At 37.1% G+C, this 72089-nt stretch overlaps 4 protein-coding genes across 8 annotated transcripts in view; 1 reads left to right on the forward strand and 3 right to left on the reverse strand.

The window, feature by feature from the left end:
* Window positions 1-580, reverse strand: part of LOC122296019 — a 1332-nt gene extending 752 nt beyond the window's left edge. The window contains exon 1 of the mRNA XM_043105400.1: window positions 1-580. This exon is cut by the window's left edge and continues 752 nt beyond it. Within this exon, the coding sequence (XP_042961334.1) occupies window positions 1-580 (580 nt within the window).
* Window positions 581-2384: 1804 nt separating this feature from the next.
* LOC122296257 (helicase-like transcription factor CHR28) lies at window positions 2385-28949 on the forward strand. Of its 5 annotated transcripts, none has more exons than XM_043105811.1 (12): window positions 2386-2569; window positions 3660-3796; window positions 3896-4101; window positions 4194-4825; window positions 5798-5869; window positions 5981-6058; window positions 6150-7056; window positions 8751-8881; window positions 16145-16366; window positions 22660-23226; window positions 23542-23751; window positions 28420-28949. In XM_043105811.1, exons 2-12 carry the CDS (start codon window positions 3687-3689, stop codon window positions 28522-28524), a joined length of 3240 nt encoding a protein of 1079 aa, XP_042961745.1. In that variant the 5' UTR covers window positions 2386-2569; window positions 3660-3686; the 3' UTR covers window positions 28525-28949. The 5 variants fall into 5 exon arrangements, 4 of the variants coding, with proteins under 4 accessions (XP_042961747.1, XP_042961745.1, XP_042961744.1 ...); XM_043105810.1 differs by having other exon boundaries at window positions 2387-2569; window positions 3630-3796; XR_006238447.1 differs by lacking the exon at window positions 28420-28949 and having other exon boundaries at window positions 2385-2569; window positions 3630-3796; window positions 22660-23314; window positions 23542-23752.
* A 791-nt stretch (window positions 28950-29740) lies between these two features.
* Window positions 29741-32686, reverse strand: LOC122296258 (protein ASPARTIC PROTEASE IN GUARD CELL 2). The gene is made up of 2 exons (XM_043105814.1): window positions 31030-32686; window positions 29741-30189 (listed from the first exon to the last, which is right to left on the reverse strand). The coding sequence occupies exon 1, from the start codon at window positions 32547-32549 to the stop codon at window positions 31065-31067; it is 1485 nt and encodes a 494-aa protein (XP_042961748.1). The 5' UTR covers window positions 32550-32686; the 3' UTR covers window positions 29741-30189; window positions 31030-31064.
* A 4083-nt stretch (window positions 32687-36769) lies between these two features.
* Window positions 36770-57464, reverse strand: LOC122296259 (probable protein arginine N-methyltransferase 6). Its single transcript, XM_043105816.1, has 13 exons — window positions 57103-57464; window positions 50314-50379; window positions 49779-49847; window positions 48862-48897; window positions 47712-47777; window positions 41667-41735; window positions 40769-40846; window positions 40553-40631; window positions 39675-39769; window positions 38892-38976; window positions 38264-38460; window positions 37522-37640; window positions 36770-37390 (listed from the first exon to the last, which is right to left on the reverse strand). Exons 1-13 carry the CDS (start codon window positions 57373-57375, stop codon window positions 37348-37350), a joined length of 1275 nt encoding a protein of 424 aa, XP_042961750.1. The 5' UTR covers window positions 57376-57464; the 3' UTR covers window positions 36770-37347.
* Window positions 57465-72089: the final 14625 nt, after the last annotated feature.

Consider the following 72089-nt stretch of genomic DNA (forward strand, 5'->3'; position numbering starts at 1 on the left):
CATCCATGTTAATGAATCTGCCTCTTGCTAGAGGTTTGGTAATATCCAACATAACCTTCACACGTAGGAATTTTCCCCAGCATGTTTCACTTCCATTTGTATCCACCGTAAGAACCTTTCCCAAAGAATTGCCCAGCCTCTCCCCCATGCTCGCGGACATACCAGCAAAAGGCATGTCATGACATTGAATCCAAAATGGTTCATTACAAAACTGCATGTCCTTAACAGACTTGGCACCTTCACAGTCCTGAATACACAGCAGGCACTTGTCAAAAGACCATGGACGTCCATTCATCACTCTTGTTTTATCTGTCTTCGTCTTGAACTCCACCAGAAACATATTCCTACCCACTTCTTTGAAAGCCACTCTCCCCTCTGCATTCCATATTTTTGGCAAAGTGTTCATTAAAGCTCCTCTGTTGGTTTCCTTGTCTGAGATTAGGCATATCATTAAACATAGCTTGCTTTTAGATGCTGATAACAAGAGCTCTTCTGAACTTACCTCAATCTCCTGTTTTTCCTCTTCTGTAAGTTTCAATCCCTCATAGAGGGACGTCAAGTCCTCAGCCAGATGACCCATCTCCACAGACCTTGGTCCGAGAGAAAATCTCAAAGTTTTCCACAGAAAACTTGAGAGAAAAACCTTACTCTCACCAGGTGAGAGAAGTTATCACCTTCACTTTAGCACGACGTACCAAGTTATCACTTGAATTAAGGTACAGTACTTCGATTTGGTTTTGGGGTTCGGAACCTTGGTATGAAGCTAAGTTGCAACGTGAAGCCAGCATGTTCTGCAACTTTTGCTCTTGGCACATTGGTTGCAATCCTTTTCGAACTTATAACTACCATTCTTAACTGTTTTACAATGTAAGTATCGTCCTACCAACTTCAAGAGCTGCTTATCAAAAGTTATAAGATAGATTTGAATACAAAATTAAGTAACTCGTGAATACATTTGAATTTAATTGAACAACTAAATTAAGTACTATTTGTGAACATCAAGTATGATATGGTGGTAGGTTTTAATCCAACTCAGGTTAAAATAGAAATTAAATGAATACAACTTCATTACCCACCACTGATCACTCGAACTCCCAATTTATATAATACATCCGTTAGGAGATAATGCCAAAAGGGAGTCAATTGCATTATCGCAATGAAATAGCGTCTTTCTAAATTAGAAAAACGTAACGACACGCTTACAATTGTTTTACAGTTATTTTAAAACTTGATCAACCAATAGAATCATGCTAGTTAATTAAAAATGAATTTTAATTTTACAAAAATATCCTCTACTTAATATAGATTTATAAAAGAATTATAACTTCATCAATGAATTTTAATTTGGCTCAGGAGAAATGCTATTATATATGGAAACTTCTTTCTTCATCATACTCTACTTGTTGGCTGCAAGCAATGGGTCAAATAGAAGGGTTTTAGACTGGCAAGGTAGAGAGTGTGCAGCAAAGCAGTTTAGGGACATCGGAACAACATGTTTGGTCACAACATGTAAATCCATGGGTCAAGGCTAACTGGGATCTAGTTGTTGAGAAAGAACACACTCGAATACATAGGTATTGGGGCTGTGATAAGAAATTCATGGGGGGAGTTTTGGAAACTATGAGAGCACCTATAGATTTTTGTGCAGATTCTACTTCAACAGAAGCTAGGACAGCTTTGACTATTTGTTTGTTTTGTAGAGATCTGGGATTGACTAATGTGATTCTAGAAGGGGATGCTAAATTAATAGTTAATGCTGTTAATAAGTCTCAAGAAAAATTCACTGCTATGTTTGGTTAGTGAGATCACTTCAAACTACCTTATTACTATTTATTAATGTTCACAAACTATTTACTATTTTTTTTACTATTATTCATTATTTTTTCATTATTATTATAGATAATTTAAGATCATCTCAAGATAAAAAAATATAAGAGCATCTTGTGGAGGAACTCAAGCTATTCATACAAGGTCCAAATGCTGAGCAAATTCAATATGTCAAGGGAGAATTTAATCAAATGACACATTTGCTAGTAAAAGATGCTTTGTTATGTAATTTGTTCCTAAGTGTGTTAGATTGATGGTAATGTCTGAATTGTTTACTGATGAATGAATGAAGGTGTTTTTCTTTAAAAAACAAAAAAACAAAATTTATAACTCCGAGTTGAGGAATATTTGTTTAGGGAACTTTAGTGTATAGTCACTATAGAGCAAGTAATATATTTTGTTAAAAAAAAATAATATATTTTGGGCCAAAAAGAGGCCCCCATATTCCTTCCAGTCTCTGCTGGTTGAACCTAAACCATGGTAACCAAGCCCAATTGTCATTCATTTTTAAAAAATTTGCAGTTAATCTGTTGGCATTTAAATTTGAAATTTGATTACTATTGTTGTATTTTGATAAAAAGGAAAAAAAAAAAAAAATGATTATTGATTGTGCTTAACCACATCAATGGACGGGATCTCCTTCCTCGTTCCAAACGCTATAGCTGTTCTCCTTCTCTCACTCTGTCTCTGATTCGGTGACTGCAAACCCTATGAACTGTACAATGAGGATCGACTATTGCAGGTAGGGCTTTCTACCTCTTCCGCTACTTAATCACCCAAAGTTTCTCTTATTACCCGTTTTTTCAATACACGATTACTCTCTTAATATACTTAATTGTCTGTATCAAAGCGTAAAATTTTGATTTTTTTTCTTAACGGGTTTCGTTTGTTTTTACTTCTGTTTTAGTAGGTTTTCATGGAAGTTTTTGTACTCTCCTTAGCATTTTTTCTTTAGCTCTTGGTCGGCTTTGTCTTCGAAATTCGTTGCTTTTTTGGGGGGCTAATGTAGTCAAATTTGTTCGGTAATTTTCACTTTTATTTTTTTATTTTTTTATTTTTTAAGGTAGTGTGACTTTTGTTGAATTGTTGAGGGCCTGCCTGCAAGTTTGCTGTGATTATTGGTTGTGTGATGGTATGGTTCATTACCCAATTCTTTACCATGAATATCAATGAAAAAAGTGCGCATTTTGATGTGGATGATCACGTGTTGAGAGAGTTCAAGTGTTTGCAGTACGATATGGTTGGGTTCTATAATTTTGACGTAATTCAGATTGTCCATTTTTTTCGCATTCTTGTTGACCGAATAACGTGCTGACATTTGACAATTGGTTTAGTAATGGTCCTATGATGGCTCTGTAGGGGGCTAGTATGAAACCCTAGCTCTCTCTCTGTCTCCCTCTCTCCCATTTTCCTTTTCGTGGTATTGTGAGCTCGCAACAAAAACGGTTGGCCGTATGTCTCTAGTGCCTTTGCATGCTTTGTCTCACCAAAGTTTTTTGATTTTTAAATTTTCCTTTATAATTTAAGTTAGTGTAACAATTAGTGGAATATACAATGTCTTTGATGTAATGTCAAGCTCTTACATATTTAAGACTTGCAACATCACGTTTGATTATGGCTTATTATGGGTTTGATTGATTAGACTATTGTTTCTGAAGGAAGTAGGGATGTGATTAATTTTGAAAGTCCATGTTTAAGAAATGAACTTCCAACATGAAATCTGAGTCATGCTTTATTGTATCTACTAATTTTTCTAATGGTTTGGTTTTGATTTTCCCTTTTTGGAATGTGTATTTTTTAAGCTGGCCTGCTCATCAAGCTACTGTTTTTAGAGGAAGTGGGGGATGTGATTGATTTAGATGCCTGAGCATGAGGATCGCCTTCGCAATTTCATTAATTCGGCATGGAGATGTTGCTCTCTTTTAGGTGGTTGGATTTCCAGCCAATTTAAAGACATTGAACAAAACTGGTGAGTTCAAATATACCACCTGATATTTTAATGAAAAGATGTTTCCCTTTCAGTTATGTTGAGATTTCATGAGATGTCGATTATGCTTCTGAAGTGCAGGTTGGCTCACCCTGGTAATTTTCTCTCTAAATTGGTTGAAGAAAAGGAAAGTCACCATTCAGACTCTATGACTGAGATGAATTTTATAGATATCAGTTCCTCTGATGATGATTTGGAGAGTTGGGAAACAGATGGTTGGGGATCTACTTCTTCTAGGGTTCTTCCTGAATGGGCTTCTACACGCGGAACAAATTCAAGTACTACAGGTTCGACTAATATTATAAATTATGAATTTTCTAGGTTCATCCTCAAAACTTCCTTGTATGATTAATTGTGTATCCATTTGTTAAATTTGCAGGTCACAGTGTACAGCCTCAAAAGGTTAATTCTCCTAAAAGAGGATTTGCTTCAAATGGCAACTCTTCAAATATTAATAATCATTCACGGGAAAAACTCCATTTTCATCCTGGTTCTAGCGACAATATTAGAGCTTCAAATTTTCATCAGAGTGCCCAGGTGGATGATTCGGAGTACTTTACAGATAATGGAAATGCAAGTCAGCCTTGGACTGTTAATTCCCAAATTGCTAATCGTTCTGGTACTGATTATGAGAAAATTTCATCTCAACAGGCTCCGAACAGGACCCTTCCCCCATCTCTACAGCCATTTGTGCCAAGTATTAGATTAAACCATATAGCAGAGAACATGGGAAGTAGCATGGTTCGTAATACTTATGAAAATTCTTACCATTCAGCAGGGCCTAGTGTAATCAAAAGCAAGGGCTATCTGCAAGACCATTTTAGCAGGGGAAAGAATGATGAAGTTATTTCAAACAGTGGAACTAGGATCCTACATCCATCTTTGATGCATGGAAAGGCCATTTCCTCCAACCAGTTTGTTAATTCAATCGATCCCTCATTCCGTCCCATGGTAGGTGAAGAAAGACAAACTGAAAATGATGAGAGACTGATTTATCAAGCAGCATTGGAGGTATTCCTTGCAGTTATGCTCAGTTTAATTTTGATTAATATATTTTCTTGCTCTTAAATTCATGTTTATTTTGTAAACTATTTATTTAAATGGACGTTCAATATTGTCGGGCCTTCTTTTAATTCAAGTCCATTTTCTTAAGATTCATTGGATGTATATAACTGTTTAGGTGCTAGTCAGTGCTCTTTGTTATTCAATTTGTTGATCTTGTAACTGTTGGTTGTAATAGAGAAGATCCTCTTGTATACTTATAAAGAGCTTCCAAGGGCCTATTATGTTAGTAGTTTCAGTTTCCTTGAGCGGAGTTAATAATGCATTTTGATTCGTGTCTATAAATAACTCTGACTTGCCATTATTACAATTCACTATATGTTAATTAAAAATGTAAAGAAAGAAAATTTCCTGCAATTGAAAAATATTTATAATTGTAATGGAAAGTCCTGACTTTTTAGAAGGCTCAGAAGTGTCAGAACTGGATGCTTCATGTAGCAGTCTAGTGCTTGAATAACAACTTTATAGTACTAGCTCAAATTTTTCAGGTGCTCAGTTATATGCTCAACAACTGTTTTGGAAAAGGAACCGTGGCATATTCTATTTGCAACAACTGTTAATCTTTTCCCCGATAACTCTTTTTTCCAATATTGATGATGTCTTTGCACTTTATCCTCCCAACGGCCTTATCTTTTTCCTAAAAATATATTAAAAATTTGGAAGACTTCTAGACCTTGCCGCAACTCTATACTCCAAAATTTCAGTGAGCCATAAAAATCAATCATTACGCCCTCACACTTGACACAAGTAATTGAATGTGTAATGTAGCTTTAGGGAAGTGATGTTTACTATAATTGCTGGCCCAGCATGTATGGAACTTGAGTATAAAACAACGGAATAAGATTTTCCCTGTCAGTATTTCTGTTTTTGGAACATGATCAGTGATTTGATATTAAATATCATGCACTTTGGTTCTTGCAGGATCTTAATCAACCAAAAGTTGAAGCTACTTTACCAGATAATCTTTTGTCTGTTCCTCTTCTCAGACATCAGGTGTCTATATATTTTATTATTGGTTACTTATAAAAAAAAATATCTTATTAATTGGTTCTTTCTTGGGCGTTATTTATATGGTTCTGAGCTTAAACATTGTATTCTTTACAGAAAATTGCCTTGGCTTGGATGCTGCAAAAGGAGACTAGAAGTTTGCATTGTTTGGGTGGAATTTTAGCCGATGATCAAGTTAGTCAAGAAAAGTCTAGTTGCTCTTTATTTTAGCTGATGAACAAGTTGGTCATGGATTTTCTCCACTCACTGTGTTTGTATCTTACAGGGCCTTGGTAAGACCATTTCTATGATTGCCCTCATACAAATGCAGAGGTCTTTGCAGTCAAAACCAACATCAGAAGATCTATGCAATCGCAAAACTGAAGCATTGAATCTTGATGATGATGATGATAATGTCAGTGTTGTTGTGGATGAAGTCAAGAAGTCTGAAGAAACTGATGGTTTAAAACCTATTCCAGAAGTGAGTACCTCCATGCGGCCATTTAGTAGGCAGAGGCCAGCAGCTGGTACATTAGTAGTGTGCCCAGCAAGTGTTCTTCGGCAATGGGCTAGGGAGCTGGACGACAAAGTTGCAGATGAGGCTAAACTTTCTGTCTTGGTTTATCATGGAGGCAGTAGGACAAAGGATCCTGTTGAACTGGCAAAACATGATGTTGTTCTCACTACATATGCTATTGTAACTAATGAAGTTCCAAAACAACCTTTAGTTGACGAGGATGATGCTGATGAAAAAAATGGAGAATTGTATGGGTTATCAGCCGAATTTTCCACTAATAAAAAGAGGAAAAAGACATCTAATGTAAGCAAGCGGGGAAAAAAGGGTAGAAAAGGAATAGATAACTCTTCTATTGATTGTGGTGGTGGTCCGCTGGCAAGAGTGGGTTGGTTTAGGGTGATACTAGATGAAGCTCAGACAATTAAAAACCACCGAACTCAAGTGGCTAGAGCTTGCTGTAGCCTTCGAGCCAAAAGAAGGTGGTGCTTATCTGGAACACCTATTCAAAATGCGATTGACGACTTATACAGTTACTTTAGGTTCCTAAAATATGACCCATATGCCGTGTACAAATCATTTTACAATACAATAAAGGTACCAATATCTAGAAATTCACTACATGGGTACAAGAAGCTTCAAGCAGTTTTGAGAGCTATAATGCTGCGTCGTACAAAAGGTTAACACTTTCTCCCCTATATGTTTTAAGTTGTTTTTGTGGTGATAAATATTTATTCTGCATGTTTTAATACTATAGTGGATGTCTCAGTTGCTGATATTTGGATTGTATTTCTCCTCTTTATTGCTTTTTTGGATCTACCTCTGTGTTTGCTTATTTTTTTCAAGTCTAGACGTGTCTCACAAGACCTGCTTTGTGTTAATTCATCACATATGCATGTTTTAATTTATTTGAATGATCATAGCTTCATTAGAGAGGTCAAGTTTTCTGGGTGAAATATTAAATTATTAGTAAACATATGCATGAACATTGTGCACACTCAAAACATTGTTTTAGTTGTGCAAATTCTGTGCAGAATCACATTAACTTCAGATTATGCCCTTTATGTATAATGATGTCCATATGGCTTGTAAATTACTTTTTCAAAATTTTGACATAGTGGAAGACAAAACCAATTTTCCCTTTCTTCTTATGTCTTTTTCTCTGACATTTTGTGCCCCTCCGAAATGAGGACATGTTTGAAAGAGTTGAAAACTACTCCCTCTTCACCCGAGCAAAGAAGTCCTAATGTGAACCCACACATACACGTTGTTAGCATCAAAATTGCAATTAAAGGGCAAACTCGCTGAAGATAGTTTAAAGGCCAAAGAGTGATATTTGAACGCCACTAGGCATTATTTATTTATTCATTATTCCTAAATTATTTCAAAAAATAATAAACCAAAGCACTTGTTGCCACGACTACTTGTCAAAAAGCGTTTGTAACTAATCGTGGTAACACCCATTATGCTTGTGAAACCGGAAAAGAGACATATTGTAGGTCCCACTTGAATATCAAACACAAAACAATAAAGTGTGATACCCCATATGATAAGGGTAGATGGTGTATGGGATTCCATATTGTTTGAGAAGGAGAAGTTCTTACTCTTTATAAGGTGGTTCCCATGAGGCTCTAATTGTATCATTGATTAGTCCTTTTGGAGTAGAGGCCACGTGGTTTAGACCTTTCATTGGGGTGTTGCAGATGGTATCAGAGTCTATCCCAACAAAAAATGTGGGACTTGAGCTGTGCCACCTATAAAGGATAGACTAGACGAGGACATCGGGAATTTAAGAGGGGAGAGATTGTGATACTCCATATGATAAGTATAAGGGTAGGTGGTGTATGAGATTTCACATTGCTTGGGAAGAAGAAGTTCTTGCTCTTTATAAGGTTCCAATAGGGCTCCAATTGTATCATTGACTAGTCCTTTTGGAGTATAGGCCATGTGATTTAGGCCTTTCATTGGGGCATTACACAAAGTGCCTTATGTTTTTCCCAACTTTACAAAAAATTTTACGAAAATTGAAGTTTTTAGGCTTCGTTTTATCTCTACTGCAAAATTTATTGACCCATAGACATATACCATTCCCTTTACTGGCTCTATTCTGTGAAGAATCTGAAGGGGTAAATGAGAGAAAAGGGAGGGATTTTATGTGGAATGAATTGTATGCATGGTGTGGGGTGCTATCATTCACACAAGGCCAAACATTGTTGTTTGATCAAATAGAAGGATTTACATTCACAAATGTGGTTATGTGGATTTTTCCCTATGTGTGCTACTATAGATACTATACACATTTATTTGCTGAAAATAATTTGATAAATACATTTTTCTGTTTGGTACTGATACCTGCTAGTTTTTATTGTCTAGGGACATTGATTGATGGGGAGCCTATAATTAAGTTACCACCAAAAAAAATAAACTTGACTAAGGTGAACTTCTCAATTGAGGAACGAGCCTTCTATACCAAGCTAGAAGCTGATTCACGTACTCAATTCAAGGTTCCTACTCATTCCATTTGATTTGTTTCTGATTCAGAAGTTAGGTTATGATTGTGCTGGACTATTGTCTTTTGAATTAACTTTGCATTCTTGACTGTAGTAAGTATGCTGCTGCTAATGAGTTAAAGAGCCTCGTATAAAGCACTTTGTTGGCTGGTGGAAGCAAATTAGAATGATCTTGTTTTATGCACCTTTTTTCATATTTATTTATCGGATCATTTAAGCTTTCATCATTGCATTTGTACCGAATGTTCGCTTCATTCTGATATGTCATCTACATGGAATTGTAGGAAATAATATTGGTCATTATATGACATTTTGGGAGCTCTAAAATGCGATTGCTTCACCTATTGTGCATTTTGAGATTTTATTTTGATAACTAAGATGCATGCTGAGCAAATTGATGTAGAAAGTCTTGAAATTCCCAGTTTTAGGGGTTTTCTAATCGAAATGGCATGTAGATTTTGGATTTTTGGTTTTTGCTTCAGAAGGTTAAAGTAAGAATATTCTTGTGCACTTGGACTTCGCTTAGTCTTCTATTCATACTAATGAAATCTTCACATGTAAAAAAATGTTAATGTAAGTATGATCGACGGAGTGAGGATTGAATTAATTTTTTCTGCTTACTTTCTCTCACTATTTTATAATTTTTGGATTTTGGTTGCTAGCAAGTGGTAAAATCATTAAAATATCAAGAAAGAAACCTGAAGCAAAAGTACCTGTAGAAGAGACTATGAAGTTGTTTAATTAGCATGAAAGATCATGAATGAAGAAATTTATTGCAAATTATGATCTATGTATTGTGGCCTTCAAATGATGCTGACATCCTGATGAAGTTTTTAGAATGGTGCTAGAATATGGAAGCCAATACAATGCCTATAGAATAGGGCGCCCCTCTGGTAGCCTTTGTGGTTGGGTAGCACTCCTTTGTGTGTTTAATAACAATAACTTATTTATATATAGAAAAAATATTTTTTTCTCAAATATATATATATATATATATATATAGAAAAAATACAACAAGGTGAAGGAAATACAACAATGTGTGGGGATGGAGTGTGAAGGCTTCAAGGAACAGTTTATGGCTTTACTTACTGCCATTGAAGTGGGGCACTAGTAGCTCATGAAAGCTGGCTCAAAAAAACAGCGGGAGCTTAAGAGGTTAACATGGTTGCTGAATTATGAGGGTAGTTCCAGTAGGGACAAATCAAAAGGGAAGGGGCTGGCCTCCTCCCAATGAAACCCAAAAGTGTGTCGTGGAATGTCTGCGGGCTCAATGGGGCCAATAAGCATCTCCAAATAAGAAACTTGTTTCGTGAGTGGAAGGCAGACATTGTATGTTTATAGGAGACAAAGCTGAAATCAATTACTAGAAGAATTGTGTGAAGTATATGGAGTTGTGTACATGTGGATTGGGTGTATATGGCATCTAATGGAATGTCAAGGGGTGTATTGGTGATGTGGGATAGACAGGTGGTGGAGAAAATGGAGGATTCATAAGGGAGTTCACGGTGGCGGCATGTTCCTTTAAGAGTGTGATAGATAACTTTCTTTGGGCTTTTGCAGGTGTCTATTGACCAAACTCAGACAACAGAAAACCATTGTGGGAAGAATTAGCTGAAGTACATAGCTAGTGGGACCTTCCATGGTGCATTCATTACATTGGTGGGGATTTTAATGTCATAAGATTTCCAAGTGAATGTTCCGGAAATAGAAGACTACAGCCAGCAATGTTAGAATTCGCAAAGTGCATTTTTTATTTGAACCCTATAGATATGCCTCTAGTGGGGTGTTCTTTCACGCGGTCTTGACTAGATAAATTTTTAATATCACCGGAATGGGATAGTCATTTTTTGGATGTATGTCAAAAGAGAATGCCTCGCCTTTGTTCAGATCATTGGCCTATTATGCTGGATTGTGGTGGTTTCCAAAGACGGTGTCAGTACTTTAAGTTCGAAAATATATGGCTGAAATCTGAAGGCTTTGTGGACAGGGTCAGATAGTGGTGGTCCTCATATCAGATATAGGGTACCCCTAGCTTCATCTTTGTGGGTAAACTGAAAGCTCTCAAAAAAGATTTAAAGCTTTGGAACATTCAGTCTTTTGGTGATGTAGGGGAACACGAAAAACAAGTTGATGGAGATCCAGGAGTTTGAGAGGATACAAGAGGATTGTGCTCTCACATAGGAAGAACTAGCTCGGAGGACAGAGTTGGTCTCAGATCTTGAGATTATTTTATTAGAAGAGACTTCTTGGCATAAAAAATCAAGAGCATTGTGGTTAAAGGAAGGAGATCGAAGCATGAAGTTCTTCCATAGAATTGCTAACTCTCATAGAACAACAACATTGAGACGCTGAAAATCAATATTGTTGATTGTAAGGAAGCTCAGGTGATTCACAATCATGTAGCTGATTTTTTTTGAGCATTTACTCACTGAGCAGGAGGGATGGCGGCCTACGCTTGATGGGTTTGTTTTCGAGTCTATTGGGCTACATGATGTTTCTCGGTTGGAGAGACCTTTTGATGAGGCAAAGATTCACAAAGTGGTGAGGGGAACACAAAGTTTGAGAGGATACAAGAGCTCAGCTGGAAAGTTTGAGAGAAGCCTTAACACCACTTTTATTGCATTGATACCGAAGAAGGTTGGGGCAACCAGGATTAGGGAGTTTCGGCCCATTAGCCTAGTAAATGGGGTATACAAGATAATCTTCAAGGTGCTTGTGACTTGCCTAGGTGACGTATTGGGGAAGATAATTACAAAACCTCAAAATGCATTTGTAAGGGGTAGACAAATTTTGGATGCTGTTCTTATCGCCAATGAATGTCTTGACAGGAGATTGAAAGCTGGCATTGCAGGGATCGTATGTAAGCTGGACATGGAGAAGGCGTACAACCATGTTAATTGGGATTTTTTACTTTACCTTCTTGGGAGGTGTGGATTTGGGGAAAGGTGGTGGTCGTGGATCCATTGGTGCATATCAACTGTGAAATTCTCAGTTTTTATAAATGGAAGCCTAGCTGGCTTTTTTAATAGCGCACGAGGTTTAAGACAAGGAGACCCGTTGTCCCCATTGCTCTTTGTTATTGTGATGGAGGTGCTTAGCAGAATGACCTCGGCACTGGTTAATAATGGTTTCTTGGTTGGCATCTCGATTGGAGCCCCGGATAAGGGATTTATTAATGTTTCTCATTTGTTGCTTGCAGATGACACACTTATTTTTTGTGAAGCAGATCATAACCAGGTTCGGGCATTGAAGGCCCTTCTACTGAAGTAGCGTCTGCTTTGAGAGTGAACTTTGACAAATCAGAGATGGTGCCAATTGGAGGTGTTCTGTTCATAATATAAGATAGCTGGCTAGCAAACTGGGGTGTAAGATTGGGTTATGCCCAAGACAGTTGTGGCGGTTATGGCTAGCTGGACAGACCTAAGAGGTAATCAATAGATCAAGGCTGTATGGAAGATGATCCCTATATGTGTTATGTGGTGTGTGGCAGGAGCGCAATGAACGGACGTTCGAGGACAAATAGAGATAGACAGAGGAATTTAAAGTTTTGTTTTTTAGAACTCTTTGTAATTGGGCCACTACCGTTATTTTTAATGGTCAAGATTTTCATGATTGCCTTGTATCTTTTGTCCCTATGTAGTTTATGGCATTCTTTGTACTACATATGGCTTTGCCAATTCTTTCATTAATACATATTGCTTACTTATCAAAAAAAGATTGCCTCTCTTCCTATGACTTACCTTGGTCTCCCGTTGGGCGCTGCCTCAATAGCTTCTTCAATATGGGACACGCTGATTGCGAAAGTAGAGTGGAGACTGGCAAGATGGAAGAGAATGTACCTATTGAAAGTAAGTGTGGTGTTTTGAATTGAGAAACTTTAGCGTGATTTCTTGTGGAGTGGAGTGGGTGAGAAGTTCAAATTCCATCTAGTCAATTGGGGGAAGGTATGTTCCCGGTGGTTTGGGTATTAGAAATATGAGAATTTTTAATCAGGCATTACTTAAGGCTGTGGAGATACAATAAGGAATTGGAAGCCCTATGTAGTTGGAGCAAATATGAGAAGTTAGTGATTGAGAGCAAATATGGAGGTCTATTTTTTTTTTTTTTTTGGGAGGGGGGGGGGGGGGGGGTTTGCACTAAAGAAGTGAGGGGTTTATGGAGTGGGATTGTGGAAGCACATAAGAAGAGGATGTGGGGTCTTTACTTGACACATAAGAAGAGGATGTTCTGGGTGAGAGTTCTAGGATTAAATTTTGGAGTGATATTTGATGTGGTAACAATGCTTTATAGGATTTATTTCCTTCAGTTTTCTGGGTTGCAAGTGCCAAAGAAGCTTTAGTGGCTGAAGTCATGTTGATATTGGGGGACCAAATCCAGTGGAATATCAATTTTACTAGGGCCGCACAAGATTGAGAAATGAGCAGCTTGAAGACCTTTTCAGCCTTTTGTACTCCATAAAATTGAGCAACCAATGAGAAGATATGTTGTGGTGGATACCCACAGGTAAAGATTCATTCTCGGTTTGCTCTTTTTATAAATCTTTCACATAAGAGTCGAATATTTAGTTTTCATGGAGAAGGATTTGGAGACATAAGGTGCCTCCCAAAATGGCATTTTTCATGTGGACAACTTCCTTGGGTAAAATCCTCACAACCGATAACTTGAGGGAACATAGGGTGATCATCTCAGATTGGTGCTGCATGTGTAGCAAAAGGGGTGAGTCTTGACAATCTCCTACTACATTGTGAGACAACTAGAGTGTTATGGAATGAGATGTTTAGCAAACTGGAGTTGGCTTGGGTTATGCATGCGACAATGGTGGCAGTACTGGCTAGCTAGACAAATCTAAGAGGCATTCAACAAATAAAAGTTGTGTCAAAGATGGTCCCTATATGCATCATGCGGTGTTTGTGGCAGGAGCGCAATGATCGGACGTTCAAAGACAAGGAGAGATCAACGGAGGAACTAAAAGTTTTATTTATTAAACTCTATGTACTTGGGTCATAGCTGTTGACTTTAATGGCCTTGATTTACATGATTTTCTTGTCTCTATTGCGCCCACATAGTTGGGGCATACCTTTGTAGATCTCCTTGTGTACTTGGCTATGCCTATTCATTGATTAATAAAATTGTTTACTCATTAAAAAAAAAAATATATATATATATATATATATAGAAAAAACAATGCTCTTAGTTCTAATTCATGTGGTGCTCCCCTAGAAGAGTATTTGGAAGACAAAGGCACCCTCAAAGGCACTCTTTTTTGTATGGACAACTTCTTCGGGAAAGATACTCAACACCTGATAATTTTAAGGAAACGCTAATTCATTGTCATGGAGTGGCGTTGCATGTGCAAAAAGACTAGGGAGTTTGTTGATTATTTATTACTTCGTTGTGAGATTGCCACGACCCTATGAAATGATTTCTTCACTCGGGTGTAGGGGTGTATGGAGTTGGGTCCGGATTAGAAAAATCAACTGTATTGGATCGAAGTTGAGACTGGTCGATCTCGGTCCCACAAATTTGGACTGGACCAGATTGTACCAAACTCTTATGTATATTTTAAAAATATTTTTAATAATTTAGTATGTTATTTTTATATAGTAATTATATAAGTTAATGATGTAATTTTCATCTAATTTATTATCATTGACCATATAAAATATAAAATAATATATGCTATCAACTAATAATAAATCATAAATCATGTGATAATTTATGTCATTATATGTGAATAGTTAATACATTATACACTCGTACATACTCTACTATTTGCACTTAATTAAAATAATTAGGTAATTTTTTTAAAATACCTAAGTTGCAAGCAAGCATGAATAATCTATGTACAATAAAATTATTTAATATTCATTAACCATATATAAAATGTATGACATTATTAATAATTATGCAGACTAAAGAGTAAAATCTAAGTTAGTAAGTAGTAACTATCAATATCATAAATATAATTATAGTAAAATATTTTTTTAATGAGTTATTTACATAATCCACATTAATAATTCAATTAATTTTAATTTAGTAATTTAAATAATTTTTTTTATTAATTTATTTAAAGAAAACGAAGATGAAAAAAATAACAAAATAATTGGGCCGGACCGATAGCTACCGGTTCGGTCAGGTCTGGGGAAAATGATGGATTGAAAATTTCGGTCCATCACCCCCTCGGACTGGACCAGACAACCGATTTGCACCCCTATTCGGGTGGGACTAACTTTGGGTGATGCCGAGACGGGTGATTGATCTCCTAGCCTTTTGGAGAGGCCTTTAGGGTGACTCTCATATAGCAACAATATGGAGGATGGTCCCAATTTGTTTATGGTGGTGGATTTGGAGGGAAAGGAATGATAGAAGCTTCGAAGATTGAGAGCAGTCAATGGAACAGCTTAGAAAATTGTTTTTCAATACTTTACTTCATTGGTCAGCTGTAAATTATTTCAACGGAATGAGTTTTCAGGAATTTCTTGTGTCATTGAACTAGCACGCTCAGACGACGCACTTGATGGTAATGTTGTGCATAGGATGTTGTGGACATTGAAGGGGTGTAAAAAATTCACTATCTTTCGTACTATAAGCTATTGGCTTCTTAGAATAGTCCTCCTTTTCCTTGGAAGCATATTTGGAGGTCCCATGTTCCTTCCAAAGTGGCATTTTTCATTTGGACTGCATCTCTTAGGAAAATCTTGATGTTGGATAATTTGAGGAAGCGAGCTATTATAGTTATGGAGTGGTGCTTCATGTGCAAAATGAGTGGGGAAACCGTGGATCATCTTCTTTTGCATTGTGAGATGGCAAGGGCTTTGTGGAATGACATCGTTCATAGAATTGGCTTGGCTTGGGTGATGCCATTGAGAGTGGTTGACCTTCTCACGTCTTGGAACGGGCTTCATGGTTGTTCTCAAGTGGATATGGCTTGGAAGATGATTTCTTTGTGTCTTATGAGGTGCATTTGGATGGAAAGGAATGAGCGGTGTTTTAATGACAGAGCATTCTCTTGAACTGGAATTTTTTTGTACACTCTTTGCTGTTTTGGTTTTCAGTTTTAGTGAATAACAGATCTCCCATTCATGATTTTCTGATGTCGCTCTCTGTATCCTAGAATGTATTTAGGTGTTTTCCTGTGTACGTGGGGCTTCGCCTATACATTCGTCTATAATGAAATCTCTTATCACTTATACATAAAAATGATTAATAAAGTTTTGCTTATTGTTAAAAAAAAATTTATGAGTCTGCATTTTTCAGGCATATGCTGCTGCTGGCACGGTGAATCAGAATTATGCAAATATTCTTTTGATGCTTTTACGCCTCCGCCAGGCCTGTGACCATCCGTGTCTTGTCAAAGATTATAAATCTGACTCAGTTGGAAAAGATTCTCTTGAAATGGCGAAGAAAATACCCAGGGACATGCTGATCAATCTATTGAATTGCTTAGAAACTTCCTTCGCCATCTGCCGTGTATGCGATGTGAGTTCTCTCAAAATGGGGGATGCTTTGATTTTTCCATATTTTCTGTGATTTTTTGAAATACAAGTTTTAAGAGTTGATGAAACTCATTGTAGTCAACAAGGTGTGGCCTAATGCTGTCGTTATTGCTATGGTTATACATTGTTTTTGTAGATTTATGTTGCCTATTTTCAAGGGCTATATTAATAACTATAGATGTGTAGTTGGAGCATGCATTTTGAGCTTTTTAATTCAATTTCTATTATTTATAAAAAATAATTTGCATTGAAGATAAAGGTTTTCTCATTAACTATAATTGACGAGAGTTTATGCGAGAAATTATTGGCTGTAGTGCGTATGGGCAGCATTTCAAGGAATGTGTGATGCAGGAGCAAATATCAACAGATTTATGGCTCGGTTTCTTCTTTAATGGTGTTTTAACTGTTATGGAGAGATACTTTTTGGGTTACACAGATACTTGTAGTAACTTTCTATATTTAGATAGTATAGCAGATAAATAAGCTGGATGTAAATAGACTTAACGTGTAAACAAGTAACGTGTAAATATTTATGTGTACAGTAAAACCAGCAGCAACTAGGCGCTGGAATCTGTAAGTCTCTTCTATATAAATGAAGGAAATCAATGGAAAGATGTATTGAGACCAAAATTGACATGGTATCAGAGCCCTTACTCTGTTTTCAGTCTCTGTAGTCTTAATCTCTGGTATGCGATTTCCATCGCTATTTGTGAGAAATTGTGAGTTTTCGGTGGGAGAAATTTTCCTTTTCTTTTCCGCACGTTTTTTTGGTTCCTCGTTGAGAGTCGGAGCTCTCTGTTGTGCTCATCCTTTTGAAGTTGCCATTTCGTTGGCTATCGGAGCTCTGTCGGCATTGTGAGCTTTGCCTCTTGTTTCGGGTTCCTTATGTTTTGAGTTTTCTTGGTGGTCAGTGCTTTCGGTGGGTGGTTGTGTGCCTGTTGGCATCTTCTGTGGCAGTCGGCAACTCGTTGGGTGGCTGGGTTCCTTCTGCGCACGCTGTTCTTGTTGCGGGCTACTCACCGTGGTGCCTTTTCTTGTGGTGGCTGCGCATCCTTGTGATTGTCGTCAGTCTCTGTGGGTGGCTGTGTGGTGGTCGACCACTTTTGGCGTGGCTGACGACGGTGCTTGCTGGGATTTTTTGACTTGCGGGGTTGACGACGTGTTCTTGCATTTTTTGGCTTGCCATGATTTGTGCTGGGAAGGTATTTCTCTGCATATTACTTGGGCCCTTTCATTGCCGTAACTTGGATTTTATTCAGGCCTTCCCTCTTATAAGCCCACATTTAAATAAGTCCACACTTCCGATAAGTCCACTTGTGTCTCTCGGGACTTAGATTTTATTTGGGCATTTCCTTTTTCACTTAGACCATTTATTTGTTTTGCCGTGACTCCCTGGGTGGTTGGGTTTATTGCTGTTTAGACTTGGGCCATCCGTTCGTTCTCTTTGCCTTGGTTTATTTTATTGGATTTGCTGCTTGGGCTTATTTCCTTTAAATACATTTTCATCATGTCTATTGAAAATACTATTGTTCGCTTTACTGGAAAGAATTTTCCCACATGGGAATTTCAGTTTAAGATGTTTTTGAAAGGAAAAGAATTATCAAATCACATTGATAATTCTGCTAAGGTTCCCACTGATGAAAAAGAATTTGCTCAATGGGAGGTCAAGGATGCCAAGGTAGTCTCTTGGCTATTGGGAAGCATTGAATCTCACCTTGTGACCAATCTTCGCTGTTTTACTACAGCTCTGGTTATGTGGGATTATCTTCACTGTATTTACCACCAAGATCACACTGCTCGAAAGTTCCAATTAGAGTTGGAAATCAGTAATTATAGTCAAGGCAATTTACCTATTGCACAATTTTATTCTGGTTTTATTAACCTTTGGAGCGAGTATTCTACCATTGCTCATGCGAAGGTTCCCACTGCGGCCCTCACAACCCTTCAAGCAGTTCATATTGAGAGTCAACGCGATCAATTTTTAATGAAACTTCGACCTGAATTTGAGCCCGCTCGAGCCGGTTTATTGAACCATGATCCGGTTCCTTCTTTGGACATTTGTTTGGGTGATTTGTTGCGTGAAGAACAACGGTTATCCACTCAGATGAGTATGACTTCTGAAAAGGTCTTTTCCGAGACTGTGAATGTAGCCTATGCAGCACAAGGGAGAGGAAGGAACAAGTTGCAGTGTTTCAGTTGCAAGGAATTTGGTCATATTGCTTGCAACTGTTCTAAAAAGGTTCGTAACTACTGCAAGAAAGAGGGCCATATCATCAAAGACTATCGAATACCACCTCAAAATCGCTAATCCCAATCTTTTCAAGCTGATTTTCAGTCTTCTGCTTCATCTTCTGTGCCACCTACTGTAAGCTTTGATTCATCTATTCTCACACCAACAATGGTCCAACAGATGATTGTGTCTGCTTGTACGGCCTTAGGCTTGCAAGCTATGAGTACTAACTCAACTTCTTGGATTGTTGATTCGGGCGCTTCTAATCATATGACTGGTAATATGACGAGTCTTCATGGTGTTCGTAAGTATAAAGGCACACAATATTCAGATCGCTGATGGCAATACTCTTCCTATTACTGTTGTTGGTAATTTGGGCTCTTCATTTCACAATGTTTTTGTCTCTCCTGGCTTATCTACCAATTTAATTTCTGTTGGACAATTGGTAGATAATAATTGTAATGTTCACTTTTCTTGCGGTGGTTGTCTTGGGCAGGATCAAGTGTCGGGGACAGTGATTGCGAAGGGGCCTAAAGTAGGACGTTTGTTTCCCTTACAATTTTCTATTCCTAATGTTGTTGCTCTTGCTTGTACGGCTACTGCCAATACTAATGAAATTTGGCATAAGAAATTAGGTCATCCTAATTCTGTTGTCTTGACTCATCTTATAAAACATGGTTTTTGGGGCAATAAATACTCATTTTCTTCTTCTCCTGCATCTTTTGATTGTGCTACCTGTCGTCTTTGTAAAAGTAAAACTTTACCTTTTTCAATGCATGGTAGTCGTGCTTCTAACTATTTTGAGATTGTGCATACTGACGTTTGGGGTGTGAGTCCTGTTATTTCTCATGGTCAGTATCATTATTTTGTGACGTTTATAGATGATTATAGTCGATTCACCTGGATATATTTTCTCCATTCTAAAGTCAACGTTTTTTCTGTCTTTCAAAAATTTGTTGCACATATCAAGACATAGTTCAGTACTTGTATCAAAACTTTACGCTCTGACTCAGTGGGGGAGTACATGTCTCATTCTTTTCAAACTTTTCTTCAGCAAAAGGGGGTAATTTCCCAGCGATCTTGTCCTTATACTCCTCAACAAAATGGAGTAGCTGAGTGTAAGAATCGTCATCTCTTAGATGTTGTTCGTACGTTGTTGATTGATTCCTCTATACCCTCTAAGTTCTGGGTAGAAGCTTTATCTACTGCTGTCTATTTGATCAATCGTTTGACTACTACCACTCTAGATTATGACTCTCCTTATCTTCGATTATTTGGCATATCTCCTGAGAATCAATCCTTTCATACATTTGGGTGTGTTTGTTTTGTTCATTTGCCACCTATTGAGCGTCACAAACTTGCTGCACAGTCTGTCATGTGTGCTTTTATGGGATATAGTCCTACTCAGAAAGGATTTGTTTGTTATGATGCTCATGCAAATAAATCTCGCATCTCACGGAATGTGATCTTCTTTGAAAATCAATATTTCTTTTAGTCTCATATTATTTCTGATCCTCCTATTACTTTTCTTCCCGCTTTTGATGATGTTAGTTCCTTTATTAAGCGATTTCAATCAGGTATGGTGTATCATCGACATCTTCCCCCTTCTTCAATGCTCCTTCCAGACACTAATCCGTCATCTGATTCTGTGGTTCCTATACCTCAGCACTCCACGCGGGTTACACATCCACCAGATAGGTATGGTTTTCTTCACATTTCACTTACTGCCACACTCGACACTATTTCCTGTTCCTCACTCTTATACCCAGGCATCCACCCAAGCATGTTGGCAACAGGCCATGCAAGAGGAAATCCAAGCTCTTCAAAACAATCACACTTGGGGCCTTGTAATTTGTCCCTCTGATGTCAAACCAATTGGCTGTAAATGGGTATACTCAGTCAAGTTTAGAGCTGATGGCTCACTGGATAGATATAAGGCCCGTCTCGTGGTTCTTGGGAACCGACAAGAGTATGGTATTGATTATGAATAGACATTTGCACCTGTTGCCAAAATGACTATTGTGTGGACTATCTTGGCACTTGCTGCGTTGCAATGATGGTCTCTTCGGCATATGGATGTGAAGAATGCCTTTCTACATAGGGATTTAAAGGAAGAAATCTATATGTCACCACCTCCCGGCATGTTTGCTACACATTCCTCAGAGGTTTGTCGGTTATGCCGATCTTTGTATGGACTGAAACAGGCTCTGCATGCATGGTTTGACAAATTTCGCTCTAACCTACTTGCTTTTCATTTTACTCAAAGTCAGTTTGATTCCTCTCTTTTTCTTCGCAAGACTTCCGCAGGAATCATATTGCTTCTTGTATATGTCGACGACATTATGATTACTGGTTCCGATACTGAGTTAATTAAGCAATTACAACAGCATCTTAAGGCCTTTTTTCACATGAAAGATCTTGGCCCCCTACAGTACTTTCTTGGTCTTGAGGTGTAGCTTACTCCAACTGGTATGCTGTTACACCAGCACAAATACACGCAGGGTGTTATTTCATTGGGTGGTCTCCAATTGGGTAACTCTGTTTTTACTCCCTTGAAGGTAAATCTTAAGCTCAGTCAGGAAGAAGGGGAGCTTCTATTAGATCCATCCTTGTATCGGTAGCTTGTTGAGAGTTTGAACTATTTGACGATTACTCGTACCGACATTTTGTTTGCCATGCAGCAAGTCAATCAATTTATGCAAGCTCCTCGACATTTTCATTTAGCCGCTGTCCGTCACATTATCCGATATCTGAAGGGCACCTATACCCGCGGGTTGTTCTTTCCTAAAGAATCTTCCTTACAGTTGATGGGGTATAGTGATGCTGATTAGGCTGGATGTGTGGATACTCGTCGCTCCGTTACTGGCTGGTGCATGTTCTTAGGCTGCATTCATTTCTTAGAAAAATTAAGAAGCAAGATAGAGTTTCCAAGTCCTCTACTGAGTTTGAGCATCGTGCTATGTCTTCCGCATGCTCTAAGATCACATAGCTTCGTGGGTTATTGGGGGAACTTGGCTTTCCTCAGCTGCATCCCACTCCCCTTCATGCTGATAATACCAGTGCTATTCAGATTGCCGCTAATCCTGTATTCCATGAGCTTACGAAACATATCGAAGTCGATTGTCATTCCATACGTGAATCCTTTGCCAAACATATGATTACTCTCCCTCACATTTCCACTGAATGTCAAACTGCCGAGATATTCACTAAAGCTCTTTCTCGGCACCGACATCAGTTCTTGGTTGACAAATTGATGCTTCTTGATCCACCAGCATCAATTTGAGGGGGGATGTTACGGAGATCTTCTTGGGTTACACAGATACTTGTAGTAACTTTCTATATTTAGATAGTATAGCAAATAAATAAGCTGGATGTAAATAGACTTAACGTGTAAACATGTAATGTGTAAATATGTATGTGTACAGTAAAACCAGCAGCAACTAGGCGCTGGAATCTGTAAGTCTCTTCTATATAAATGAAGGAAATCAATGCAAAGAGGTATTGAGACCAAAATTGACATTAAAAACCTAGTAAAATCTGGAAACGAAGTTAGTATTTGTTTAGGGGCATCCGATGTAATTTGGTGATAAGGTATTGGTGATTATTGGGGTAAAGGTTCTAATGATTGTTTCCTGCACTCATTTACTTCAGTTTGAAACTTGCATATTTTCTTGATTTTGGGAATCGATCTTCACTACCTATCAAAAAAAATTATTTTCTTGATTTTGGTGTCTAAGCAACATTAGTTCAGGGTTTTCTCTTTTGGTGGCATGTTTGTAAGTTGACTTAGATGTGATGAAGACATCTTTATGTTCCTTTTACGTGCTTATAGACCTTTGTTTGTGTGTGCACAAAAATCCATAATCTTCTTCATCATTTCACCTTTCACTTATTGTTTCCTCTGTTGTGTCATTCACTGAGTACCATCTATTTATCATTATTGCCATTTATCTTTTAGCAAGCTCACAATATACAACTATATTGGAAGAATGAGATGTCATATGTCAATTCCTCTCTAATTCTTCTAGTATCTGATTATTTTACAGGATCCGCCTGAGGACCCTGTTGTTACCATGTGTGGTCATGTTTTCTGCTATCAGTGTGTATCAGAATATTTGACTGGTGATGATAATACGTGCCCTGCACCTGGATGTAAAGAACAACTTGGTTCGGACATTGTTTTCTCCAAAGCTACTTTGAGTAGTTGTCTTTCTGTTGATGTTGGCAGTCCCACGATTTCTCAGTCCACTGAGAGTTCACTAGTTCTGCAGAATGAGTATGGTTCGTCTAAAATCAGAGCTGTTCTTGAGATTCTGCAGACACATTGCAAAAGGCCTAAATCCATGGAATGCAATGGAAGCCCTCTGTCTCAAGAAATGGCATACACAGAGAATGGCCCTTCAGCTGTAGGAGCTATAAATCACACAACAGTTTTTTCAAAACCACCATCTGAGGGACCAATAAAAGCAATTATTTTTTCCCAGTGGACTAGCATGTTGGACTTGGTGGAGATTTCATTGAATGATTCTTGTATAGAGTACAGGAGGCTTGATGGCACAATGACTCTGGGTGCTAGGGACAGGGCTGTTAGAGATTTCAACACCGACTCAGAGGTTTGGCCCCTAACTTGGGAACTGTGAAAGCAAGCCTGGAATGCTTTTAGTTTGTTTTTCTTCTAATATCCTGTTCTGCTTTGGCAAGGTGGGTCGATATTAGTAATAAAGCTATCTGAAAGTCATAATGCTATTTGCTAATAAAATGCTGTTTAGAAAAATGAGATTACTGCGACAGCACCTTGCTAGATTTGCTTTGTTTTGGTAGTTGGTGTTACTAATTGTTGATATCGTGCTAGATTGTTTCCCTTTCGTTGCTTATTGCCTAAACCTGTGTTATACTTTCAGTATCTGAGTGACCAAGATTTGTCGTAGGTCACCGTTATGCTGATGTCGTTAAAAGCAGGAAACCTTGGGTTAAACATGGTTGCTGCATGTCATGTTATTCTCTTGGATCTTTGGTGGAATCCAACTACTGAAGATCAGGCTGTTGATCGAGCACATAGGATTGGACAGACTCGTCCTGTTACTGTAACACGGATTACAATCAAAGACACTGTGGAAGATAGGATATTATCCCTCCAGGTATTGTCTTTCATGTTATACTGGTATTCTTCCTGCCCCCCAAGATTTAGGTTAGTACCTTTTGTGTTGGTCTGATTCTGGAGTGGTTCATTGAAAGTGTTATAAGGTGCAGAAATGCCAAAGTGCCAAGACAGTTTGCATGAAAAGAATATGTTCTCATTAGTTTTCATTATTTCAATTGTACTGTTTATGCTTGCTTGTTTTGTGAGCTTGCTGTACATTATTCGTCCACTTCCTTACTGGTTAAGCTTTTGAGATTGGTTGTTCTTCTACATGGTATCAGTCTGTCTCCTTTCGAGGTCATCAGTTCAAGTGTTGTTTCCCCCATTGTTTTAGATTCTTCGATTCTGCATGCATAAGGCCTGCAATTGGTCCAAAGTTTTCAGGTGGTTTACACGTGAGATGAATTGGTGAGGATGATCAACAAATTTAGTAGTAGTTAGTTATTGAGAAAAATGTCTGTAATTTCAGCGATGTTATTTTTAATTTAGGCTTCAGTGAAACGTGGATGAATTTACTTTTGATTTGGGGGTTTTCATTTCAATAAAAGTTAAGATTTTGGTCCCCTATAATTTATCATATATGTTCCTTAGGGGGAAAGCTTTTAATAGTTAATAACTTTTGACAATAAGGTCTCAGCTTCAGCGAAAATCTAAAATTTTCTTACTGTTTCACTTCACTTGTGAGTTTCCTACCTTCCATTCATCTTACATCAGCTCCATTATCTCCAGAATATTCTTTGTGCCAATTGATGCTTTAGTTGAAGCAAAAAACACATATCTTCTATTAGCGTTGAAAGACCCTTAATAATTAAGAGTGAGAGAAACAAGAAACAAGAAATTGTGGGCCAAGAAAGGGAAGATGAAAGCCCATAACCCAACGGTGATGGTGAGTCAAACACTCGGGTAGCTCAATCTTTGAAAATCGGGTGCAAAAAACCCATTGGAGCCCACGCTTCACCAAACAGGGACAACGCAGAAACAACTGACTGAGGAAGGCAAGCCGGTGGCCTGTATTCCAGCCGATGGGGTGGCGGCGCCAGCGACAAGAACAATAGACACTGGGCTGTTTTTAATGCAGAAATCATTGCCCAGGATGTAGAAATGGACGAGAACACATTGGTTTCACCCAAGAAAGTGATGTTGCTAGAAATAGAAAGTATATTGAGTCCGGGAAATGTAGAAACAGAGGATGGGATTTGTGAACTATGTATTATGGGGGAAAGGGAAATGCCAGACAATGCGATGGGAGTGTTTTACTTGGATGGGGCTGAGGGAGAGTACTGGTTGGTGTTGTGTCCTGTCTCATATAAGATGGGTGAGTTACAAGTAGTCCCGTGGTCAGTGAGGAGGTATACTGGGAAGAACCCATTCCACTGTTTTCTCTACACCCAAGCAACAACAGCGACATCCAGGTCTGAGATTGAGTCTTACACATAGCACAGGAGATTCAACATTGTGTGGGGATCTTGTGTGACTGTTTTGAGGACCAATTCATGGCTCTCCTTGCAACTATAGAGGCTGGACAGATCCATTCTAGCTCACCCAGTGAGCTCAATTCAGCTAAGAAGAGAGCTAGAGAATTAAAAAGGCTTAACTGGACAGTCAAAGATGGAGCAAGAGAGAGGAGCTCTAACCGTGGAATATTGAAGGGAAGGCCAATGGAGGTTGTTTTATGAAACCAAAAATTGTTTCATGGAATGTAAGGGGGCTGAATGAGAGAAGTAAAAAAATGCTGCAAAATTAGAGATCAACTACATAAATGGAGAGTAGACATCGTATGCTTCCAAGAATCGAAATTGGAATTTTTATCCCCCTTTGCATTATTAGGAGTTTGTGGTGTGTAATCAAGTGGGGGGTAACATTATTTACCATCCAATAGAGCATCTGGAGGCATCCGAGCGATGTGGGATAAAAGAGTGGTGGAAAAGACAGAGGATTGTTTAGGGGGAGTTTATGGTAGCTTGCTTATTCAAGGATGTTGTGGATGGATATTAGTGGGCCTTCGCAGGAGTTCATGGTCTTAATCTAGATCGCTCAAGAAATTTATTATGGGATGAGTTGGCAAGACTAAGCAACATATGGAACTTACCTTGGTGTATTGTTGTCAACTTCAACATCCCTCAGTTCTCAAGTGAAAGCTCACGTGGCTCTAGCTTAACCCAACAATGGTAGACTTCTCGAACTTTATCTTTGAGTGAGATTTATTGGATGTTCCTCTTCTAGGTGGCTCCTTCACTCTTGGTCAAGGATCGATAGATTTATAGTATCATTGGAATGAGAAGCACATTACCCTTATCTTATTTAAAAAGACTCCCCATGTTGTGTTTAGAGCACATTCCTGTCCATCTTGATTGTGGAGGTCTTCATGGAGGTCCAAGGTACTTCAAGTTTGAAAATATGTGGTTGAAGTCAGGAGTTCTCGATAGAGTCCGACAGTGGAGGTCTTCTCACCAACTCTATGGAAACCCAAGCTATATCATGGCATGTAAATTGAAGTTTTTGAAGAAAGATTTGAAGGTTTAGCAAGGTGGAAGGTCAAGAGAATACTTTCTTTGAGGAACTCAAAGGATTGGAGGGAGTGGAGGAGGAAAGGGAATTATCTAAAGTGGAGACAGCTCGTAAAATCCAAGTGATAACGGGTATTGAAAGAGTCTCTTTATTGGAAGAAATATATTTGAGACAAAAATCGAGAGTACTACGGTTGAAGGAAGGGGATAAATGCACTAAGTTTGTCCACCAGATGGCTAACTCACTTAGGAGAAACAATGCCATAGAGACATTGATGATTGTTGATTCACATGAAGTAGAACAACTTGGAAAGCCATTTGAAGAGACAAAGATCAGGAAAGCATTAAAAAACATGTTGGGAAGTGCGTAAAGGAGACATAATGGGGGTCTTTCATGAATTTAATGAAAATGGAAGGTTTGAAGAAAGCATCAATGCAATTTTTATTGCGCTCTTTCCAAAAAAAAAAAAAAACCCGGCTTTGTATAGGTAAAAGATTATCATCCGATTAGTTTGGTGAGCAAAATGTACAAGATTCTCTCTTAAGTTTTGGCAAATGGATTGGGCATGGTGATGGAGAAGTTAACATCAAAGCCTGAAAATGCCTTGCCAAAGGTGGGCAAATTCTAACTTGGTGCTTATTGCCAATGAATGCTTGTATAGTAGATTCAAGTTGGGAGAGAGCCAGGGCTTTTGTGCAATGCGGACCTCTTGCGAAGGAAACTTCAAGCTCATATTGGTCATGGTGGGGAATTGTTACATACCTCAAAGATGCACAAGATTGGGAAGTTGATACTTTTCTGAGTTCTATGACTTAAGTGTACTCTACTTGTTTGATGGGGGTAGTCGAAGGCAAGATAATTTGGTGCCCCTCTAAGAAAGGGAAGTTTATAGGCACAATACAAATCAATTCCCATAGAAGAGTATTTGAAAGGCAAAGGCACACTAAAGGCATTGTTTGTATGGATGGCTTCCTTTGGGAAGATCCTCACTCTAGACAACTTTAGTAATTGTTGAATCATAGTCATGGATTGTTATTATATGTGCAAAAAGAGTGGAGAGTCTCACTGGGTTAGCTTGGGTGATGCCGAGAAGGGTAATCAGCCTCCTAGCTTCTTGGAGAGGCATTTGGGGACAACTCTCAGACTTCAACAGTATGGAAGATTGTTCCAATATGTTTATGGTGGTGTATTTGGAGGGAGAGGAATGAAAGAAGCTTTGAAGATCAAGAGCGGTCAATGGATGAGCTTAGAAATTTCTTTTTTCAATACTCTACTCCATAGGTAGATTGTGATTGATTTTCATGGCATGACTAAATCATGAATTCCTTGTTAACTAGCATGCTTAGGCATTTCTCTTGTATGTGTTGCTCTTGATTCTTATGATCAATAATATTTTGTTTACTGGAAAAAATAAAAAAAAATAAAAAAAATGGCGGTATTAGAAGGTCTTCCTCTGCTTCGTAGCTCTCAACAAGCCATCAAATTTGCTGCCACGAGAGAGATGTAGGTCAATGCTGCAATTACTTCATCGTATCAGACTTGCTGCACCATCTTAGATGTGAGTTTATGGAGCACGGGGCTAGTATGGCATGTGTGCGTGCACGTTAGAATTTTCGGTACTCTTACCTTTGTTATCGGCTTAATTGACAACAGTCAGGGTTGCAGGTTGGGTTGGTAGGTGTGAGAAGGTCGAACATGTGCAGAAATACAAGCAGAGAGATGAAATCGTTGTCCTTGTGTTTTCCTCAAATATACCATTATCCCAGTAGTTAAAGCTGATAGGAAATAGGGAATTTAAGGAAAATTTTATGTGCAATCATTTTTGCGGACTCCTTTGTGCACTCCAGTGATATGATTGGTTGTGTATTAAAAAAAAATTAATCCAACCAATCATATCAGTGGAGTGCGCAGGGAGTGCGCAAAAATGACTGTATGTAGCATTACTCGGAATTTAATCAGTTAGTCCAGATTTGAAAACTTTTCCTTATGGAGGTCTAAACTATCCCACAATGAGTGGGCTTGACACACATGATTGATCACTTTTTTTGAATAGAAGGTAGATGTCGGGGTTTGAACTCACGATCAGACTCTAGTACGTGTTAGATCATGTGCTGAATTTACCCAATTAAATTTTTAACATATTTTATTTTAATTGCAGGAAGAGAAGAGAAAAATGGTCGCATCTGCTTTTGGTGAAGACCAAAGTGGGGGCTCTGCAACTCGCCTAACAGTTGATGATCTTAAATATCTCTTTATGGTCTAAACACCATATTCCCATTTCCTCCGAATTCTTCTGGATTTCGGTAATTATTCTCTCTTGATATTTGCCTAAAAGGGGAAAAGAGGTTCGAAGAGTCGAATTTGAATCTTGATCAGTGTACGTGGCAGCGAGATCTTATGTGGCTGCACTTATAGGGCCTTCTCATCCTGTGGCCCATCAGCCCAATGAGTTGGTGATCTTGATGGTAACTTATACGAGTTTTGAGGCCCATAAAGGGCATTTTTGTTCTCATAGATGGTCAAATGGCGAGAAGCCGCCTGTAGATATTCTAACTAATTTATTTCCACGCGGAGGATCTAGGTTTTGTAGTTGACATTTTCTATTTATTAATGTATGTTATGTGTAATTTTGTTGCCCTTGTAATGTATTTCACGAAATCATAGGAGGTGCTCAGATGATTACTCTCACTCACAAATGTCTATGATTTCTCAAGTAGAGCCAGAATTCCAATCTGGCTGCTGTTTATTCAATACCTGGTGGAAAATATAAAGCTATCCGGTATAAAGTTCATGGATACAACTTCATTGAATTATCACTTTGCAATGAAAGGTTGGATTGAAGGAGCACAAAAGAGGGAAGAGAAATCAAAGATAACTGGTGGTCTCCACTCTCCACTAGGTGAAGTTACATTTTCACTACGTAACCTTTTAGTTGTCTAAGAAAATTATGAGATGCCCACATCTAGGTAGGGAGGAAAGTGGGGGGTAAAGAGTAGGACCCTACTAAATTAGAAATTTAGAACGATGGCCTCTGTCTGAACGGATGACCTGGAGGTAACTCGTTGGAAACGGAATGCGAAAACGATGAGATTCTGAACCTGCATCGAGGTCATGTAACTTCCAACCCTTGTTATAACTTATGGGTCTACATGTTTTTTCTTTTGATCAAGGTTTTATACTCAAGACGGAAGTTCACATGTGCCCCTATTTTTGTCACTGATTCTTTTTTCATCAAGTATATTACAATTTCCACCATTTGTATTTCTCATTATATAATATATACATATAAATATAAAATATATTTATATATATATATGTATATATATGTATGTGTGTGTGTGGACACACAGACGCGCCTGCACACAATCTGCTCCGTACGGTAATTTTAAACTAAAATACTTGTAATGAACTCATTTACTGCGGAAATACGAAAAAAAAAAAAAAAAAAACAGGTTTGAAAGGAAAAGAAGCACTTTACAGACATGAGTAATCTCGAGATTGTGTTCATGGTAGCATTTGTCAAAGTATCAATCCGTTAAAAGTGATCACAAAGTCGAGAAAATTATTGCATACTGGGTTCCCCCTAATGGGCTAGTCGTCGTCTTTAAAGCCTCTCACCCTATTCGAATGGAAGTTCTTTCTAAGATAAGGTAGAATGAGCTCACAAGTATACATTGGTAGTATGTCTGAGTTCCTCAAAGGGCAGGATGCTCTGGCAGGCAAATTGTGAAGGGTACTGGTTTAAGGCTCAGGTCCAGTCAGAAACCGGAAAGTATATCCTAAATGATGCTAAATTTACCTTTTATTGATTCACTTTTATAATTTCACTAACAAAAGGTTCCAACTTTTGTAGGCGTCTAAAGTTCTCACGAGACCCCGAGGTAATAAGGTAGAATAGTCCTCCGAGATACAATCTGACCCCGCCAATCTGAAAAGGGGGGAAAGTAATATATGTTAATATCAAGCTTTCAAAATTGGGAAAAGCAAGTGCCTTTGTAAAAGTCATTTTGCTTGAATGCACTTTAACCAGGGTCACGCCAGAGTTCGACCAAAGCTCCTAGTCACATGTCTACAGTGGTGGTGGCTCCCTTGTCTCATGATTCAAACACTACAGCAGCCTCAGAGAGAGAGAGAGAGAGAGAGAGAGAGAGAGTTTCTACTGGTGGAAGATGAGAATTAAAGGTGTCGGCAACAAGCAAGAACTAGTTTTAGGGTCATGTCCACCCACCATCAGTAGAGAATATAGACTGCTTATATTGAATGAAAGGGATGCACTGGAGACACCCTGTTATGGCACATAAAAGGGTTTTGCGATTCGTTTGGAATGTCTTCAGATCTTTCTTGCTTTTGTTTTTCTCTTCTGGGCGCCCACTTTTCTTAAGATTTCACTTGGGAATGTACGAGTATTTCATCCATTCGTTTACTCAAAACTTGCATGGCTCGTCTAACTTGGAGATTGTTTCTAAATCTTACTTACTCACTAGTTGAACAAAGCAAAGCACAGTCCATAATTACATTAACCAGAAAGGTAGCCAGACGCATTACAGCATTACTTAATACCTTGATAGCTTCTCGTGTTACACAATGCGATTGAGAAGAATATAACTAGGAGCAGCAAAATTCATAGCATATGTTTGTATCAAATCCCAAAAACACATCAACCCTCACATGTCATGTACATGCGTACATTTATATATGTATATAATACTCTAATAACACGAATAAAACTAGGTCTAACAAAATTCACAGTGTATTCACTTTCACTTACAGCCAAAATTCAGGAAAGTGATGTTTTCTTTTCGCTCAGCAAACGTTTGGACCGAATCCCACAAACCCATTAGCCCCATCAATGGTAATTTGGATGCCCTCTTGCTGGATGTTCCCAATAATTGAAGGTCCAGAAGAAGACGGAGCAAATGCAAAACAGAAGGTTCCCCCATCATTCGCCGGAATCAGAAAGTTCTTTCCCGGAAGAGTTAGGATTGGCCCACCCGAGAAATAAAATGATACTGTTGGTACCCGAACCGTCACAAATCCGGATAGGTCATAGCACGTGTCAAATATAGAGACTCCAGAGACCCGAGGGAGATTCCCAGTCTGTGCAATATAGGCATCACGGAACATCTGGTAACCCAATTCTGGGAGCCTTGTCACTGCTGTTCCTGTATCCATAACCACTCCTCCGTTCCCTGCTTCGGTTAACCCGAACACATCTTCGGGTATGGGCACCCGCACGCCTCCCACTCCAAGACCCGACAGCCCCACGTAGTAGAAACTCGGTGCCCTTGGGTTTCTGATTAAGGGCACCCATGCAGCACCCATGGGCATTGCTCCCCGCCCGAACTCTAACGACCCGTTGCCCCGACTCACCAAGCAATAACTGAAGGCACCACCCGCCTGACCACCAAGCTGACCCACAAAGGACATGGACCCACCTCCAAGTCCTAATAAACCTGCCGCTCCAATGAACATTCCCCGGTTTGTATGTCCGCACCCGATGGCCACGTTCTGAATCATGGTGCTCCCCAATGAGATCGTTTCCAGCGCAAGCGTGCCTTTTGTGTAGGAACCGTCATTGTAGGACAACTCGTATCGACACCCACCGGCATGGCAATTAGCGTTCTGCAGGCGGTCACACACAGCTGAGCTGCAAGACACTCCGGCAAAGGAAGCAGAATCGGCAGGGTCAAACACTGGGTCGGCTTGGCGGTAACACTGGTTACAAGGCTGACATTGTACCCACACAATATCACTGCCGGAATCGATGACCATGTATTGACTGGTTGGAGGACTACCAACTCCTATCCGAACAAAATACTCCCCACTTCCCTGGTCCATCCCCGAAACCACCTCCGATCCGAAATCCTCATCCACCTCACGATGAGAAGGACCAGTCCCAGTACTAGTGTTTGCGGTTAGGCGGCGAATAAGGCCAGTGACCCTTCTTGCGTCTCGTTTCATGAGCTCAAGAAAACGATCATGGTAGTTGTGGTGGAGGGATGATGCTGTTGCGCCTGCTATTCTGTCTCTATGAAGTAGTTTCAGCTCCCACTTTCCTTGATCATGACTACTCTCATGGGTCTCCCAGAGGTCCTGGTGTTGGGATATGAATTGGGTAGGCGGGGTTTTGGTCTCGGCGATGATTTCTTGTACATTGAAGTGTTGGAAATCAGGGTGGTGAGGTATGGTGTATCCATGGTTTGCCGATGAGGCGGAGGAGGTGATGATGGTTGGGAGGTGGAGGTGGAGCAGCATCAACAGCATTACTGGCACTGGTGACGAAACCATAGTTGTGGCGATGGGGTTTTGGGTTTTGGTGATGGTGGAGTGGATCTATTTTGGTTTGGGTTTGCTTCGGAACATTAATAGAGGTGAAAAAGGTCGTGGGGGGAGTGGCGGTCGGGGCAAAATAATTGAGTGATGGGGTTTGCTCTCTCTCTCTCTCTCCTTTTTTTTTTTTAAATGAATAAATTTTTTAATTATTATTAGTTTTTGGCTGAATTGATGTCTCCTCCTGCTCCTTCGACTTGATGAGTACTGCTAATTCCACGTCCCTTTTACTTTACAAGAGTAACAAGCATGATAATGTTGACCAGAGGGGCGCATGCATGCCATGTAATATTGGAGTAATTGGCTTGTATATATATCGTGCAGCTAGCTGTTTTTTTTAAAAAAAAAAAAAAAAGAAAAAAAGGAAAGAGGCCAGGAGTATGGGGGAGAAATATTATATGTAAATATTATTATCTTTACCCTACTTGCTTAATTTCATATATAGCCATATTTAATTTGTTCTTCTTTCACGATTAAGCTTTTCAATTTCAGTGAGATCGATGCCCATATATATAATATATATGTATATGTATGTGTGTGTGTGTTTGGGTTTATCCTTTAGAAAGATTTTTTCCACTTTTATATCTCTTTATCTTCCATGTCTTAGATGATCACTTTTCAGCAATTCATTAATTGAACAAAAAGAAGTAACTTTTGTTGGTCTTTTTATTTCTTTGTTTCATTGAGTGATATGATGCTCTAATGCTGAAAGTATATACAATTAAAACAGGATTTCGTTTCTCTTTTTATTTTTATTTTTATTTTTATTTGTGTGTGTGTGTGTGTGTGTGTTCGGGGGGGGGGGGGGGGGGGGGGGGGGGGGGGGGGGGGTGGGTGGGTGGGGGGTGGGGTGGGTGTTGTGTTAATATCTAGGAACTTGATAAGCAATTTTTTCATTTATGGTAAAGCATGCAGAAAGATTTGCTTGGCTAATGTCAAACTTGTCATTACCATCTTGTTGCTTTAGTTATTGCTTATAGTTGTTTAGCACCACTCAGGTTGGTAGGTAGGTGGTTCATTTTCATTTTCCCAATAGAATTTGAGTAGGAGCGGTACAATTGCATGCATGCTCAAAAAGCAATCCAACTTAACTCAAGGGTCTAGACTGAATGAATACATCCACTTCATCTGTTGCCTCAAACTAAAGTAGATCCGTGAAGAATTCCGCTTAATTTGCTAGTGAATATAGTGCCATAAAACTCATGATATAGGTACGGCACGCCAGGCCAGAAAGCAATTAGAGATTGAACTGGCTGGCCGTAAGTTGGAAGGAATGGTGACTCGACTATATTCATGATATATATATACACACATGTGAACCCTAAACATCATGTTTTTGTCTTTTCCGTTCTTTAGTCTTCCTCTTTACTATTTCACACTAATTACTGGCATCACGATTACTCGTATTTCACGCATGCATGAGATCATTTATTCATTAATGCGTACACTTATTTCAAATAAATCAGTTATTTTTCATATCCTATAAGTTAGTTAGTCTTCCATGCTCATCATGTTGCAATGGAGAATTATAACGAGGAGGGAATGGTACTTAATTATCATCAATTAATACTTATTTTGGAATTAACTCTTCAAAATAATGATGAGTCTCGTCTGATCAATTGAAGCCCCAACATTACCACTCATGAACTCACTAACATATTGATGAACTATCGATCGGCAATCTCCAATAACACTACTACTACTACAATTTCAATGCAAGCTTGAATATCGACCGACAAGGTCTCACGAAAGTTTAGTACTTAAATCTCCGGTTCTTCGAGTTTTTATCCAATTTCGAACTAATATTTAAGCACTTCCCGAATCAATTCCAACACATTTGGACCAAGTTTTGTTGAAAAAATTTGCAACTAATATGACTAAAAAGTTTTGTCAATAAGGTAGGTATAAGTTAACTAATATGACCTCTATAATTGGCAAGCGAAGTGCATTCACAACACTCTTGGCAACATGAATGATGAAAATTGGGCGAGTGTAATCAAAACTCATAAAGGTGTTATTCAAATTTTATTTCAAGAAACACCCTATAATTGCTATATCAGATATCATGCATGAAAGGTACCGGAGATATGTTAGTTGGAGAAATTTTCCATTCTATATGATTGATTGATTGGCATATATATATATATATATATATATATATATATATATTTATTATTATATATATCCAACGGGTTTGGTAGTACAGTAACTTGATTGATTGTTATCTATATATTAGTCTTGGAGGGATGGGAATTCTATGCTTGTTTTGGCATCGAATCCTTCCGTTATATAGCAAGGAAACTCGATTAATGTGTGGTAGCAGTATGTATATATATTATATATATATATATATACGTACACATATGTCATGCCTACTTTGTGGTCTGCTTCATCCGCAAACACCAAAGAAAAATACCATTTCTCTTTCTAATTAGCGCCATCATGAGTTGAGTGGAGCTTCAGGAGTGAAAGATATACTGAATGGGTATCTATATATACATTATATATATTGAAGTTCATGGTATTGGCCTTTCCAAACAAACCCTCCAAACAATAATAACGCAAATTAATGAGCGAGTCCACTATCCTTTTTAGATATTAGCAAAAGTAACCTCTTTTCTTTTTGACATAGAAAAATATAAACCCAAATTAAGATATATCTCTTTACAGAACCAATAAAATATCCTAGCTCCTTCATGGCTACTAGCCTTTTTTAAAAAAGTTTAAAAAACTGTGTATATTCAATATAAGAAAGCAAGTTTTTCCACACATTAATGATAAACAACAAGGAACTTAAGAACATTACATTCAATGCTAATGGCTGAGGAACCCCACCGGTCTTCAAAACTTTCCACGTTGATTACCAGATCCCATCCTCGAAATCATTGTCATATATTGAGTCAATTCCAATGTTGCCCTAATTATCTTCCTCCATGTTCGAAGAAATTTCTAGGCGCATCAAGCCAAATAAAGGTTTTGGGTTTTTGTTTCCTTGCCACGGAAGGAAGTGTTTCGTGCATTTTACGTTTTGCCTCTGCATGAATTATTGAACATATCTTATCTGGCATGCATATTCATGAAATAACTAGCTATAGCTATAAGGATAAGACAGCCTTTTTCCCTTAATGAGTGGGATGTCAGTTTAAAAGCAAAGAATATTGCTCGATCGTAACCTGATACATATATTTAACTCGATAATGGCGGCTCAGCCCATTCACTTTGGAACAATCCTAGTTAGCCGAAAGAGATTTATTTATATAAAAGGCAATCAAGGCTTATATAAATATTCTCAGCATAAAAGTAGATTCACACGTTGCATGTCAGGCTTTGTGGCAATATATAAATTAACTTAGTTGGTTCTGAGATATTAGCCATTAGAATTCAAACGCCAGAATTTTACAAAAACTGATTGAAATTAGTCAGAGATAAGTGTTGAAGGGAAGAAAATTGTCTGTCACATTGTTACAAATATAATGGCAACGCTAGCTAGGCGCTCTTCCTGCCGCCCACATCATGAAAACCATATTGCATTATTAATATACCACTGCTTGTCCCGCGGATGCAATTGAAGGAAACCACTGAATGCCCTACGTTAGTTTGATCATGCAATTAATTTATCCGAGGTCGAGGAAAGTTGATTCATTAAGATATGGAGGATTTTCACATGTTTTAATGCTCTGAAAGACGACAACACCAACCGAAAATGATGGGATAGAAAAAAAGGAAGAAAGAACAGAAAGTGGGGCAATGCCACAAACACACTAGAAAAATTGGAGTTGGAAGTACACATAAGATGTGCGCCACTGCCCAATAATTGAGTCATTATAATTAGTACCTAAAAGTTGCTATTATTTTTATTATTATTAGAGCACTCATAATCTTTACTCCTAATTGTCTCGTAGCAGCGTGAGTTGATCAAACTCCACTATTGCTACAGGGGGGTGGGGGTTCCAACCTAAACCATGCCTTGTGGCAAAAACCCCACTTTCAAACGACCTTCACTTCTTATCCATCACAGAATTAAAGCGAACTTTGGGCATAGAGTAGCAGTGTAGCACAGATCAGCGACATTTAATTCTAAACAAACCATATTTGATGTGGGAAGGTCGTTCCTTCCAAAATAAGAACCAAGAAAAAAGAAGACAGGAAAACAGAAAAGGCGTATAAAGAAAGAGAGCTTTGGATAATCAAACTTCTTGTAATTGTAAACATAATTGACTTGAATAATGTCTAGCTAAAAGTTTTCCATAAAATTTAAACAGATTCCACTTGTCAAAAGAATTTTTTAAAAATTCCAGATACAACACTTCCATCGTTATACCAGTCGCTGGTAGCCAAGTGGTAGGCTCCAGAGTGTGGCATCACGAGGACCAGATCGTTGAACTGAGAGAATTGAATGGCCCTCTGATCCAGTAACTCATGAATTTAAAAAAAATAAAAAAATAAATTTTTTTTGGGGGGGGGGGGTGTTCCGGTGGTTTGTGGGATGTTAAAATAACAAAATACAACCCAAAGAGAACCAAATCAACAATGTGTTAAAGCACAAACAGGGTAACATCAAATTTTCCTAAACTGCCTCACCTATGCTTATATTCTAATGAGTTGTTTTCGTGCCACAATGTCAGGTTAAAATTAGGGAAATCCACTTAGAAATGCAGAGTTCAATTAGAAATGAAGACAGGATAGGCCTTATAATTACTCATAGTGGCTCTGCTCCAAGAAGCCCAATACGGAAGAATGAGAGTCCTTAAGATGATCACCGCATTACTAACTCTTTTACGAAGGACCGGCCACCCGAGCTGCAAGAGCAAAGATCAATCATCAATGAGGAATTTGACCACAGATGAGACAGAATTGCTTTCAAAGAGTGGGAGGGGGAAAAAGGGAAGAGAAGGGGGGGAGGGGGTGGGCTGTGGGAGCCATCACTCACGCATATTCAAGGTGAATATTCATGAATCGAGCATTTTCTTTGCTTTGTGATAGTGTTACAGAACCTTCAATCAGTTGATCTTGCTCAACCTCAATTGGATCATAAAAGTATATCAACGTCTGCAAGTTGGTTTGTTAGATCAATTAATTGAAACAGAATCCACAGCATAAGATAAAGATTAGCTATATGCCCATCACTCCAGAATACTGATTGGGGCAGAGCTGAGTACTGAAGTATTGCAGGAATGCGATGTTAAAAGACAATTCTTTTCTTTTTACTTTCCTGGAAAACTTTTTTTGATAAGTTACTTTCCTGGAAAACTTGCTGATATATTATGTGTTCTTGACCTTTTAAATGAAAAAATCAGCTTTACTTGTCATCAGTCGCTGATATCCTGACAACACTGACATTTCTAATATGCAATTTCTTCCACAATAGTTATGAAAATAACTGCTCAAAAAGAGAATTGTCTTCATCCAGTTTCAAATTTGTATTTCGTCCATTAAGAAGAAGAAAAAGGACAGATCATTTTGGCCACCTTTTCCACTTTTTGACACCCCGAAAGTCATATCTACATTTGCAAAAATTATATGGCCTTGCAGACGATTTAAACCAACTAAACAATATAATTCTCTTCACTTACTGGTATGAAATGGGATGAGATAAGACCTTGGTGTTCAAAACATTAGCATGTAAGTGCGATTCAACACATGAAAGAGGCCCACGTGGGTAGAGTGAGTACCTGTTGCCAATGTGTTGGAGGGTCCTCGGGTGCAGTAGACAGCACCAGTGCTTCATTGGGATTTGCCCGTTTCTTCCTCTGACTACCATCTAGGGGATTATCGTCAACATGAGATGAGGGTGTATGGTTGTTGGTGGGAGATACAGCAGGTCCACTAAATTCAACATCAAACCAAAATGCAAACCCATGCAGTGGAGCTGAAAAATGAGGAACATTCAGACCAAACTTTAATTAAATAGAGAAACATTTTTTTATAAATTAATTAAATAGAGAAACATATATGCGAGTGGCAGCAAAAATCAACTAAATATCTTAAGAGAAATGACCTGGAGCAGGATCATTAATGAAAACCTCCTATTATGAAATGGATGGTAAAAACAGACTGAAAAGATGCGGTTAGCAGGCATTATGACTACTGGACGTGCAGAACTTATGATAACAAACACAGTAAAAAGCAATGATGCTCAGAAGACAAAACACAAAAGCCTGTCAGATATTCTTTCAGATGATGAGGATGGAACCCATTACAGATCTTGGAAATATAAGGTCAAAGAAACATCTAGTAAATGGGGACAAAAGACCAGAAAATACGTAAATACAATTAGAGCCAAGAGAGGATAGAGATTACCTCTCATCATTGACTTGAACTTATATCTAGTTGTAACGGATTCTAGCTCATGAATTGAAATTGTATAGCAGTCAAGGTGCTTTACCTGTAAGCAGTCAAAGCTTCATGTCAACAACTCTCTCCCTAAAAAAATAAAAAATATATAGCATATAACTATAATTTTGAAAAACATATATACTTATAAAAAAAAAAAAATTCAGAAGCATATATGTACATGAAAAGCTCTATATTTTGGGGGGCATTTGCTTAGAGACCTATGGACATTTCATTCCACTTTATTCCTTTTTAGTTCCACTACTTATCAGAAACCTGTACACATACAAATTTTAAATAGAGATTACCAATAGATTACAGACCAAAATCACTAATAAAAATATAAAACGTTGCCAATGAAAGTTTGATTGCTATTTTCATCCCAATCATCCACAAAGGAAAAGCGGAATAGACAATGAAATCCTACAGATGCACTAATGAATTTGTGGACTGAGGAGACATCGGCATCACATTGAATAGGCATGCAGTTCACAATTATGTATTTGTAGATATAGAAGAAAATATATTTTTGATCAGTAAATAAAAAATTTCTTTATGAGAGAACTAGGCATAGCCCAAGTACACTGGGCAGATAGAAAATATAAGATATTTTAGGAAGATGTTTAACATTTTTTAGTAACATATTTATAATACCGCAGCTTAATTTTCTTGAATTGGCAGTCCATACATTGAAAAAGTATACAACAAATGTATGTAATCAACCTGGAATTAAGAACAGAGAAGACTCACCACATGTGGCCATGTCAAAACATTCTCGCCTGTTATTGTCTCCACGCTTGGCTCCTCAAATGCACACTGTTTTGCTAGTGGCAACATGGCAGACACTGCACCCAAATACAACAGCAAAACCATAATTCTTCCGATGCACTACTTTCCATTCAATGTTCGCACAACTAAATCTAATGATGCAATATCTTAACACAATACAAAAGGATACTGCCTATTAGTATATTTTTGCAGCCTTCACACTTAAGAGGTTGGGGACCTGGAATGCAGAGTGCTGCAAAATATGAGGAATAACCTTTCATATCTTTGGGTTCATCCCAAAACAACAAGAAGAAGCTGAACTTCGAAGGGGAAAAGGCTCACTTAAGAATTTCAGTGTAGTGACCCAAGGAAAATCCCAAGCTACATTTGAACTTACATTTCAAAAAGACAAGTCAATATTTCACACCTCAGTCCCCCATTGAGAATATGAATAAATCAATTAACTGGCAATCTTTAGTTCACAAAACCACGCAATAGATCACGATAAAGTATTGGACTCTGAGAAAGGTGAAAGACGTTATACACCTAACCAAAATAAGTGATCATCGAGAAAGGCAAGGCATCCATTCAATGAATAAAATTTACATCATATAACAGATGTCATCAACAATTAAAAAGAAGCAAAAATAACATGAAATTGCAGAGTGTTTACTGAAAATATTCCATTGATAGACACCAAGAAATTCCCTTCGAGATCACAGCAAACAAAATATCTGGTTTTTAGCAAATGTTTTGAGTCCACATGATTAAGTAAAATTGAAATATAAGCTTTTACTTTCATTTGTTTTGTTATCACAGTGATTGTGGATTTCGTGCTATATAGTATGATGTAAACTCACTATCAATTCCATAAACATTACGCCAGAAATCAATGCTTTCACTGTATCTGTCCGAGTGCGTAATAGGCGCCATGTACAACTGCAAGCAGTAAAATTGAAATCAGAATCAAGTTGGATTCATTGTCTATTCAATAAAACTAAGGCAGCCCCAGAGTACCAAATCTCCCTAATACCGTACAGGATTATATTAATCATAAAACAATAAAGAAAAGATACCGTTGCATTCGAAGGAAGTATAAGACCTCCAGGCTTCAGCCACCGATCTCTGGCGGTAATCACACTTCCCAGCATACTCTAAAATAAGAGAGAATAAAATAGTTAGGTGCTGTTTGGTTAGCCAACCCAACTCAACTCAACTCAATTCATCTCATCTAATCATTACAACTTTCCCAACTTCCAACACAAAATATAATAAACAATTCAACTTTTTTAAATCCCAATTCAACTTTTTCAAATCTCAAAATAATAATAACATTAAAAAATAATCTTTTAAACTTTCATTTCAACTCAACCCACTATCCAAACCGGGAAGATCTACTTTCAGCAGGTTAGGAACTAAAAAATATGGACGTGTCAATGTATTTGTGATACCCCTATATGATAAGATTAAGGGTAGGTGGTGTATGGGATCCCACATTGCTTGAGAATGAGAAGTTCTTGCTCTTTATAAGATTCCAATGGGGCTCAAATTGTATCATTGACTAGTCCTTTTGAAGTATAGACCATGTGATTTGGGCCTTCCATTTGGGCGTTACAAATGGTATCAGAACTTATCCCAGCCAGAAATGTGGGACTTGAGCCGTGCCACCTACAACGGACAGGCCCGAAGAGGACGTCGGAAATTTAAGAGGGGTAAATTATGATACCCCTATATGATAAGATTAAGGGTAGGTGGTATATGGGATCCCACATTGCTTAGAAAGGAGAAGCTCTTGCTCTTTATAAGGTTCCAATGGGGCTTCAATTGTATCATTGACTAGTCCTTTTGGAATATAGGCCTTGTGGTTTGGGCCTTCCATTGGGGCGTTACAGTATTCCCATTTCCTAGTACAGTTCTTAATGCGTTATACAATGTTTCGATAGAAAAACCAGCATATAAAGTCGTAATACTCACCTCGTAGAGAAGCATATAGCCCATCCACTCAGAAATTATAACGTCAACCTCCTCATCTATTTGAACATCCTGCAGAAACCATAGTCCAAGGTTAAATAAATCTTCTTATCAAAACAAATTTAATTATAAAAAAAGGAGTAAATCATAAATCTAAAGGACTAGCTGGCAAAGGTGGATTAGTATGGGCAAGCAAGAAAATAGATCCATTACTTTGTCAATAGGAAAATATAGATCCATTACTCTGATGTCAATAAAAGCTAAATGAGGATCCCATATAAATTACTACCATCTATACATTGCTTTCTTGTTTCAGATAGTGAAGTCATAATTCGAAGCCATAGTCAAGTCTTAATCCCTGTCACCCCTGGCCCCCACCACCCCACAAAAAACAGAAGAAAGAAAAATTACACTTTCCCCGTCAAACTACCACTTATTTTGCTATATGACCACCAAACCATCAGATTTGTCATTTCCCACCAAAACTACCACTTCCCTTGCAATTTTCCCCCTCCTTTGAGATCCAACAATTATGATTGTGCCATGTCACCTATTTTTCATTCATTTGACAATTGGATTTTACTAAAGGTAGATGGTAACTTATGTTCCAAATTGGAGGGTATAGTAACAACTTTGATGGTATGGTGGTCAAATTGCAAAAATAGTAGTTTGAGTAGTAAGTGTAATCATTTCAATAATAATAATAATATTATTATTATTATTATCACCATCATCGTCATGGCCCAGTAGTATGTTACTTATCCATATTTTACAGAAACATCTTCAAGGATCAATTTAGAATACCAAAATGTTAGTTTTTCCACAAGTCTAGCTACAATCCATTGCAAGCCTTATTGACATGCAAGTCCCACAATGGCAAAGGTGCTTATTACAGAAACTCCTTCAAAATGTTAGTTTGAAGAGGATGAGATGCTTAGTGTGTTATGAGGGATGGACATAGACAAAGCACGGGGTCAAGATGGCTTCACAATGGCTTTCTTTTAGGCTTGTTGGGATATTGTTAGGGAGGACATCATGAAGGTTTTTCTTGAACTTCACTTGTTAATGGAATTTGAGGAAAGTCTTAACACTTCACTCATTTCCCTTATTCCAAAAAGGACATGGTCGGCGGAGGTGAAAGACTTCCATCACATAAGTCTGGTGAGTGGGGTATACAAGATCATTTCAAAAGTTCTAGCTAATCGGATGAGTGAAGTTATGGGGAAGATCATCTCAAAGTCACAAAATGCCTTTGTCAAAGGAAGACAAATCCTTGACTTGGTCCTCATTGCTAACGAATGCTTGGACAGTAGAGTCAGAGCCCACGCCCTAGGTATTCTCTGCAAATTGAATATAGAGAAGGCATTTGATCATGTTAATTGGGATTTCTTGGTGTATATTCTTGGGAGGTATGGTTTTGGGGAGAGATGGTGTCAATGGATGAAACATTGCATCACAACCGTCAAATTCTCGGTTCTAGTTAATAGCACTCCTGAAGGTTTCTTTAAGGGTAGGTTAGGGGAGTGAGATGAGATGAGAATTTTGTGAATAATAGTAAGATAATTTGTAAATAGTAGTGAGATAGTTTGAGTTGAGTATTTTTTGGGTTTTGGAAAATGAGATAGAAAAAGTTGAATAAATTTTTTTTTTTTTTTGATAAGTAATCAAAAGTGTATTAATCAAAAACAGGCCTAGCCCAGTATGTACATGGAACTGCCCCTTTAAGTGGGAACAAGAGAGAGAAGAAAATCATGAAGGACCATCCCATTGAAATCAACAGCAATGGCCCATTTACAAAGCGTACTAAAGAAAAAAGCCAGCAGCTCCTCTCGTGTTCGCTCCATGTCTTCAAAAGTCCTAGCGTTCCTCTCCTGCCATAAAGACCACATGATGCAAATAGGTATCATCCTCCAGACTGCTGAAATCTGAGGCTGGCCTCCTATATTGGGCCAGCAAGCCAAAGTTGCCGCCACTGTCCCCGGCATAGCCCAGCCCATCTCAACTCTGTTTAGCACCTCATCCCACAAAACCCTTGCAATCTTGCAATGAAGTAAAAGATGATCTACAGACTCACCCCCTTCCTTGCACATACAGCACCAATCTACCACAATAACCCTTCTTTTTCTCAAATTATCAGTTGTGAGGATCTTACCCAATGCCGCCGTCCATACAAAGAAGGCCACCTTAAGAGGCGCCTTGTGTTTCCATATCCTCCTCCAAGGGATCTGACATTGGGTATTCTGCTCAAGAGCTACATAGAAGGAGCGAACTGAGAACTTGCCTTTCTTGTGCGGGACCCACCACAACCAATCCTCATGGTGATTACTCAGCTTCACGGAGTGAAGGAGACTATAAAAAGCCACAAAGTGATTCACCTCCCAATCTTGTGCCGCCCTGATAAAGTTTATGTTCAAATGAAGATGTCCTCCCGCTACATCCATTACCTCCACCACTGAAGCCTCTTTAAGGCTGGCAATTTGGTAAAGAGAGGGAAACAACTCCTGTAACGACACATCACCACACCAAGTATCTTCCCAGAATTTGATCCGGGTACCATTCCCCATCTGAATGCGGGAATGCCGAAGGAAGACCATCCAGCCTTTCCTAATATGTTTCCACAACCCCACTCCATCAGCTCCTCTAACTTCCTTCGTACACCATCCACCCCATATATCTCCATATTTGCACCCAATCACCCTTCGCCACAAGGCATCCGGTTCCCGACTATATCTCCGCAACCATTTACCCAAAAGTGCCTGATTGAAAACCTTCACATTTTTTATACCCAGACCACCCTTGGAGAAAGGGCGACACACTGTTCCCCACTTGACCAAATGGTACTTGAAGTCCTCCCCCAAACCGCCCCACAGAAAGTCTCGCTGTAATTTCTCAATACAGCTTGCTACTCTTGCTGGAATAGGAAAAAGAGATAGGAAGTAGGTAGGCAAATTAGAGAGAGTACTCTTAATCAGAGTGAGCCTTCCCCCTTTCGATAAATACATTCTCTTCCAGCTCACCAACCGTCTCTCTATTTTCTCAATCACTGGTTCCCACAAGAGGGGCGATCTTGCCCCTATCCCCAATGGCAGACCCAAATATGTCATCGGGAACGAGGCTAATTTACACCCTAGCGATCGAGCCAATTGTCTTAAATTTGGCACCACTCCAATTGGTACTATCTCGGACTTATCAAAATTCACTTTTAATCCAGACACTGCTTCAAAACACAGAAGCATCGCCTTCAAAGTCCGCACCTGACTCTGATCTGCATCACAAAGAATAAGGGTATCATCTGCAAAGAGTATATGAGATATATTAGTAATGCCTCTTGCCTGGGTTCCAACCGAAAAACTGCCCACCAAGCCATTTCGACTTAAAGCCGACATCATCCTGCCCAGCCCTTCCATCACAACAACAAACAAAAGTGGCGACAACGGATCACCTTGTCTCAGGCCTCGTGAACTATGAAAAAAACCTGCTGGACTACCATTTAACAACACAGAGAATAGCGTGTTCTTCCCTACACTCCGTACCATCAATTTTCAGCATCTCAATATTATTGTTTCTCCTATGAGAATTTGCGACCCGGTAGAAAAACTTGGTTTATAATATAGTTTTAAAATATTGCAATAATATAGTTTTATAATATTATTTTTGTTTGGAAATTTGAAAAAGTTGGAATTGTTTTTTATTTTGTATTTGAAAGCTTGAAAAAGTTGTAATGGTTAGTTTGAAAATTTTGTATTTGAATTATATTTGGGAATAAGATGAGATGAGATGAAATGAGATTATATGAGAATTTTATGTCTCACCTAAGGCCCCAAACCTGCTCTAATAGTTCTCGAGGTTTGAGACAAGAGGATCCTTTGTATCCTTTCATGTTCATTTTAGCAATGGATGTGTTGAGTAGAATGTTGAAGGCGGTGGCAGATAGGGGCTTTATCTTGGGTTTTTTGGTGGGTGGTTCATTGAATGGTAGCTTAAATGTCTCCCATCTCCTCTTTGTTGATGACACGCTGATTCTATGAACTAGATCCCAACCAAATTCGTTCCTTGAGGGCTCTATTGCTTTGTTTTGAAGCTGTCTCCGGCTTTAAGGGGAATTTATAGAAATTTGAAATGGTTCCTATTGGCTTGGTTCATAATTTAGACAAATTGGCCACTATCTTGGGCTGCAAGGTGTCATCCTTGCCTATGAAGTATCTTGTTCTTCTCTTGGGTGCTCCTCATAAATCCAAGGCAATGTGGGATGTGATTGTTGAAAAGATTAAATGTAGATTGGAGGGTTGGAAGAGGATTTATTTGTCCAAAGGTGGTAGAATCACCTTAATCAAGAGCATGTAATCTAACCTCCCAGCATACTTTCTATCTTTATTTCTTTTGCCTGCAAGGGTGGCAAATAGATTGGAGAAGATTTTTCGTGATTTCTTGTGGGGAGGTTTAGAGGATGAGAAAAAATTCTATTTGATTAAGTGGGATAAGATCTGTACCCCCTTATCTTGTGGTGGTTTGGTGGATAGAAAATTGAGAACCTTCAATAATGCACTATTAGGGAAATGGTTATGGTGGTATCATCGGGAAGGGGATTCTCTTTGGAGGAATGTTATTGGTGGTAAATAGATTTGGGAAGGTTCGTGCTCAAATGAAGTAAGAGGGGCATATGGTGAGGGAGTTTGGAAATTTATCCGGAATGGATGGGAAGATTCTGGTATTAATAAATTCTTCTTACTTATCAAAAACAAAACATGTGAGTCCCACATTGGGAAAAGAAATAACTCACTAATTGGGTGATACCCATCACTTGTTTCTCCATTGTGAGGTGGCTAATAGTTTTTGGAATGTCATTTTTGGAAGGATGGGTATTTCTTGGGTGATGCCAAAGCATGTGGTGAATTTACTAGCTTGTTGGAGGTATGCTGGGCAGAGTCTACCTATTGCATCCATTTGGAAAATGATTCCTTTGTGCTTGATGTCGTCTTTATGGCTAGAAAGGAATGGAAGATGTTTTGAAAACAAAGAACGATCGATGGAAGAAATAAACTCTATCTCTATGCGCTAAGGCTAATGTAATGAACGATGATGATGTGTTGGAGTTAATCTAGTTTGCTCTATCTTTTTAGTCGTTTTGTGTAGATATTTCCCCTTGTATACTTCCTGTGTACTTAGGCTATGCCTATTCATGGTAATAAAATTCTTATTAATAATTAAAAAAAAAAAAAAGTGCCAAGCATCACATAGGTTATATCTTAGGTGAAACTAGGTTTTATTATTGATTCTAGGGAAGCTTCAAATTAACTAGTCTTTTTGGAATTATAACATAGATGTGGCTAGCACTTCCCCAAGGTCATTAGATATGATATCAAAACTACCTAGTAAGGTCAGTCATGAGGCATTGGGACATTGTGTGATACGGCTCTGATGGGGACAGGAATTTAAAATGGGAAGTTTGTAACACCTCAATTCATGGCAGGAAAAAGAGTAACTCACATAAAATGGATAGGTTATAAAAGCAGCCATGTGTGCCAAGTCTCACATAGGTTACTAGGTGAAACTGGGCTTTATAAGGGATTCTAAAGAAGCTTCAATTTGGCTAGTCTTTTTCGGGTTATAGTGCAAAGTGCTAGTGCTTTCCCTGGATTGTTACACTTTATAACCCAAGGGTATCTCCTTCCTTAATAAACAACAGGAAGAGAGTGAGCTCATGGCTTTGATCCCATAAGGGTGCATGAGTTGTACCTAATAATTAGAAAAAGTCTAGCTACAGCCCTTTTTCCACAAAATGCACAAAGGGCATGTTCGATTCCACTTTATTAATCTATAACTTCCTTATTCCTAAGGTCAAGGTCAAATGACTTGATCTCTCAAAATGAATAAAACTCATAAATACATAATAATCATATAATTTTTTTTTTATAGGTAATACATAATAATCATATAATAAGAAGAAATTAGGTAAAAGTTGGCTGAGCATTAAGATCATTAATGTCAAAAACTCTAGCAACTCTTAAGAGGAACAAGCAACATATTAGTGTTTTTAGAAAAGCCTACCTCAACCCGTCCATGCAACACGATGACAGTATCAGATAAATTATTCGCTTTCACAACTTCATTCGCCTGCTCACAAAAGAAAGAAAACAATCCAAACCAGCCTCATTACCCACTAACACCCACCCACTTGCAATCAAATTCCCAAGCCAATTGCTAGGTGCATAACATTGCAAACATGAAGAGATATTTTACATTTCGTCAATACACTATTGCTAATGATCACAATACTTATGAAATGGAATTGGCAAGAACTAACACATCTACCCTCCAACTCACACCCCAAAAGAAAAGGGGGGAAATTTTATTATTTTTCAAGAGGTCATATAAGGAGAGATAAGGACTGACAATCATTTTTGGTGTATTTTAAAGAGTAATAAACACTAATCATTTAAAGAATGAACTGGTCTTTTTTGCATTAATAAAATTTATTTAACATATAAAGAACAAATATAATAAACTGGGCTGCATTGAAATCAGGTGATTTTATTTTCAGAGGTCAATAGTTAATAAAATACTTTAAATAAACGGGAATTTCAGAATAAAAAGTGAAAACGTATCCCAGCAAATAACAACTAGATTTTATAGTCTGTCTCCACACAACACCCCATACCTCCCTAACCAAATATGAAACACTAAACCAACTTAAATTCAAAAGTTATTTTCAGGCAGAAAAGCAGAAATAATATCATGAGAGAGAGAGAGAGAGAGAGTAGGCTGAATGAAATATACTAATTATTTGAAACAGCCGATTTGCTTAACTTGCCTAATTTTTTCCTCAAATAGATTGACCTCTTTTTTCACCTTATTGCTAGGTGATTAAACTCACTGTATCCCATCACTCAAATACTGGTCACAGGTCACAACCAACATGTTTTTATTTCTAGAGAATCAAATGAATTAACCAACTCCTAATCATATTTATCTTACTCCCTTTTCAAAGTGACATCGGATTATTACATGTTCCCCTGTTGTAACCAAATTCTTGAATGATATATAGCCAATCTATAAAATATAAGAGAGTTCAACCCATAGACCATAGAGACCAAGATACTCAAACTAAACAGACCACATTTAGGCAAAAATTATGAGCATTGTTATACAAATATTAAAACCAAACACCTATGATATGATCAATGCTACCACAAAATACCTGCACTGCAATCTCACTTGCATCAACTGCATAAACCTGGTAAAAATATAACCAATTGAAGTATGTCATACATGTTAAATACTTGTAATCTAAAATTACCTAATAAAAAAATTCTGTAACCTAGGATTAAAGAACTTGGAAGTCATCAATATCTCTACAGGAGAAAAAGGGCAGGTGCGAGCAACACTTGGTCCTTACAAAATGAGGAATGTGGCCAGGCAGTAAGCCGTGTTTTTCTTTTTCATTCATGATCAATTGTATTCCTTTGTACAAAGTAGGAGCTACCGTTCAAGAAATGACAAAACTTCTCAACAACCCTATAGAGATAATAACATGCAAACAAATCCATACCATGATAAAGGAAATTTCAGTTGCTCATTGAATAAATCAGACGCACGAAAAAGAACAACCATGGTAATCCACTACAGAGAAATTGAAAGAAACAGTTTGAATGGGAATATTATATGATATATAATTGCTACAGTCTAAAATAAATGGAGAAGTACACCAAGAAGTCTGGCAAAACTCCATCTGCCTCTCAAGAGTACCTACTAGGAACTACTCTTTGTTATCAACGATGAGTTAATCAATTTTTTAAAAGTAATTGCCTAGCATGCAAAAGTACAAGATGGACATATTGACATTAATATGATAAGATATTATTAACATTATAGCGATCCATCACATTTTTTGAAACTCCAACATGTTGAAATCCATTTGTTTTTAGTTTAACAAGATACTTGTAACTTTTCGAAATGACTAAATATGACGAAATACATAAGAGTCTTTTCCACAAATCATTTCCCAGAAATCAAATACATTAATGGTGAATCTTACCATATATAATTTTGTAAGCCAAAAGATGCACGTTTGCATATTTTAAGCATTTAGCAAATATTAACCCAAAGAGAACTTACCCGTTTTGCACCAGCCTGAGCACAGAATATAGAAAGAATGCCCGTGCCACACCCAACATCAACTACAACCTGTAACCATTATTGCATAAAAGAAATTCTTTTTACCTATAAAACAAAGCATTATGGCATAAAAGAAAGTAGGCAGCGAACTGTATAAGCTGTGTTTCTTCAAACAGATTCTTCAAGCCATTGCCTTATGTTTGAACAGCTCATTGTGGTAAATGTCATATAATAAAATACAATGTGCATATATTCACAGAGGTTTTTTGAGAAGGTATTTGATAATATCCAATTATAAAGCTTACCAAAATATCTGACAGAACCAAGCAAGTGCACCAACCCAAGTTTCCAAGTCCTCACATATACACATTTCTTTTTTCCGAGAAATATATCTTTTTTTTATAGGTAATCAAGAATTTTTATTCGTAAGGAAATGGGAAAATTTTTCTGATAAATATATCACAAAACATATCATATATTTTTTCGTTTAATATTGATACATAATTCCAAAACTGAATCAGAAGAACATCATTACTTTGCCTGTAATAGAACTCTGATGCTGCATGATTGCGGCTCTGTAGGTTTCAGTCCGCACACGATCCTGTATAGCTCAAAGACAAGAGAGATATCGCCATGTAGTCAATAGCATGTCCTAATAATCTAATTATAACCATAGAATACGAATTAACTCCCCACAGTCAAAAGCTCAAATTAATTCTTTTTGATCAGTAAAAACTCAAATTATTTCAATAGATATACTTGAAAATAATAGAAATGCCCTAATGGAAAACCCACCAATAGCTAGAACATGGAAGCAAAATCTATTCCTAAATTAAGGACAAAGGTTTCAATTTAGAAAATATAGTTCCCATATCCTGTATACGTAATGCCACACTTTTTTGCACTTTTTTTATGATGAGAAAACCTAGAGACTTTGCAGACGCAACATGTCCTTTACCAGGTTAAAACCCAAACCCGTGTAACACGCTCACATCACATGGATCAGGTAAATCATTAGCTTTTGACCAATGGAACGTGGCTCCTAGCAAACCCCCAAGACCAAGGCCATTACCACTTCAGCAATCCCCTAGGGGTTATAATTTTTTTCACTTTGATGCCATTACAAGATTCTAGGAGAAATTCGATGCCTCGACCTTGCTTCTAGAAACTTGGAGCACATTTCTTATATGTATAACAATGTGCATATTGTGGTGTTCTTGATAAATAGTGGGGGAGTTCTAGCTTCAACTCAGCTATGGTAGACTTATCTAACTTCATCTGTGAAGAAGATTTACTGGATATTCCTCTTGCAGGTGGCTCCTTCCCTTGGTCAAGCAACCGAGCACATCCTTCTTGGTCAACAATCAATAGATTTCTTATATCACCAGAATGGGAAGCACATTATCTGAACCTTATTCAAAAGAGACTCCCCAGGTTGTGTTCTAATCACTTTCGTATCCTCCTTGATTGTGGAGTTCTTCATAGAGGCCCAAGGTATTTCAAGTTTGAGAACATGTGGTTGAAGTCAAAGGGATTTCTTGACAGAGTCCAAAAATGGTGGCCTTCTTACCAATTTCATGGAAACCCAAGCTATACCTTGGCATGCAAATTGAAGTCCCTTAAGAAAGATTTGAAGGTGTAGAATGAGCACGTATTTGGTGATGTGGAAGGCCACAAAACTACTTTCTTGGAGGAACGCAAGTTTGGAGGGAGCAGAACAAGAGAAGGAACTATCAAAAGCACAGAGGGCCCATACAACCCAAGTGACTGTGGACATTGAAAGGGTTTCTATATTGGAAGAAATATCTTGGAGACAAAAATTGCGAGCATTATGGTTGAAGGAAGGGGATAGATGCACCAAGTTCTTCCATTAGGTGGCTAACTCACATAGGAGAAACAATGCTATAGAGATGCACCAAGTTCTTCCATTTGATAAGTAAACATTCTCAATTATAGATGCGCCACGCATTTGAATACTTGTCTGGCCTCCAACCAAATTGAGATCACAGATCACATTCTCAATTACTATGAGAATGTGCTCACGAAACAATTTTCTTAGCAAACCGAGATTAGATGGGCTTCCTTTAGATGTCCTTGATTCACAGGAAATGGAACAACTCGAAAGGTCGTTTGACAAGTTAGAGGACAGGGAAGTATTCAAACGCATGGCGGGTGACAAAGCTTTAGGCCCAGACGGCTTCTCTATGGCTTTTTTTCAAACATGCTGGGAAGTTCTTAAAGAAGACATCATGGGAGTCTTCCATGAATTTCATGAAAAAAAAAAAAAAAAACTAAATGAAACTTTTATAGTGCTCATACCAAAAAAGCTTGGCATGGTAGAGGTAAAAGATCTTCTTCCTGGTGGACAGGTTGTACAAAATTCTCTCCAGAGTATTGGCGAATAGGTTGAGCAAGGTGTTGGAGAAGTTATATCGAAGCCTCATAATACCGTTGTCAAAGGTAGGCAAATCCTTGACTTGGTGATTATTGCCAACAAATGTTTGGATAGTAGACTCAAGTCGGAAGAGCTAGGGTTGATGTGCAAGCTGGATATGGAAAAAGGCTATGATCATGTCAACTAGAGTTTCTCATTTTACATGCAAAGAGATGTGGCTGGTACGAAATGGTATACATGGATCCATCATTGTATCTCTACGGCATGTTTCACTATATTGGTGAATGGCACGCCAAAAGGCTTCTTTAAAAGCCCACTAGAATCAAGACAAGGTGACCCTCTATCTCCGCTACTTTTTTGTTTTTGTGATGGAAGCCTTTTATTAGATGATTTCAAGTATCTTGGAGAGTGGGTTCATACCTGGAGTCTTCGTGGGGGAGGCAACTACTGGCTCGCTCAACATATCTCATCTATTATTTGCCGATGATACCTTAATCTTTTGTGGGGCCAGCCATGATCAAATTCAAGCTCTGGGGGCTCTCCTAATGTGAGAGTACAGGTTCCATTTCAGGATGCCAGATATCTTAGTTGCCCATAAAATATCTTGGTCTCCCGTTGGGTGCTACCTCCAAATCGAAATCTATTTGGGATGATGTTCTAGAAAAAATAGAGAGGAAATTAGCTAGTTGGAAGAGAATGTATTCACCCAAAACTTATTTCCTCTCATTATTCCCACTCCCTGCCAATGTGGCTCCTCGCATAGAGAAACTCCAATGTGACTTCTTATCGGGGGGATTAAAGACAAGTTTAAATTTCACTGTGAAATAGGCCACAATATGCTCCCCCATCAAAGAATGAGGTTTGGGTATCCAAAACTTAAAATCCTTCAACAAATCCTTGCTTGGTAAATGGTTATGGAGATATCACTATGAACGAGGGCCCATGTGGAGAATTGTCATCAAATTGATGCATGGAGAGGATAGTGTTCTAATGAGGTGAGTGGGCCTTATGGAGTGGGGTTGTGGAAGCACATAAGAAGAGCTTGGGATACATATGCAAGTAATACCCACTTTACTATGGGTAATGGAGGCAAGGTCAAACTTTGGCATGATGTATGGTGTGGTGATGGTGCTTTCAAGGAAACTTATCCACAAGTTTATGGTTTAGCAAGAATGAAAGAAGCCTCAATTGCAGACCTATTAATCATCTCCAATGGTATTCCCCAATGGAATGCTACATTTCTCAAAGATGCACAAGATTTTTTTTTTTTTTTATATAAGTAAAATGAAAAGTCACAAGATTGGGAAACTGGTTTTTTTTTTTTCGCATTCTTTGACCTTGTGTATTCCACCCGTTTGTCAGGGGGAGTTGAAGACAATTTTTTGGTGCCCCTCTACGAAAGGGATATTCAAAGTCCGCTCTTTCTACCAAGCCATGACCATGCAAAACACAAATCCATTCCCATGGAAGAGCATTTGGAAGACAAAGGCACCTCTAAAGGCAACATTTTTATGGACAGCTTCCTTGGGGAAGATCCTCACTCTAGACAATTTGAGGAAACGTCGAATCATAGTCATGGATTGGTGTTGTATGTGCAAGAAGAGCGAAGAGTCCGTTCACCATCTACTACTTCGTTGTGAGATTGTAATGACTTTGGGGAATGAAGTCTTTGCTAAGTTGGGACTAGCTTGGGTGATGCCGAGAAGGGTAAGCGACCTCCTAGCTTCTTGGAGAGGCACTCAGGCCAACTCTCAAATGGCATCAATATGGAAGATGGTCCCAACATGCCTATGGTGGTGCATTTGGAGGAAGAGGAATGCAAGAAGTTTTGAAGATCAAGAGTGGTCAATGGATGAGCTTAGAAACTTGCTTTTTAATACTTTACTACATTGGTCAATTGTAATTGATTTTCATGTAATGACCTTCATGAATTTCTAGTATCACTAAACTGGCGTTGCTCTTGTATATGTCCAATATACTTGGGCTCTTGCCCACTCTTTTGATCAATATAAATTTGTTCACCAATCAAAAAAAAAAGTGGGGGAGAGAGAGAGAGAGAGAGAGAGAGAGAGAGAGAGAGAGAGAGAGAGAATGATACTAATGACTGCAAAAATATCATCTGCACTAAATGATCTCACAAATTGCATTCAACTACATGATAAATTTAACAATATAAATGATGAAGACCATGCCTTCATCATACAAATAAATAGGTGTAAACTCAATAAAATTGTGCACCAAATCTAGTCACTTTGCTTCCAACTACTTAGTCTCAGAAATGTCACTATTCATTCATTCATATACATATATACATACATATATGTATCTCAGGTGTGTCTCTACATATGCAAACAACTTGAAGAATTTTTAAGTTTCAATTTGAAGGCGAACATGCCAGGCTCTATATATTTTTTAATCGGTAAAATCAATTTTTTTTTACGAGTAAATATAAGTAAAATAAAATCTTATTAAATCAAGTAAAAAGGAAGTATACAAAGAGAACAATACATACATGCATATATATAAGTAAGATAAGTTTTATTAATGATTAAAATGGCAAGGATGTGTAATTATTAAAAAAATTGAAATGGCAAGGATTTATACTTAGATACACCTAATTGGATAAAGTCAAGTGATCAAAATCTTAGAAGATAAAGCTAGACAAAAATATGTGTTATAATCCGATGGTAACGCAAATTGAAAGGAAAGCCTTGAGGTCCTCCACAATCCTTGTGCTATCTTCAAAACTTGGGTCATTTCTCTCTCCAACATGCACCACATCAAGCATTGGATCATTTCCACAATTTCCTCACTTTGATGACTATCAAGCTACCCTTTCTAGCATTGATAGATGCTAAAAGTATGTGGGAGCACATAAGACAAGGTCTCAGGGGAGCCGGTGAGAAAGATAGTTCGATAGATGACATAGCCTTTACGAACATTGGTACCTCTGGACAAAAAGAGACTTTGGATGAGCCAGGGGAAGACCTTTGTATGCAAGAGATTGATTCAAACCCACCCATGAGTAACCCAAGTGGTAAGGGCGAACTTGTGTGCATGAGCCCCATGTCATAGGTTCAATTCCCCCTGGCATCAAACTACGATTTAAGTGGGAGGTCATGGCGGTGGGCTGCTATGCTAGCCTCACAGGGGGTTTAGGTGCCATGGGTGAGTCCTACGAGCTCTGCCGTGGGGTGGTTCCCCCATCATCAAAATAAAAGAGAGAGAGAGAGAGAGAGAGAGAGAGAGAGAGAGAGAGAGAGAGAGAGATTCAATAGGAGATTTCAACACTAAAAAGGTAAGCCTTGGTGGCAGATCCAGAAGCACCGGATAGTAAGAATCTTCCCTAGTGTGGCTATCCAAACAAAGAAAGTTACGCTCAAGGAAGCCTCGCTCCTCCAAATGGTCTTCCATAGAATGTAATGTTGTCTTGGAGGACTAACACATTATAGAATGATGCAAGTCATCTTGTTGTCACCCTATCTCAATAAAAAGAATACAGCCCAGCCTAAAAAAAAGGGCAAATATACACTCCTCTCAATCTTTTGTCGCTAGGATAAAATCTGCTTCCCATATATATATATATATATATATATATATATATATATATATATATATATATATATAATATATATATTATCAATAAAATAAGGATTTCATTGATGATATAAATAGGCATAGCCCAAGTAAACAGGAAATATCAAGAGTGACAACTAAGCATGAGTGGTCCAGCGATACAATAAAATAATGGCTATTCAAGCCATTTAAATCTATTACAATCAACAACCACCCATAATTCACTCAACTGAGCCTTAATTCCAATTAGGGGTTGGTTCTATGGATCCTCATCAACTTCTTTTCATAAGTAGATCCTCAACAACTAATGTAAATCAGCCACAAATGTTATTTTCTACCAGTTTATCCTAGTAAAAAACATACTCTTTGCGCCTATCTGATTTAAATATCGTTCTTTACTACTTCCACACATACAAATTTAGGTTCCCTCCACCTCCTTTCAACCTGTCAATTGAATTGAATCACTCTTTATATTGCATTAAAGAAATTCTTGTCATGCTACCATTTCTTTTTTGATATGTGGATGCTACCATTCTTTTTACCCTCACAACCTTAAAAAAGACTACTTTTTTACACATGTCTTGTCATTGTTGTGCCCTAAAATTGAAAAAAGGGAAAAAGATCACTCCCCTTTACCATAAAATTTTTTTGGTCTGTTAAAAATTGATCATGAGCAAAATACTAAACCATATTAGAAAAACTTCTCTTTTTCATGCAAAAGCAGCAAAACCAACACTGATTGAACAAAGTATGTTAGATGGCTTTCACATACATGTAGAATCTAGATATATGTCTTTCAACTCATTCATTCTTGTTTCGTCTAATTTATCCTCCTCATATGTTCATGACCATTTTATTGCCAATAACATAATGATAGAAATTAAAAGAAAAACAATCTTGCCGTGCAAAACGGAGGTCCGGATGCATGCATCACACCGTAATTAACAGAGAAGCAAAAATACAGCAGGAAAAAAGAATTGAAAATCCCAGAGACAAAATTGATTAGCAAGCATAAAGCCATAATCAAATAGAACACCCAACCACCCTACCGAAAGAAAAATAAGCATAAAGCAAAAATCTGAATGCTAAAACACAAGCTCAATCACAGCAGACCCCATAAAGTATACAGCATTGTACAAAAGCATAATACACAAGCAAATACAAAGTTACGAAATTTAATACTCTATTCCCGGAACCCAATACTTAAAAAAGGAAAAACAATCGTAGACCTATATCCAAATAGCACAATAAGATTTCATAATGGTAACGTACATAGAAAAATGGCTAATCTTTTTTCAAACCAGAAAATAAAAGGAATTTGAAGAGAAAAAAAAAAAAAAAAAAAAAAAAAACCTTGATCATTTCTTCGTGGATACCAACGTGAGCGTAGGAGTGAAAGTAGGCCATGTCGAAGTCCGTAGGAGGTCTCTGCTGCTCAGAAACCCTAAGGCCAACAGTAGCACCGCCACTGGGGCCATGGCCGTCCCTCGAGTCACGCGACCTAGCACCAGAACCACGACGAGTTCCCCTGCGAGCACGGTCCCTGAGACTCGGACCTAAATGCTTGTCAGCGTGTTGTTGATGCTGATGGTGGTAGCCGTTACCGTAACCCGAACTCGAATGCATTGTTTCCTCCACTGTCTTCTCTTGTGCGCACACCCAACTTTACAGACAACAGAGGACACTTGACGTACGGCGGCGTTTTGTGTGCATGGTTATATCAAAGCACCCACTGCTTATTTTTATCCTTTGCTATTTTGTCTAAATTCTGAACAGACTTGTCATGAGTTTCTTTATAATTACAAAGGTAATTTTTTTTTATGGGGAATATTCTAGCAAAAAAAAATTATACAAAATTAATTTTAAAAATTGACATAACTTAATATGATTTGTCAGATTATAAAATTAATTTTATTATAAAGCAGGTTTAATGGATCAGATGAAGCCACGTTAGTTTAGGATATAGCAGTACTCTTTTATCATTATTATTATAGGACTCACTTTCATGTTGTATTAAATTTGTCCAAAAAAAACAATACTTTCAACTAAATTTTTTGTTACTATTAAGTATTAACACTCAGTGTCAAATAAATAACTATCAAGTAAATTTGAAGTAAGAATATGTTATAATTACTTCTTATACTATGGATGTCATATAATCAAAACTAAGTTTTCTTATATAATAATTTTAATGACATGAAATTTTATGATAAAATGACAGTACTATGTAATATATAATCAAAATAACTAATAAGTTTTTCATATCAATATAATATTATATAAGTGAGATGGTTCCGAAGATTTTAAGCAATTCTTGGTGACGGGTTTGGGATGGACATGTCTCATTTTGGGGAGATCCTCGGCTGAAATCATGTGTCCTTTTAAATTCTTGTGACATATTTGATCGTCATCTTCTTAAAGTAAGGAAATGTAGGCTTCATAATGGTTGGGATGTGAATCTGTTACATAGATTGGTGGGGGAATAAAAAATAAAAGAAATTCTGAATTGCCTAAATGAACAAAAAGTTAGAGAAGACTTGTTGATTTGGAAGCTAAATCTGAAAGAGAAATTTTCATCGAAATTGGTTTGGGATTGCGTTCATATTTGTGCACCAAAATCTAATAGTTATTCTTGGATTTGGCATTCAGCGTTTCCTAAAAAATATTCGGTTACCATTTGGAAGGTTTTTAATTTTAGCCTTACCAGTAGTCAAATCAGTTATTTGGGCATTCCTTTGGCTTCAAGATGTGAATATTGTACTCAGGGGTGTGTGGAGGATCAAGATCATGTCCTTGCCAATGGGATGGTTGCAGTAGATATTTGGAGGCGTGTCTCTTTACAGCTGGGGATGTCGTATGACCCAATTAGATCATGGAAATCAACTATCGAATTATGGTTTTGGCGAGCTATTCATTGGACTAAAAAAGGCACATTGCTTGCTCTTGCTCCTATTATTGTGACTTGGTCTCTTTGGGTTTGGAGATGTAAAGCACGTATGAAAGGTAAAAAGATTTATGTGGGCTCTCTGTGGGGTTTGATTAAGGTTGTTATTGCCTGGGTGAGAGTTTGCTTGCGTGCTAGTAAAAATATGAATGATGGAGACGAAAAAGTGTTGAATTTTTTCTCTATTCCTATTAAACCTATTAAGAAACAAAGATCTTATCTTGTGAAATGGATAAAATCGATCTCGGGTTGATTTAAATTAAATGTGGATGTGAGTTTTCTAGAAAATCCAAATCGTATGGGTGCAGGTGGTTTAATTAGAGATGATAATGGGAATCTTGCTTGGGCTTTTGCTAAAGAATTGGGGCATGGCTCAAATAATAAAGCTGAGCTCATTGCATTTTTATATGGTCCATATTGTAAGGATTTGGCTATTCGAAGAGTGAAGATTAAATTAAACTCTTTGTTAGTGGTTCATTAGATAGAAAAAGGGAGATGTGGTATATGGTATCTTGAAGATTATTGGAAAAAGATACAAACTATTCTTTTTACCTTGGAAGTTAAGGTAAGACATATTTATAGAGAAGGAAATGCAAGAGCAGATTTCTAAGCACGTTGGGCTTCAGATCAAGAAAATGGTATGTGAAATACTTACAATGAAGTGCCTCGTTTGCTAAAAGGAATTCTAAAAGTTGATAAAGTTGGTCTTCATGCTATTTGCCTATAGGTAGCTTATGGATAGAATAAGAGCATCATTTTGCTTTGTTTCTTTTGTTTTTTTATTCAGGCTTGTTTAGTCTTTTCGAGTATTGATGGTTATTTGTTTTAGGCTTGTTAGAATTTAATTTTTTCTGGTTTTATTATGATTTTATTGGCTTTTTTTTACACTTGGTTTGTTATATCTTGTAAACTCCCAAGTGTAATGATGTTACCACAGTATTTCTCCACTATAAATGAGGGCTTATTAATAAACTTGAGACGGGACCGCTATGTATGTGGCTACTAGCTCTTTTAAATATATATATATATATATATATGTATGTATATTTATAAGTGAGATGGAATGTAATATATAGCATAACTATCAACTCAGTTATTATTATTTTTTTTTAGAAAGAACATCATCTTTTTATAATCTTGTGTTGTCAAAGTGAGATTTTATATTCTTTTACTAGTTTAGAGTGGGATAGAAATTCCAAAAAATATCAACTTAAGTTTTAGAACTTTTATTTAAATTTTAAGCCTTGGTGTGAAATCCTATGTTCTTCCATTTCATATAAAAATTTTGATCAAAGACTGTTCTTGAAAGTTTATGAAATTATTGAAAATAAAAATTATGGAACTTTTGTGGATCTTGTAACGAAGATGAGTAACATAAAAAAAATATATATATATATATATATATATATATATATATATATATATATATATGTTTGAGTTGAAGGTTTAGAAATATATTTTGATGTAATTTCTAAAAAATAATGAAAGTTAGAATATATACACACATGTATGTATGTATGTATGTATGTATGTATGTATTCTTTATGCATGTGTCTTTTCGTCGGTTGTATAGAACTACAAAGCTAAAGTAGTAAGAACTTGGAGAAACTGAACTGCACTTGATACTTGGATGTGTTGCGAAACCAATTTTGACAAACAAAATAAAAGCAAAAAATCATACAACACAAACTTAATGTGGTTTGGAAACGCACTTACGTCTATAGAGCAGTAGAGGATTTTATTCCATAGGAGATTGTAATCACACACAGTGAGTTAAAATAGTATCACTCTACTCACATAATCTCAACTCTCACTCTCTAGGGTTTTTTCACTCTCTCAATATGTTGTCACACCTTTATCTCTTTTTTCACTTCGATTTGCTCAACATACTCACAAAAAAACAAACATTACATATACATAGTAAAAAATGGCGTTGGAGACCCTAATGAAAAATTGGATTCTTCACTTGAGCGAATGTCGAGCATACCTCAAGCGAACAATCAATCGAACATTGGCTCAAGCGAACACTATGGTTAGTGCTTTGCTTGACCTTAGTGTTCGCTCGAGCCCAACATCACTATCACTCTTATCTCATCATCAAACTCTTTTTTTTTTTTCCTTCAGAAAATGATGATACTCCAAATTTATTAATAGCTCTCACTTATGACGGAGGTATATCGTGGTTACATCTTGACACCTGGAGGTTACATATTCAAAAGAAAATCAGCCAAACCCAGGTATCCAATCTAACTAGAGATACCTAAAAGTTCTATACCGTACATCAAACTCAATATCTACAAAAGAAAATTGTGATCATATTAAAGTCATTCAAGTGTTGAGCCATAAACATTCCTTCCAACATCTTCAAATTGAACAACTTCTTCATTTGATGCACCTTATTATTTACTGACGCCTTTTTATGCATACTCAACAAAGCCACTATGGTAACGTTGTGCACAATCAATCTTGATAATGTTAGCTGATAGCCTCTAGAACCTATCAATCTAATAGGTTTCGATCAACATTGTCCATACTCTCTGTCTTCTTCCCCAACAATGGAAGATGGAGTCTCTTCCCATAAGGCCATAGAGGTAGTCCTCTATTTGCATCATCTGGTACTTGAAGTCAATGATGTCAAACTTCTCGATCCTAGGTGCTTTCACTTCGTCTCCAGCCATCTTTCTCCCTTATACTCGAACATTGACTCTTGACACCAGTTGTTGTGAAACCAATGATGACAAACAAAATAAAAGCAAATAATCACATGACACAAACTAACGTGGTTTGGCAACGTGCTTATGTCCACAAAGTCGCAAGGGATTTTATTCCAAAAGAGATTACAATCACACACAATGAGTTATAAGAGTACCACTCTACTTATACAATCTCAACTCTCACTCTCTAGGACTTTTTCACTCTCTCAATATGCTCTAATACCTTTACCTCTTTTTTTCACTTTTATTTGTTGAACATACTCACAAAAGAACAAACATTACATATATATAGTGAAAAATGGCATTGGAAACCCTAAACGAAAAATTGGGTTCTTCACTCGAGCGAGTGTCGAGTGCGCCTCGAGCAAACAACCAATTGAACATTGGCTCAAACAGTCTGTTGAGTATTGCTCAAGCGAACACTAGGGTTAGTGTTTCGCTCGGGCTCAACATCATGCAAACCTTGAGTGAACAATCTACTTGATTTTCGCTTGACCCAATGTTGAGTGCTTATCGAGCAAACTCACGGGTTAAGTTTCACTTGAGCGAACTTTCTATCTATGTCTTTTCTACTCACAAAACTAGGCTCCACATGCAACCCAACAGGATGCATACACTGCTTCTCTTAAAATTATTTATTCGTTGCCAACTTCTATCGAATATGCATTTCAGAATAAATAGGCCTAAATAAAAGGCACTTTGGGTTCTCTTTATTAATATGACTAGTGACGTGGAGAATCTTACTATACTTTTCATGCATTTTCTTTCTTGCATTCTCATTAGTTATGCAAATTAGATTGATCTCCATATGTCTTGGATCAAGGGATGAACTTAGAAAGCAAGCACTAATATCATTTCAACTTGTCAATCTTTGGTTATACAAGTTTTAAGCTTCATGTTTATAATATATTTACCTAATACGTTCTCTCAACTCTTTCATTGAACTGAACTATTCCAAACTTCCTTTCTTTTGGTTGTGGCCTCCACTTTGAGACATACATACCAAATTAGAGTAATGGTTGGCATAAGATATATTGAAAGATTTAAAATCGCTTGACTAAACTAATTTATAAGTTGGAGGATTTAGAAAATATCTTCACTTTTCAAGTCAATCCTCTCTATATATGAGTTTTCTCCCCCTCCCTAGTGAGCATAACCCCTCTTCTCTCTACTTGCTACAACCAACCTTTTCCCCTTCCCTATAACCAACTTTTACTCTCTACTTGCTAAACTACCCTTCCTTGCAACCACCCTTCTCTCTTTATTTGCCAAACCTAACATTCACTTCTAAACCATGACTACTCTACCAGATCTCGAGAGCATTATCTTCCATGTGGAAACCTTAACTTGAAATGATTTAAATATTGAACAAGAAACAGAAGTTGCAAACCATCTTTCCAACCATGCTCTCATTGGATGTACAATATCATCCAAAACTCTTAATAAGCATACCTTACATGCTAGTATCAAGGCAGTATGGAGCTTTGTCATTGGTTTCACAATTGATGATCTAAATACTAACAACTTTCTTTTCACACTCCCAACACATCAGGAAAAACATCATGTACTAGCCCAGCGACCATGGAATATCAAAGTGTTTCATATGCTCATTTCTTAATGGCTCCCTGGCCTGAGCATTCAAGAAATTGCACTTAACATAACAATATTCTGGCTGCAAATTTATGGTCTTCTTCTAGAAATGATGATCAATCCCAATGCTGAGAAAATAGGAAATGTACTGTGTAATCTTATCCAAGTTTATTAGATCCCAGTTTTGGAATAACCGTTAAAAGGTTCATAAGAGTTCAAGTAGAAATCAATGTAGACAAATCTCTCCCTAGAGGCTTTCCTTTATCTAGTCCAAGTAGACCCACAATTTGGGTTTTCTTCAAACATGAGAGATTGTCATAAGTTTGCTATTATTGTGGTCGTCTAAGCCGTAGTCAACAATCTTGTCCAGTTTTAACAATACCAATAGAAGCACCTTCATTCGGATTGTGAATGAGGGTGAGGAATGCTGCCATGAGAAGGTTAACCACACATAAGACCAACATATCATGCCTAACAACTAAGGGTCTGACATGGTAACCACAACTAGAACCATTCCTCTCCCTCCTGTAACAATTAAAGAACCATTTGAAAACATAGGACCATTTTTCATATATCCAAAAAAGGCGAAGAAAAATTATGGTCAAATAAAAATGAGTTTGCAACTCTTCCAGAATATTGGGCAACTTCCATGTCCATCTTTATATACTCCCGATGCAAATCTTCCAAAATCCATGTTTACGGTGCAACTATTCCTTGAAAATTAGCCTTGCATGAACAACGTACAAACTGAGAAAATTTAAGAGATACGTGACGTTCTTCAAAGCTAATAGACAAAGGATAGAGGAAAATTTAAAAGAAAGCATGTGACGCCCCCAAATTCCGTTTGGGATTGGACGGACATTTGAAGCGTCGAGACATGCAACACAAGGTTACCTGCCCCCGTTCATGACATATAAGATGCAATAATCCTAACATGCATCTAACATTATGCAATATTCGCAGCGGATAATTTTTTTCTTTAGCAATACTATGCACCAAATTAAAATATCCCAAATACTTAAAACATACTTCATATATAAAGATACATTGAATAACTAAGATCACAGAACTATTCCAAAATAGTTATGATCTAAAAGTACTGGAGATGCAACTCCATCGTACAAGTAGTAATTTAACTACTATATTAACCTTAACGACGCACCGTCGTTCAGTCGACTGTATCTAGTTGGTCAGCTCCTGATCTTCCTTCAGGTCCTGTAACAAGATCTACCATTCGGGGGGGAATGGTAGTTGGGACTACCACAGTGAGATTTGATTACAAATCTCAGCAAGTTAACAAAAAACTTCCATACAGACTAATGATGCATGTATGACAGTAAAAGCATAAATGCATAATCAAATTCATAAGTAATTAAAGTATAACTTAGCGTACAACATAGCATAATTGACATAGCTTAAATTGAATCATGAACTAAACTTGACTTGACATGAATTTGATCTGAAACTTGACTTAGCATGAACTTGCTCTGAAACTTGAATTAACATGAAAAATACATACTCCACAGTTGTTGTGGCCTCATGTATTCTACGTGTAAATACATACTCCACAGTTGTTGTGGCCCCATGTATTCTACGTGTAAATACATACTCCACAGTTGTTGTGGCCCCATGTATTCTACACAAACTTGACTTAACATTAAAAATACATACTCCACAGTTGTTGTGGCCCCATGTATTCTACGTGTAAATACATACTCCACAGTTGTTGTGGCCCCATGTATTCTACACAAACTTGACTTAACATGAAAAATACATACTCCACAGTTGTTGTGGCCCCATGTATTTTACGCATCACAATTGTAGTTAAATACATACTCCACAGTTGTTGTGGCCCCATGTATTCTACACATCATAATGTACTCAAGATGAAATGTGACTGGAATACGAAAGGACTGAAGTCCTGACGTAACATAACGTGACTTGAACATAACTTAGAATACATGACCAACTTGAGATAGAAACATTTCGTAACATGGCATAACATATAATAGACAACATATTTAACATGACATACTTACAACAGTGAATATTACATGACTTGACATACATGTAATAGATGGCATACTTAGCATGACGTACTTGTAAGGTACAGTAATACATGACAGAATATATTATGTAACAGATAAAAAAATTGATAACAGAATAAATTCTGTATAATAGACAATTACGTGATAACTTGGCATGGCATGACATATATGATAACACACATACATACACTGTAGTTCCTTTATTTAGCACACATACACAGTAGACTGCTAGTAAGTTAAAAGCTAACTTACCTCGATCTCCGCATTTCTTATAAAACTTCAAGTGCGATCACGAGGAACTGTAATTAGTAATTCTAAACGTTAGAACTAAATCACTAATAATTTGAAATATGGAAAATACTAACTTAAAGAGTAAAATTTTCATTTTACTCTCTACATGTGGAAAAATGACTGTTTTACCCATAACTTAAGGATTTTGCATACTAACTCTAAAAGTTTCTAAAATTTACATTCCTCATGTAAATTTTATCCTAAACTTAAATATCAACTCAGAAAAATTTAAAACAAAACACAACTATGAAGAACACACTATGGTTGAAACATCCATAGGCCATTTCCCTTTATTTTTGTTGCAATTCCTTCCAACTTCAAAACTCATGCTTAAACCAAAATTTTGCAACAAACATCTTCCAATCCTAAGTTCAAAACCATACTTAAAACATCCATTTAGAAAAAGCTAATAATCAACACCAAACTTTTTTGTAAAAAGATCCAAGCACTTGAATCACAAGTTTTGACATTAAATCAAAACATCTCCAAGAGTTTCAAAAAATCAAATCTTACTTCTAACATATTCATAATATCATCCTAACATCAACCATGCTTTAAATCATCAAATCAAAGTCACCAAAATCACAAAATAACATTTGGAGTTTTTGGTTTTACACTTAATCCAAAAACAGAAACTTTTTCCTCAACTAGTTTTGATAAATATCTTGATCTATGACTTATAAATATATGATCTTCAAACCAAACCATCACATGGTTTAAAAAGATGTCCTAAAACATATATAAGCTTCTAATTCAAGATCACATGGTTAGAAATTAACCAAAACATAAATTTAGCCAAGAATATCCACACTTTGGCTTGTTTGAATATCTCTTTGCATAAAATTTCATATCTTTGAAACTAACATCAAATATCTTCAAAATAATAATATAACATGTATATAAGATACTTAGAATCCTCCAATAAAATTATTAAAGTCATTAGAATAGGTTTAGACCACCAAAGAGTTAAACTTTCTCAAAACAGAAACTGTTTTTCTTCTTCCAGTTTCTAAGTTTCTAAATCTAAGTAAATCTTTCATCAAAACCTTTAATCATGCAAAAATCCTCAACCAATAGTCACATATACATGTTAACAATACTCCATAAAAATTTCGGACCAATATCTATCCATTAGCTTGGTCAAAAACTCCAAACTATAACATACTCTCCAGATTCACGCCCAGAATGACCTTTCCATGGTTAAAAATACTTTTGACTGACCAAATGACCATGGAATGATACAAAAAATACATCTACGGAAACTAGACTCAAAGAGGAACAACTTATATGAAGGAGACTTTATGATAAAACACTTACAACAGCTTCGAAATGGGCGTGCAAAAGACCTCCTAAAAGCTGTCCGAGAGAGAGTGTTTGATAATCTTTTATTGGAATGTGTAATTAGATAATTTCGTGGGGAGAGATGGCTGGAGATAATTATGGATGAGATATGGAAGAGATGAGGCTGGAGTTGAGAGTTGAGTGTAGGTTTCTCCTACCCAAAATATCTATAAAAGATTATCTCATAATATTTTATCTAATAATATCTATAAAAATCAACTCAAAATATTTTTACCCAATAATATTCATGAAAATTACCTCAAGATATTTCTTTTTATCCAATAATATCTACAGTTTTAAACAGACGTTTTGACCGAAAATATGAAAAAATGTTATTGCGCCATAAGACTTTAAATAACCATCCGAGTCTAATGGCACAAACCATAATACATTTTGACACTTCTAACTATCTCCAATAATCAAAAACACACTTCTGATACCATAGTAAATAATAACACTAACTATGTAATTAGACAAAAACCTATATGATTAATGGATTCGTGAAAACTTATGGGGTTTTCACGAGGTTCTTAAAGTTAATAGAAATTTCACAATTGAATTTCTAGCGGGCTGTTACAATCTCCCCTCCTAAAAAAAAGATTTCGTCCTCGAAATCGAAGTAAGTAAGAAATAACAAGTTAAGAAATATGTGTTGCTTACCAACCTGGTGTCTATCCCGTATATATTTGCCTTTGAGATTATGTCATTCCTTAACTCTCTTACTTTAATCAACAATTAGATTATACTTCTTTGCACAAGGTTGGCCAAGTTGTAACGACATACTCTCCAAACCTAAAAGTTTAAGTAAATAATCTTCCGAAACTCTTCTTTAGAAAAACATAGGTGATATACTTTAAATGTTCTTGTAAATACCATAGTTAGTAGAGAATTCATCAAAATTAAACCGTTAACCTCTCTCTTTTTAACAAAATCGGTGGCACCCTGTTTTAGACCAGACAACTCTGATCCGCGTGATTTTTATAGGTCTTCTGTAGTTGTCAGGCGCCGCATAGCTACGACACTACTTTGTTCTTCTGTAATTGTCAGGCACCGCAGCTATGATACTACATTGCTCTTGTCTCTTGTAGAGAAATGATTCACGAGAGGTGATTCGTCATAATTTTCTCTATAAAAGAATTATTCAGTTCATCTTCTTTCTCATCTCATCTTCTTCACTTTTCTGAAATTAATCTGCATTCTTACTCTGCAATCTCTTTCTGCTTACTCACTTTGCAATGGCTCAGCAATCTTCTCATTGCCAAAACATGAGGTATTCTGCACCTCGTTCCCCAGTTGTTTCTGCTTCTTCCATAGGTGCTATTATGCAATCAAATAATGATCTGACTAATAAGTCAGAAAATGAACTTATCTACGAGCTTGTGAGTCTCGGTACTCGATACTCATCAGCCATTGTCGCATATTCTCAGAGACTGCAATCCAGGACTGGTGGGGTTGACAAACTCCACGAGAGTATTTCTCTGCTTCAGAGGCTTCTTATGGAATCCAACATGAAGATAGAAGCAGTAAAGCGAGAGAACAGAGATTTAAAATCTTTGCTTAACTCTTCTTTTCGAGTGGCTACTCCTTTAGATAGGAGAGGCATGCAGATTTTTGAAGAGCAAGAACGTTTAAAGATTGAGGCAAAGAGCCTCAAATTTCTGTAATTTTGCTTTATGATAATAAAATAATACTTCACAAATATTCATATTTGTGTTTCTATCTTCTGGTATATATTTTATGTACTCCATTTTATTTCTTTCAGGGATTTTCATATATATGACATGATCCAATGACTCATATAAATATGCATTTAATCATGCATATCCAAACTCTCAGTAATTTTCAAGTTAATAAAAACCTCAAAGAGTTCTACTGGTCTAGGACTAACTTACTTCTTTATAATCGCAACAATCAGTCATCTTCCTAGGTGGTACTTTGATAACTGACCAGTTAATAACTTAAATTTGAAACTTTCTCTCTTATGATTGTCATAACTCTTCTATCCATCATAAGTTATCAATTATTCTAACTCTAAATAATTTATTCCTAATGTTCACATAAATCCTCAAGACCAATATTTTACTCTCCATATAATAGTCTTCAAAAGAAAATCGATCTATGTATCCATAAAGATAGTGCTTTGCCAGAAATCATTTACTGGCGGTGTGGTAATACTATTATCATAAATGAATCCTACTAAGGCTAAAGCTTCTCCTAATCAAATTACTCTTCCAAACACAATTTCTATCGTATTTTTAGAATCAAAACAATTCTCCAAATATGTGGAATACCATTCATCAATCCTACATATCCTTTCTCATATTACTAAAATGTATTATATATCTACATTGGTATGAACAATAATACTTCTAATGAAAATTGTTACTCTTACCACTAGGGTAACAATTTAACTTCCAAGCTGAATTCTCAAGCACCACAATTAATAGAAACAATGACTCGTTTGAATCAAACAATGTACAATTTACCAACTCCAATGACTTGACCTACTCCAAAATAACAATAATGCAATACTACCATCAATTGCAATCAGATCAACGTTAACTATGTTTACCTCAACTAATTCTTCATCCATCGGGGAAATTCTGATCCTCTTGATTGTTATCTCCCTTAGGATTCCGAGGTATTCTATCACGAGTCATGTGTCCCTTCTTGAAACACACGAGCATATATATTAAAACCACATACTACCCTTCGTACCTTAAGAAATTCAAGCCTACTGACGACTAAAATTTCAAGCCTAATGTTTGGTGCATTTCCTAAGGACATGTGGATTTACTGCCCAGAGACGTATTGCTCTGATACCACCCTGTGACGCCCCCAAATTCCGTTTGGGATTGGACGGACATTTGAAGCGTCGAGACATGCAACACAAGGTTACCTGCCCCCGTTCATGACATATAAGATGCAATAATCCTAACATGCATCTAACATTATGCAATATTCGCAGCGGATAATTTTTTTCTTTAGCAATACTATGCACCAAATTAAAATATCCCAAATACTTAAAACATACTTCATATATAAAGATACATTGAATAACTAAGATCACAGAACTATTCCAAAATAGTTATGATCTAAAAGTACTGGAGATGCAACTCCATCGTACAAGTAGTAATTTAACTACTATATTAACCTTAACGACGCACCGTCGTTCAGTCGACTGTATCTAGTTGGTCAGCTCCTGATCTTCCTTCAGGTCCTGTAACAAGATCTACCATTCGGGGGGGAATGGTAGTTGGGACTACCACAGTGAGATTTGATTACAAATCTCAGCAAGTTAACAAAAAACTTCCATACAGACTAATGATGCATGTATGACAGTAAAAGCATAAATGCATAATCAAATTCATAAGTAATTAAAGTATAACTTAGCGTACAACATAGCATAATTGACATAGCTTAAATTGAATCATGAACTAAACTTGACTTGACATGAATTTGATCTGAAACTTGACTTAGCATGAACTTGCTCTGAAACTTGAATTAACATGAAAAATACATACTCCACAGTTGTTGTGGCCTCATGTATTCTACGTGTAAATACATACTCCACAGTTGTTGTGGCCCCATGTATTCTACGTGTAAATACATACTCCACAGTTGTTGTGGCCCCATGTATTCTACACAAACTTGACTTAACATTAAAAATACATACTCCACAGTTGTTGTGGCCCCATGTATTCTACGTGTAAATACATACTCCACAGTTGTTGTGGCCCCATGTATTCTACACAAACTTGACTTAACATGAAAAATACATACTCCACAGTTGTTGTGGCCCCATGTATTTTACGCATCACAATTGTAGTTAAATACATACTCCACAGTTGTTGTGGCCCCATGTATTCTACACATCATAATGTACTCAAGATGAAATGTGACTGGAATACGAAAGGACTGAAGTCCTGACGTAACATAACGTGACTTGAACATAACTTAGAATACATGACCAACTTGAGATAGAAACATTTCGTAACATGGCATAACATATAATAGACAACATATTTAACATGACATACTTACAACAGTGAATATTACATGACTTGACATACATGTAATAGATGGCATACTTAGCATGACGTACTTGTAAGGTACAGTAATACATGACAGAATATATTATGTAACAGATAAAAAAATTGATAACAGAATAAATTCTGTATAATAGACAATTACGTGATAACTTGGCATGGCATGACATATATGATAACACACATACATACACTGTAGTTCCTTTATTTAGCACACATACACAGTAGACTGCTAGTAAGTTAAAAGCTAACTTACCTCGATCTCCGCATTTCTTATAAAACTTCAAGTGCGATCACGAGGAACTGTAATTAGTAATTCTAAACGTTAGAACTAAATCACTAATAATTTGAAATATGGAAAATACTAACTTAAAGAGTAAAATTTTCATTTTACTCTCTACATGTGGAAAAATGACTGTTTTACCCATAACTTAAGGATTTTGCATACTAACTCTAAAAGTTTCTAAAATTTACATTCCTCATGTAAATTTTATCCTAAACTTAAATATCAACTCAGAAAAATTTAAAACAAAACACAACTATGAAGAACACACTATGGTTGAAACATCCATAGGCCATTTCCCTTTATTTTTGTTGCAATTCCTTCCAACTTCAAAACTCATGCTTAAACCAAAATTTTGCAACAAACATCTTCCAATCCTAAGTTCAAAACCATACTTAAAACATCCATTTAGAAAAAGCTAATAATCAACACCAAACTTTTTTGTAAAAAGATCCAAGCACTTGAATCACAAGTTTTGACATTAAATCAAAACATCTCCAAGAGTTTCAAAAAATCAAATCTTACTTCTAACATATTCATAATATCATCCTAACATCAACCATGCTTTAAATCATCAAATCAAAGTCACCAAAATCACAAAATAACATTTGGAGTTTTTGGTTTTACACTTAATCCAAAAACAGAAACTTTTTCCTCAACTAGTTTTGATAAATATCTTGATCTATGACTTATAAATATATGATCTTCAAACCAAACCATCACATGGTTTAAAAAGATGTCCTAAAACATATATAAGCTTCTAATTCAAGATCACATGGTTAGAAATTAACCAAAACATAAATTTAGCCAAGAATATCCACACTTTGGCTTGTTTGAATATCTCTTTGCATAAAATTTCATATCTTTGAAACTAACATCAAATATCTTCAAAATAATAATATAACATGTATATAAGATACTTAGAATCCTCCAATAAAATTATTAAAGTCATTAGAATAGGTTTAGACCACCAAAGAGTTAAACTTTCTCAAAACAGAAACTGTTTTTCTTCTTCCAGTTTCTAAGTTTCTAAATCTAAGTAAATCTTTCATCAAAACCTTTAATCATGCAAAAATCCTC

Source organism: Carya illinoinensis, chromosome 15 (assembly GCF_018687715.1).
Source record: "Carya illinoinensis cultivar Pawnee chromosome 15, C.illinoinensisPawnee_v1, whole genome shotgun sequence".
NCBI lineage: Eukaryota > Viridiplantae > Streptophyta > Magnoliopsida > Fagales > Juglandaceae > Carya > Carya illinoinensis.

What these genes read in the sequence shown, in the direction of transcription:
- LOC122296257 (XM_043105811.1), top strand. Translation starts at nt 3,687, where the DNA reads ATGCCTGAGCATGAGGATCGCCTTCGCAATTTCATTAATTCGGCATGG. An exon ending in TTCCTCTTCTCAGACATCAG is followed by an intron (nt 5,870 to 5,980) that starts GTGTCTATATAT and finishes TATTCTTTACAG; the next exon opens with AAAATTGCCTTGGCTTGGAT. An exon ending in CCATCTGCCGTGTATGCGAT is followed by an intron (nt 16,367 to 22,659) that starts GTGAGTTCTCTC and finishes ATTATTTTACAG; the next exon opens with GATCCGCCTGAGGACCCTGT.
- LOC122296258 (XM_043105814.1), bottom strand. Translation starts at nt 32,549, where the DNA reads ATGGTTTCGTCACCAGTGCCAGTAATGCTGTTGATGCTGCTCCACCTC.
- LOC122296259 (XM_043105816.1), bottom strand. Translation starts at nt 57,375, where the DNA reads ATGCATTCGAGTTCGGGTTACGGTAACGGCTACCACCATCAGCATCAA. An exon ending in TCCACGAAGAAATGATCAAG is followed by an intron (nt 50,380 to 57,102) that starts GTTTTTTTTTTT and finishes TGAGCTATACAG; the next exon opens with GATCGTGTGCGGACTGAAAC. An exon ending in GCTATATGCTTCTCTACGAG is followed by an intron (nt 40,847 to 41,666) that starts GTGAGTATTACG and finishes CTCTTATTTTAG; the next exon opens with AGTATGCTGGGAAGTGTGAT.